General features: G+C 38.3%; 3 protein-coding genes and 1 long non-coding RNA gene across 5 annotated transcripts; 1 reads left to right on the plus strand and 3 right to left on the minus strand.

The window, feature by feature from the left end:
• Positions 1–415: 415 nt before the first annotated feature.
• LOC115444542 (cysteine dioxygenase) lies at positions 416–15,877 on the plus strand. 2 transcript variants are annotated; one of them, XM_037439845.1, is made up of 8 exons: positions 453–571; positions 2,230–2,380; positions 8,420–8,525; positions 9,041–9,190; positions 9,464–9,610; positions 13,756–14,003; positions 14,991–15,160; positions 15,732–15,877. In XM_037439845.1, the coding sequence occupies exons 3-8, from the start codon at positions 8,434–8,436 to the stop codon at positions 15,765–15,767; spliced, it is 843 nt and encodes a 280-aa protein (XP_037295742.1). In that variant the 5' UTR covers positions 453–571; positions 2,230–2,380; positions 8,420–8,433; the 3' UTR covers positions 15,768–15,877. The 2 variants fall into 2 exon arrangements, with proteins under 2 accessions (XP_030026218.1, XP_037295742.1); XM_030170358.2 differs by lacking the exon at positions 2,230–2,380 and having other exon boundaries at positions 416–571.
• Positions 15,878–19,222: 3,345 nt separating this feature from the next.
• On the minus strand, positions 19,223–35,069 carry LOC115444530 (uncharacterized PE-PGRS family protein PE_PGRS54). The gene is given in 8 exon segments (XM_037439942.1): positions 19,223–23,520; positions 24,330–24,638; positions 25,215–25,435; positions 31,488–33,130; positions 33,190–33,279; positions 33,281–33,969; positions 34,695–34,915; positions 35,051–35,069. Coding segments are annotated over 8 exon segments (7,014 nt in total). The 3' UTR covers positions 19,223–19,698.
• A 3,677-nt stretch (positions 35,070–38,746) lies between these two features.
• LOC119189726 lies at positions 38,747–41,514 on the minus strand. Its single transcript, XR_005112572.1, has 2 exons — positions 40,427–41,514; positions 38,747–39,974 (listed from the first exon to the last, which is right to left on the minus strand). It is a non-coding gene; the product is annotated as an uncharacterized LOC119189726 (long non-coding RNA).
• A 2,955-nt stretch (positions 41,515–44,469) lies between these two features.
• LOC119189667 lies at positions 44,470–47,969 on the minus strand. The gene is made up of 4 exons (XM_037439944.1): positions 47,868–47,969; positions 46,022–46,239; positions 44,992–45,389; positions 44,470–44,491 (listed from the first exon to the last, which is right to left on the minus strand). Exons 1-4 carry the CDS (start codon positions 47,872–47,874, stop codon positions 44,470–44,472), a joined length of 645 nt encoding a protein of 214 aa, XP_037295841.1. The 5' UTR covers positions 47,875–47,969.
• Between the last annotated feature and the right edge of the window lie 24,120 nt (positions 47,970–72,089).

A 72,089-nucleotide genomic window follows, 5' to 3' on the forward strand; every position in this document is an offset into this window, starting at 1 on the left:
TGAGACAAATGTAAATCTAATGTAGTTGGTAATTGTAATGCTGCTAATGTCGATTATTAAATAATGCGGTTTATATCTTGGACGAACTCTAGTAAGTCTAACAACCCAGTAAATGCTTGATATTTTGCGCTAAACGACCGACTTTCATTCACCCTCCGCTCTGCCGCAAATGAAGCCAACCTCAATCTTTGAATGACAGTTATATTCTCCACCTCCTATCACCCTATACTTCTCAGAACAATTGCACGCTCGGGTATTTCCCACCAAAATTTAAGTTATACCAGGGGTCATGTGGCTGTTCCAATGTGTTCATAATAATCAGTGTGACGTATTTTATAACCCTACGCATAAATGTCGCTACTGCGTCAACACATCGATATATCGACGAACACCGCATCCCTACCAGATAAAAAAACTTTCGAACTGTCAAATAAAAGCAAAGAGGCGGGAAAGTTGTAGTCATTACTGACTTGTTCGCCGAGGGTGCCGCATCGCTGTCGAAATTGAGATCGGTTCGCGTGTGAAGTGTGTTTACGGATTGGATAGTTTCGATATATTTTTACAGTTTAAGGTGAGGAAAATATGATTTTCTTTTGTTGGATAAAAAGTTTGAAACTGAATTAAAAGATTTAGGAGTTTTATTTGTAAATATTAAATTCGATTGAAGAATGAAAGTATTGTTAAAATTTGATTGTTTAAATTGTTTTATTTTCAAAATTTTGGCAACGATTTACTTAGTACATATAGAATAAAAATCAACATTATTTTTTTAATTATTCGTTGTTTCTAGAAAGCAATTTATTCGTTGCGAATAAAATATACTTATAATCATTCAAATCTATAACACCATGATAACGACTATAAAAATTTAAAAAATATGTAAATTACTGTATAGTGGTTACATTTGCCCAGCAGTGGTCATGGTTAGTTTTAATGATCGTGGCTGTCGGATGTAGGATCTGACGAGATTATATTCGCTCCATGCCAAAATAAGCTCTATTACAAAAGGTACAAATTAAAATTTCGGGAACTATGTTTTTATTAAATATTTTTTTTTGTGTTTAACCTGGGAATCGAATTTAGGTCTTCAGAAGTTTCAATAAGATACGTAGTATTCCGCAAAATTATGCTTATAGTCAATAAGTCCACGCATGATGACGATAGATGAAAATCTGCAGTTTAACATAACCCGATCTTAAGTCGCATTTTGTAACCATAGTTATACATTTTGAAATAAATCAATTCCTAGGTTCGACTTTAAGTAAACCTAAAAATTTTGCGTACGTTTTTAAGTAGGATACATGTTTATAAATTGTAAAATAACCAATTTAGTGTAGGACACAGGCCCCTTCCTCCCACTGGAAGACTACTCCTGTACATCCATGGCTATCTCTATTTTCTAGATGTAAGCTCAAGTAGCGTTTATCTATCTGATGGCTATGTTCTGTCGCCTCAAGTCATACCACTAAAATACTTATCATTCTCGACCGCCTTGGTGGGGCTATACTAGTCTCAGCAGCTATACAGAACGTATGCGCGTGCGCAGTTGTAAAAGTACAGTCATTGCGTAAGATAGATCAGCCGATGGACTGAGGTTTATTGTACTTTGAAATAGCAAATAAGTTTTTTTTTATTGCGCTGGTACCTCCCCAGGCGGACTCTCACATATGAAAGACCTGCCACCAGGTCCCGCTGAAATTAACTTCTAGGCACTACTATCTCCTACTATTGGTAAGCAGCGTAGGATTCGTATTCACATTTAAAGCACATCGACGCATAATTTAATAATAATATCAGCTCTTTATTCTTTCTTACTGCTGGGCACGGGCGTATTGTACTCCACTACTCAGAGAGATGACGCCTTAGTCCACCAAGTTGGCCTAGTGTGGATTGGTAGACTTCACACACCCTCGAAATTCCTATAAGGAACTTCTTAGGTATGCAGATTTCTTCACGATGTTTGCCTTCACGGTTAAACGAAGTGATAATTTACAAAGAATACACACATAACTTTGAATAATTAGGGGTTTTGAACCTGCAGACATTCGTCTCGGCAGTCCGTTCCACTTCCAACTAGGGTTTCACCGTTCTTAATCATACCATATTAATTTGATTTATAAGTTTTACGAAGGAGAGGTCAGTAAAGATGTGTATTGATTTTTATTTTATATTATCATTGTAGCCAGTGTAATTACTGGACATAATAAGACCTAAAATCTCATGTCTCAGGATGGCGAGCGCAGTGGAATAGCAAGCAATACTGTATAATTCAAAGTGTTGGATGATGTATATGTTTATGAGCGGACGCATCACTCACCACTAGACGAGCGGCAAATTCCTCTCGCCATTTAAAGCAATAAAAAATTTGCGTTATTTTATGGTGGGTATTCATTCCTAGTTCCTATTGTGCTAATAATAAAAAATAGTGCTAGAATACAATCTCAGTATAGGAGGTTCAGGAATTGCAGTAAAAATAAGATCTAATTTATTATATGCCTGATATTCCGCACATTTTCATACAGTATAAAGTTAGGTATGATCATACACTCACATACATATATAGATAAAGCACAAATAACTAACGATAATCGTAATGATTATTGACTACTATTGCAATAACAATGAATTCACATCTGATATCGACCAATCATTAATTTTATTGTTTTTATGTAACCTAAAAATTACAGACAAAGTGACTTTAATGCTCTTTGTGTTGGGGAAAAAAGTCAAGAATATTGCTGATAGTATAACTATTTGAGTTTGTCATGTAAAGGCAATACTAGTGGTAGATCTCTCATATGTGAGTCCGCCTGGGTAGGTATCACTGCAATGTCTATTTCTGCCGCCAAGTAGCAGTGTGTAGTCATTGTTGTATTCCGGTTTAAAGGCCATTGTAGCCAGTGTAATTCCTGGACATAATAAGACTTTAAATCTGATGTCTCAGAATGGCGAGAATAGGGGAAAACCAAATAATACTGTGTAATTTAATGATTGTACCCAGCCCAGAGCGAGCACTGTTATATCACGTACGCAATACAACTATGCCATGAAGACAGTAAGAAGATAGCTTATAAAATAACTCTATCTTTAGTTTCCATTCAAATACTATTCAACAGTTACTTTAATTAAATTTATCAATGGCATTTGAGCTGCCTCAAAAGTAATTATGAAACATCTGTAATCCAGGTAAATAAATGCTTGTGTGAGTAAATTTGTATACCCAGGCATATTTCCTTGCCAACAATGGCATATTACGGATAAGTTATCGGAGAATCAACAGTCACGTCTCATTGAAATTTTATGAAATAATCAAGATATAACAGTGGATATCACCGCACAGATGGTAAAAAAGTGGCGTGTACTGAATTACATCATAAGATTAGCTGGTGTGCAGCGGATAAGATAGGACGGAATAATTTTAGGAATGTTACAAGATGAAACACCTCGTTGGGCGCCAATATAGAGTATCTTTATTTACTATCAAATTCAGATATAAGTTGACAGTCTTGTAAAAGAGATGCAATAAGGAAGATATAAGACTTGAAAAGTTAGATACAGTTATTATTTTCGACGGGTGCTTTAATATTTATCGACAAATCATGACTATTCGTCTATACGCGGCTAGTATCTAAATCAGGGGTTATATTTAGTACAATAAATTATTGCTTACTTAAACCCAATTACGCCTTATCAATTAATAAAGCGGATGTATTAAGATAAAATGATGTTAATAGCAAATAATTAATTGTTGCACTAAGGGTATAAGTAAAAATAGTTTTATAGATTGTTAGCTTTTGGCCACGGCTTTACCTGGGATACAGTTTATACCCGGAATATATTATAAAAATAACTACTTAAGAAGAAGTTTCCTTGTTATGAGATAATTTCCTAACTGAAGGAATAGCCAAAGATTATCTCTTATAAGCCAACTCGAAAAATTAACATATTATCTTTTCGTGGATTCATAATTTCTTTATCAAATTGCATGTATTAAATAGATAGAAAATATAATATTGTTTAGTTTTAGAAAATGCTCTTTCGTCCTTTTTAGGAGGGTTCACCGCTTGTTAAAAGCTATTATTCGAAAAATGGTTAGATATTTGTTAACATACTTGGAACTGAGTTAAAGATTCCATAAGGCTCATTTTTGACGCGGCAACGTCTCGGTAATTTCCTCTGTATTACGCATTAGCTATGTCGTTCCCTTCACTTTGACGCAATTTATAAATTCTATAATCCACGGTAGATAATTCCACGGCGTAATATACCGGTTGGTTTTGCCTGTACATTATATGCCATTTGGCCCTGAAATTAAGGTATAAAATTTTGTGTCATAATCGGCCTCATCTCTCATTCTTACAACCCGTAATTAAGATACGGAATATCATTTGTAATATACACCATAGTTCCAATGAGAGTTGTTATATGATGATTAAGTCAGCAGCAATCTTTACTAGTCTCATGATGGTGGTTTGCTTTTCTATATCCTTTTTTTAATATAAGCAAAGCCGTAATCTTAAGTAAGGCAGAACTGGAAATTTTCCATTTGTAATACCTAAGTCACATGTTTTATATAAGAGAGGAAGATACCAGACATTAAATATTTAGACGTGTTAATTTCTTTCAGTGAAAGGTCTATTGTCTGACTATGATTTTACGCATAAGTAAATTTTTGGCGGGAATTGCAAGCGCTATAGAAATATTTCGCTATGCAAAGGACAAAAGATAACTAACTGCCAATCTTCACTAGTTGCAGAGGCAGAAATATGAAAATAATTCTATACAGCAGTTTCATTTTATTTCATTCATTACTGAACAATTGTTGACAAAAAGAAAGCCTGGACTTTCTTTCTGCTTTTCTTCTTCGGGTAGTCATAACTAAGGTAGCTAGTGAAAGGCTGGCAGGTTAGCTAGGTTAGGGCTCATGTCCTCGCCGCTGAGGATTGCGACGCGTTAACCTTTTATTTCATGTATTTATTATAAATTTTACCCTTAATGTAAAATGTCCATAGTGATATAAGTAATTTTAATTGTTATTTAGAAATAATAATAATTATTTTTATATATTGTTTTGACTTATCATAAGTGCAACTTTGTTCGCTTACGTGTTAATAAAGTAATTTATTTTATTTTATTTGTTTTACGTGATAAAATATTTCCAAAATTTCCGAGATAACATATCGCAAAATTTTCCGTTTTAAATTTTGCAATAAAGATTAAAGATTAGATTAATTGTTCCTGTTCACATTTTATAATAGAGATATATAGATATTACGATCTGATTTGCTCCTTTATATGTGCCATAAGACATTGCTTCTTACCAAATTTCATGATTATAGGTTAAGGGAAATTACCCTATAAGTTTGATTCCCTAGTTTAATCAGAAAATGTGGACATACGGGTCAAGGCTTTTGATGGCGTTGACTTATGATTGATTTTTCCACAACTAAAAGAAACCGTAGAGCCCCTGTATTTGATTCCAACTTGATTCTGCTACGCATTTTTGAGCAAAGGATCTTAACAGACGGACAACAAAGTGATGACATACAGGTTTCCTGTTGAGGTACAAAATCCCAAAAATTGTGATCTGTAAACACCGCAGGAAGTTTCCACAGCAACACGTCGCGCTATATGACTTAAAGTATACAAATGTCATCAATCTACATCAACACATAAGTATTTAATCTCACTTCTTATCAAAGTGGTTAATGGCTTAATTTTACATCGTTTGCTTTTTTAATTTATCATGGCATCCAGTAGTGGGATCATAATTGGTTTAGTTTGAAAGATTTATTTTTATAACAGGTGCAACAAGTTGATTTATTGAAAAGTTATCAGTTTAGTTGGAGCAAAACATAAAATCTCACCTTTGTCTCTGTATGGGTCGGTAGAGGACAGTGGCGAAGTGTCCATACAATTTGATTCCTACCGGCTTCCCTTTTTGGTTTATTTCCGTTTGTGTTTATTTATGTTTTTTGTTAATGTGACAGCGACTTGTTAACTAAAGCAATGTTTTTTGTCTCGGGTTACCTTGTGAAAATTTTCACCCTTCCCCATTGGTAGAGGAGCAACCAGGGCATCAACTTTTCGCATAAGAGCTCTATCCCATGGCGTGGTGGCTCAATCACCATATCGTACACAGATTCCAGACTCCGGGTTGCTACTGAACAGAAATACTCATATCACTATGCTCGGCCCGGGAGTCGCACGCGCGACCTCAGAGCGGTGTCTATCGCGCACGCAATACTACACCACCGAAGCAGTCGATTGTAGGCAACTGACTACTTATCAATTGATTAATTTACTCAGTTACAGTTCTTATCGGTTATAAAGTCAAATGACAAATTTTGGCATCTCAATTCTTATTTTGTGATCAGCTTCAATTAATAGAATTTGCGCCTTGTAGACGGCCATCGTGAAGTAACGGAATACGGAAGATAATCCTTGAACCTTTAAGGCTTATTCTGCGTGTATACGGATAGATAACGTAACGAAGTCAACTAAATAGATCCAGTTAAAACTGGATATCTATGTTATTGAGAATCAAGTAAATAGTTGTTAAACGTTTCTACTAATCGTGCTGAATACCTACTGCAATCAAGTTTTGTATTAAGCTAGTAAGTATACAAAGCGTCACATCTAAGTATTTAGTGACAAATATCAGCAAATTTAATTAAATTTAATAGAACTTCATTTATTCTTAAATTTTCTTTTTAGATCCTATATTTTATTTCATATACTTGCTGTATTTTTTATAATTAACTTTTGAGATGGCTTGCAGATTTTAAGATGTCCTAAATACTTATACAAAGTCTGCGTGCATCGAATGACATATTATTTACCAAAATGTTTTTCTTGTTAAGTAAAACGTTAAATTGAATTGTAAAGCCAATATTATGGGCTATAAAGAATTCTAATATAATAATATGAATGGGCACATAAATTTTGCAATGCGTTATCACTTCAGCTTACAATGTAACCGCTCTAAATATCTAACGTCATTGGTATCTACACCAATAAAATTGTATATTTATGCCAAGCCTCTACACTGTTCCTTTGGCTTTGAAGCCAGTAAGGTCTTACACCTCTGTCAGGGAATAATAAATTTTATCAGTTTTAAAGCCACGATTTAAACCACTTTGTGTTAAATATGGAAAGTAAGGCTTGGTCGGGGGGCTACAAACAAAACTGAGAAGTGAGAGTCTTGCTGATGTGTTCAGGCGTTTAGGTAGTCCAATTGTATCGCGTGCGCGGTGTATTCCGCTTTGTTGTCTTGGGTGGGTCAGTGATATGAGGTTTTTTGTTCGGTATCAGCCCTGGTCTAGAATTTGTGTCCAATACGGCCGTATAAATAAACAATAATAACATCAGCTCTGTATTATATCCTGTTCCACTTCTGGGCACTGGCCTTCTCTAATACTGAGAAGGAATAGGCCTTAATCTACCACGCTGGCCTAGTGCGTATTGGTAAACTTCACATACCCTCAAAATTATATCTTCCTTAAGCGATATTTATCGCGAATTATTAAAATATTACCGTTAGTGTAAACGCATCTTTAAATTTATTGTAGCATCTGGAAGTTTTTGCGACATATATTGTTGCTAGAACTTGCTAGTCTAAACTTAGCATTAGTAAAGATTCGCTCAGTACAGGTTCGTTTATTTCTTTTACTTCTATTTATGTTTACGTGTATCTAGTTTCCTAGATTCTTAGTACAGGATTTCCTATCTCTTGTCACAAGAAAATGCCTATATACGATGTTTATCGATCTATATTTTTGCAGTCTAGGTGCGTTGATCCTTGCCTTTGTATCTCAAGTTTATCAGGACGTAGATATTTTTAACCTGAGTGTTTGGGTTTGCGACTTTATTTAAATAAATATTTGCGTGTTTGTTTGTGAGGAATAATCGGAGGTAATTATATTTTAAATTGCTTTTGGACCAGCGTTCTTAGATGACAAAAATACTTGAAAATAATAATTATAATAATAATATCAGCCCTGTACTGTCCCACTGCTGAGCACGGGCTTCCTTTATTACTGACAGGGTTCAGTCCTTAGTCCACCACGCTGGCTTAGTGCGGATTGGTGAAGTGTCACACACCCTCAAAATTCCTATAGATTTCTTCTCAGGTATGCAGGTTTCCTTACAACGTTTTCTTTACCGTTAAAGCAAGCGATAATTCAAACATAATATTAGAAACATCAGAGGTGTATGCCCTTGGGTTTTGAGCCTGCGGACATTCGTCTCGGTAGTCGATTCCACAACGAACTAGGCTATCGCCACTACTTGCAAATGGTAGTATCAAAAGATGAATAAGTGAATTGTGAGAACAATATTGTCTATCTTGTAACATAGTTGAACGCGTGTATACGAAGCATATTTATGTCAATAACACCTGTCATTTTTGTTTTCTCAGATAGTGTAGACAAGATGGACATTGAGAACGCTAACTGCAAGGTGAAGGTGTCACAGTGTACCGACATGGAAGTGTTACCGATTGAGAAACCCATCAAAATTGATCAGTAAGTAGAACATAGAAAGGAATTGAATTTAAAGACTTTAAGCCTGGTAAAAGTATTTTAATTTTATAACCTTAGACTGCATGTCAAATTGAACTCACTGACCTAAAGATAGGATTCCAAGCGCCATTCGCATTGAATACGCAGAAAGCGGGTTTCAAATTCCCATTGCATTATTAGTTACCTTATTATTGGATAGTGTCCTAACTTCTCATGGGAGGAATACGAAACCACACTTGTGTAAAGAAGGAGGTCAGTGTCTTCAGTTTCTGGACTTTTAATTACAATGTCCCTTCATATTATTGATTTCATTCGGAGTTAAAGTTTGGCAGCGATGTAGAAAGCCCTTCGGCTCGGGAGTTCCATGTCTCTTTCTCTTCCCATCTCTTTTTTATTATAAAGCTCACTGAAGCACACACTTGATTCTAGTCTTGTTAGTGAAGATATAGTTATTGATGGGCTATCACAGCTACGGCTTCCTGTTATATAAAAATTACAATTAATTTTTTTTTATTCAGTGAAATCACAGGCCTCGATATATTAGTCCAAGAATTACACAAGGTGTTCTCAAAAAACTACGTCAACGTACAGGATGTTCAGAAATTGATGGCTGGATACAAATCTGATCCTAAAGACTGGAGGAAATTCGCAAAGTTTGACAGATTCAGGTAAGACACGCTGTGGTCATAGATCATCTTTATTTTTATACTATTCTAAAGTACAGGAGTAAGAATAGCAGTATTAGGGCAAGAGAACCATCAGAATATGTTTTTTGTTCATAATAACACACCAACAACTAGCGATCAGGCGACTATCTAAAGCAAAATACATGCATTACGATCAATGGAAATTAATGTGCAATTATGTTTACAAGGAATTTGGCGTGAAGTTTGAAATATAAAAAAGTTTCCTCAACTTAATATTGCCTTGATGTTTTACAGGTACACAAGGAACCTTGTAGACGCTGGTAACGGGCTGTTCAATATAATGATTCTCTGTTGGGGACCCGGCCATGCATCAGCTATTCACGACCATGCTGACTCACACTGCTTCATGAAACTCCTGGGCGGAAGTCTTGAGGAAGTCAGGTAGGCTGATTTGGACTTTATCTTAGTGGGCATAGTTTCTACTTACCTTATTTGTAAAGAGATTTGTTGATGGTAGTATATTTGTATCTAAGCGGATAGTGACCACTATACAAGGTGTGACATATTCCATAGTGGTCCACGTAAGTGTTTCACGTTCTGGGATCAGCTTGTGTATATCCTTACAAACAGTCCGGCATAATTATGTCGACTGTCGAGGGGTAATCATCGCTCGTTAGTCGACACTTCCTGGATCTTATTCCTCTTACCGTCAGGTGAATTGCGGTCTCTTTGCCGTGCCTCAACAAAAAATAACGTCACAAATTACATATTTGTCATGCGATTTTAATGGCGTCAAATATGGACTGATTGTGTAGCTCTTATTCCAATGATGATTTCATCAACTATTAATTCTATTTAGTTCTGCTTATGATTTGGTGAAAAAGGGCTGGTTCCACCATAATCGATATAGGAGAATCAGCAAAGCCGCGTTTATTAGAAAAAAGTAAACTTTCTCCAGGTGAGATTAGTTAGTTCCAGAACATGTTGGTGGGATCGTACCACCATCTCAAAGCAAAATGCAATAAAAACTTACATAGCGTCAGTTATGAACTGACAAAACCCCCAACAGTCGCACCGTGTACAGCTCGTGTGAAAGAATTCGTTGATAACGATAACGTTTATCAAAGAATCGAATTCGAGACAAAGGCTCCAGTGGCGAGGACCTTTGCCCGCTTATCGGTCTGAACAGGATCGTACGCAAACAACTGGGACATTGTTCACTTATTTCTTTCATGTAAAACTTTAGCGATAAGAGGTGATCGGGTAAACATTAATAAAGTTATTAGCCCTAGAGGAGACTCCGTTTGTATAGGTAAATTGAGAGCTAACTTCAAAAGTCTAGATAGTCGGACAGGTAACTTTTAATATCTAGGTAGTTTAAGAGCTCACTTCTAAAATCGCTCAATGCGGTGTCTAACACTATTTAATTTTAAGCTCTAGGTGATGTTGGTACTGTTTATTGCTAATCGTTAGGGAATTCAATCATTATTTTGTAGTGTATAATATGTTTATGATCGAAGAAATATCTAAATATTGCATTATTACCTTTATTCCTATATTACCCTAGTAGTAGTATGGTTTGGTGGTGAATTGTGAGATTCTAAATTCGATTTAAAGTGTAGTAACTCGCCGTGCCCGCCCTATTACCACGAAGGCTGCAGTCTTCGAAACGTCGAGAGAAAATAATAATATAAAAACCGTGATAAAGTCCTTAAAATAGTTTTATTTATAATTATATTAGTCTTCTGCACACCCTCTCCGTGTGCAATTGACATTGTTTTTGTATACAGAAGGAAGTGCAAATAAATTGAGCTGTAAATGTTCATCATTGAGTAGATTAGATAAAACGTTTATGTAAATATTATTACCGTCTTAAAATAATATTTGTTACACTTACATGTTAAATAGAAATTGATCTTTTCATTGCGTCATGTTTGCGTTGGCGACAATTAGGCCAACAGTTGGATGAATTATTTGTTTATCTTTATCAGCTTCTTCAGCGTGCGTAATATTTTCCGACCCCCTGTGATACGATAATATATAAGAATAGGTATGTAAATGAGCTCGACCTCTCAATTATGACTTGACTGAATGTGATTTACAGGGATATAATTATTCCTTAACTTATTTTCGTCCACTAAAAAATCGCAAGACGAAATAATGTGGCTAACGATCATTCCTAAATATAGAGACGGATAAAATCAATAATTCATCTGAGATTTGAAATCTGTCCGAAGTGGTAACTGCTAAAAACAGAAAAATGCATATAGACAGGTGTGACATCACGTTACCTCATTCTCTAACAAATTTTGTTGCTGTTTTCGCACATATTTCATTTTAGTGTTTTTGACTATTACGTATAAAATAATGTACGAAGTCTAAATTTAAATACTGTTATAATTGTTGCAATGCTTAATGCGTTGTGTTTACCAGCTAAAACAAGATATTATGTTGATTAGGGTTAAATATTGTTATCTAGTTCGTCTCCGGTTGGAACCGCATAGCTATCTAAACATTATTGATGCTCGTGACGCGACCTATTCTGAGAAACGGCCTATATTGGTCAAATCTAGATAAATCGAACTATAGATAATATTATTTCTCGTTAGAGCGCGCTAATCGCTGGAACTACTGCGCAAACTCTGAAAATGATTTAACTATAGGAAACCATCAACACGAAAGCATAGTTCAGAATGGAATGGACTGCCCAGATTAATGTCCGGAGATTCAAAATCTAAGGCGTACATCTCTGAATTTTCGAAGCTGTCTCTAGGTACATGTGTATTATTTATTAATTATTATTCGGTTTAACGGCGAAGGAAAACATCGTGAGGAATCCTACATACCTGAGAATTCTTTATAAGAATTTCGAAAGTATGTGAAGGCGCGGCCAACATGTTGAACTAGGGCCTAAACCATCTCAGTAGTAGAGGAGGCCCGTGCTCAATAGTGACCAGTATATAATACAGGGCTACTATTATAATAGGATACTAATTAATTATTTCGAAATGGTCTAGTTTTTGTACCAGGTGAGAACTTTAAAGCGTGCCAAATAACGAGGCAAGGGCCAATAAAGATTGAAGTTCGTAGTCAGTTATGTTTAACAGTTGAAAAGGTATTATATTCATAATGATTTCTTATGCTTACGCGAATGTAAGACATTAAAATAAAGCTGTAAGGTAAAAAATCGCGATAAACACCGTTTTTTTTAATTCAATGTGCTATATTCGTTTAGATTTTTCAAACTAACTTTTCACGGATTTCCTTTATAATAGCTGCAAATTTACAGAGACACATTGAGATTACAACGTCGTTCTATCTTTATGATGCGCAGCAGGATGCTGCATCTTCACGAACTCTTCCAAAATACGTACCCCAAAACTAGAAAACATGTGCTAGCTTCGACAACATGCTCTAAATGTTTTTGTTTACATCAAGTTTTAACCTCGTTTTGGCGATAGCGCGTTGAACCCCGATATCTCTGACGTGGGCATTGCATGCTCTCGAATATGCGAGACTTTTTGTATGACGAGAGTTAGTTGGCAACCGCTTATCGAGGGTCAGCGGGGTCGGAGTAGCTTAACGGTTTTGAATTTAATGTTTTGTTAGGAAGCTTTCGGGTCAGATGTGTTTTATACGGGCACACTGCCTCGGTGGCGTAGTTCTAAGTGTACACGGTACAAGTACGATTGCCGCGCTGAGGTCCTGGGTTAGAATCCCGGGTCGGGCCAAAAATAATTGTGACTGGGTTTTTCCATCTTAAAAATTACTCAGTCGCAGCTCGGAGTCAGGAAGTTGGCGGTGTGATACCCCCGTGCCTCGGAAGGCACGTAAAGCCGTTGGTCCTGCGCCTGATCTCTCTCCGGTCATGTCGGATTGCCGTCTCACCGGACTATGAGAGTGAAGGAACAGAGAGTGCATCTGTGTATAGCGCACACACTTGTGCACTATAATATCTTCTGCGTACCTGGCTGATCTCCGTTGAGATTGGCCGCCGTGGCCGAAATTGGGCTAGGAGGGATTCATTCATTCATACGGGCACAGCAAAGTGTAACCACTGCACCTGATGGTAAGTGGAGTGGGGTCCAATAGAATGTCGACTGACGAGAGATGATTACCCCTCGACAGGCGACATAATTATGCCGGCCTGTTGGAACCGTATATACACAGGCTGATCCCGGAACGCAGCACACTTACGTGGGCCACCATGGGGTTTAACACCTTGTGTAAGGTGATCGCTATCTGGGCAGATATAAAATATATCGTACCGCCACCAGGTATTCTGGTGTGAGAGTGGCAAGGTGGTTGTGAAAGGAGAGACCACAGGTACGATGCTGTTCAATAATGCTGAATTACAAACCTTTTTATCCAACTTTATGATTCGATCATAAACAGTAACAAATTCAAATTAAAAAACTACTGCGTGGTACCGCGCTATTGCATCGGCTGTCTAAGTGTTAATTTAAAAACTTTCGCAATGAATACCCACTAAGTATATAATAATATGGTAATTTAAATTTTGAGGACAGGTGTGCCTTCACCTCCTTTTACAATTCGATAATTTTCTTTTTATTTATTTTTTTCAGATATGACTGGCCAGATAACGTCCAACCAGAAGTCTTCAAAGTTCTAAATAAAAATAATAACAACACAAAATCGGCCATTTGTCCGTGTGGGAACGATACAAACCTCAGGTGTTGTCAACAAGACAACTATCAGAACGAAGTGACAGATGGACAACATGGCGGACAAGATGGCGACGAGTACGATATCAAAAATATGAAAGAGATCGGACGGACGAGACTTGAAGTTAACGATGTTTGTTATATAAACGGTAAGGAAATGATTTAAATCAAATTTTTTTGACATTTGCGTTTAATATTGTGACTAAATATTGATACAAAACTTGCAAATTTGCGTCGTTTTTCCGATACCTATATATATAGATAGGTATCCTTGTATACGAATTGCGAAATATCCCTTGATTTGCTATCAATGTCTTCTTTTTCATATATTATTACGTCAGCTTTAGATTTTTTATAGCTCCTACTAAATCTTAATAGCAGATTATTATGGTCTCCAGTGCTTGATGTTCAGAACGAAACACTCTCTTTAGCTTCATAGTTTTATTTAAAGTAGGTATTATATTTATTTTTATTGAGGGCACGAAAAGAAGGCCTTATAGCCAAAAAAAATATGATCGGCAAGTGAAAGATATATCCCCGGACGGTCGGCACAGTTATGACGGCCTACCAAGAATGTTCACTATACATACTCATGGCTCCCTTATTATATGGATTCAATACTACGTTTGCATTTTTGCCGCGAATTATGTATTAGGCGCAGGAATTATACTTCGGTCGTTAGTATTACCTATTTTATTATTTTTTTTAGGATTCAGTGTTGCTAATAACAATTTTTCAATACCATTACTTCAGTAAGAAATTCCTTCAAAAATTGGTTAAAGATTTTGAGTTGCTCGTCAAAATAAACCTTCAAAATGTTCCTAGTAACTAAATAGCTTATTCATAAGCCACCCAACATGAAATTTATGTTTGTCATATTGTTTCGGCATTTTAAATAAACTGTAATTAAATATTTTTAATTTTCACTGAAAAACAAACTAGAGTTATGTACCACAGTACCAGAACATTTTAGTCAACTGATCAATACATCTATCGCTATATTTGGTGGGAAATCCGTCAAGATGGCAACACTGGGTGTTTTTTTTATTTTTTAAATATATATGTAACTACTCATCAATTTGTATACATTCGTGAAATCTCACAATGCTAAGTAATAATTATTTATCGTATTCCAGATGCTCTCGGCCTGCACCGCATGGAGAACCCATCACACGTGGACGGCGCTGTCTCTTTACACCTGTACTGCCCACCGTTCGAGAGCTGTCGGGTGTTTGATGCCCGTACAGGGAAGCCCACTCAAGTCACCGTTACATTCTGGAGCATGTACGGGCAGAAGGTCAAAAGGGTGGGTATTTTTGGAGCAGTTTTTATGATAGTCATATTGATATATTGGACTGATGTTACATTTGTCCGTGTGAAAAATCTTTCACAGCGTATAAGTCCCACTTACTTATACTAGTGGTGGATACATAATATATACACCCTCAATAGTGTATCGTGTTCCGGAATCAGCCTATGTATATCTGGTTTTAATTAATTAAAAATTTTGTCGATTGAGAATAAACAACTCACGTCATTTAACACTCTTTCTGGACCCCATTTCCTTACCATTAAGTGCAAGGAGGTCATTATGTTGTAGAATAGAAATTGGCTTTAAAATTAGCCTAGTAGGTATGTCCTTATGGTTCAAATTTGCTTCGTACCAAACATCAGGCTGGTATCTTGGGTGTTACGGTCGTGGAGAGCACGCAACAACCAACCATCCACTTACTTTTTTTCTAGCCATAGATATAACTTTCTTCTTTTTATACACTGAACACTTGTTCAATCCCATTAAAATTGATTTCGTCGGTATTCAAATTAATTTTGTGTGTGTATATTTTAATAATATTTAAATATGTATATTTTTTTTTCAGGTTATCGAAGCCGATTGTACTTCAGAAGGCCAATAGAAAATCTTAGAAGTCTTCACTATTTTTATTGACTTTGACTGCCGGGCATTCCAAAAATCATAAGACTTAACATATTTTTATTTTTAATATAATATATTTTTATTAACAGATTTTCGTTTTATTTAACTTAATACAGTGTAAAAATATATTTTTGATCACAGAAAATCAATGTTATTGACTATTCCTTTAAATAATAATATCATATTTTCGTTGGCTGTTCATATTTGTTACCTTTACTTTTAATAAAAGTTAGTGAGATTTCATTTGGCGCGCTTTGGTTGTGTGAAGTCTTAATTATAATTGTATTAAATATGAAAACAGCGTTTAATAATAAATAGTATGTAGTTTACATTTGCTAGTGTTGTGTTTTATAAAATGAATCGTATTATAAATTACAATACATTCAAGATATCTCTCTCATGCGCGTCCTATATTTTCGGTTGGTATACTTACCTACAATTTATATTCAAGTTTGAATGTACTCCGTATCTTTTTTTTTTCATTTTGATATTGAGTTAATAAATGAAACCACTCTTGAAAATAAGATTTTGCTATAAGCTACTTGAACCGTAGATGTAAAATAAAAAATAAAAAATAAATATCAATAAAAAATCATTTTAATTTTATGCACCCTAATGCATTAATACTCTAAAAGAATTCGTCGCAGCTGCAACATAATACTTTCAGTTAGTAATACACAAAACGCACGTCATTACAAAATAATAAAAAAATAAAGAAAAATACCAGGATTTTTGGTGAAAAAATGCGTTATTAATAGATGATTCTTGGCACAATGTCGGCACAGGTTAATCAAACACGAAGGAATTAAGACGAGTGTGTAGGTTGAAAACAATTATGGTATCATTATATTTGAGAATAACAAATAATCGTAGTAAAAAGTCGAAAAAAAAAATTATTATTTAAATATTTAATAGTGTGATTAATAAGAGTAAGTATAAGAGAAATTACATTTATCCCTGTAACGTCAATCAAACTCAAGCGGTGGTGGTTGTCTAGTTTATTCAACACTAGCTTTTGCCCGCGGCTCCGCCCGCGTTTTAAAGTTTTTCAGGCTAAAGTTTTCCGTTATAAAAGTAGTAGTTTCCCGGGAGCCCGATGTTCTTCCCAGGGTCTAAAACTGTCTCCATACCAAATTTCATCTTAATACGTTAGGTAGTTTTTGAGTTTAACACGTTCAGGCAGACAGATGCAGCGGGGGACTTTGTTTTATAATATATTTTTTAGAACTTTTTAAGAGGAACAATCCCGTCATACATCATTGTTGCATAACTTTAACCGTTTACGCAGCGCACACAACGGAAGTTCTCAAAACTAATAAATTTTCCCCGTTTTTGCAACATGTTTCATTACTGCTCCGCTTCTATTGGTCATGGCGTGATGATATATAGCCTATAGCACTCCTGGAATAAAGCGCTACCCAACACAAAAAGATTTTTTCAGTTCAAACCGGTAGTTCCTGAGATTAACCATTACTGCTGCGCTCCTATTGGTCATGGCGTGATGATATATAGCCTATAGCACTCCAGGAATAAAGGGCTATCCAACACAAAAATATTTTTTCATTTCAAGCCGGTAGTTCCTGAGATTAGCAATTACTGCTGCGCTCCTATTGGTCATAGCGTGATGACATATAGCCTATAGCACTCCACAAATAAAGGGCTATCCAACACAAAACGATTTTTTCAGTTTAAACCGGTAGTTCCTGAGATTAGCCATTACTGCTCCGCTCCTATTGGGTATAGCGTGATGATATATAACTTAGAGCCACAAACAAAGGGCTATTCAACACAAAAATAATTTTTCAGTTCGAATCGGTAGTTCCTGAGATTAGCCATTACTGCTCCGCTCCTATTGGGTATAGCGTAATGATATATAGCCTATAGCACTCCACAAACAAAGGGCTATCCAACGTAAAAAGATTTTTTCAGTTTGGACCGGTAGTTCCTGAGATTAGCCATTACTGCTCCGCTCCTATTGGGTATAGCGTGATGATATATAGCCTATAGTACTCCACGAACAGAGGTCTATCCAACACAAAAATAATTTTTCAGTTCGAACCGGTAGTTCCTGAGATTAGCCATTACTGCTCCGCTCCTATTGGGTATAGCGTGATGATATATAGCCTATAGCACTCCACGAACAAAGGGCTATCCAACGCAAAAAGAATTTTTCAATTTGGACCGGTAGTTCCTGAGATTAGCGCGTTCAAACAAACAAACAAACAAACAAACAAACAAACTCTTCAGCTTTATATAATAGTATAGATTTAAGACAACCCGCATTAACAATAAGAAGTAATTATAAATTAACTTCTAAATACCCAACAATCCCTAACTAGAGAGCATTGTTATACTGGGCTTGTTAGTAACTGGGACTTAGTCATTGTTTCTTTAACTTTTTGGTGTCAAAATGTCAAAAAAAGCAAGGCGACGCTTGTGTTGTTTTAAATATTCCATAAATACACACCACACATCAAGAGTCAGTACTTGTTCAAAGTACAATGTAGTCATTACATTACTCCATACTATTATGAGACTTAATATTTGTCGTAGGGCAATTAGCTTAGTTTTGTTTATTGCCATGCAGGGCTTTGTCACACAACCTACCGAAATATAAGCAAAGCATAAAATGCTTCGGTGGAGTTGTATAACGTGCGCGGTACGACCTGAGGACTCAATTCGCACAAAGGTATATTGTTTTGTCTGCTCAGTATCAGACTGAGGTGTGAAATTTATGCCCTATATCATACCTAACATGATGAAACGGACAACACATGGCGAGGAATGGATTTTACCTGGTTGCACCTCTGCCTATTCCTAAAATAAAAAGGGACAAAGGCGTGATGTGTGTGTGCTTTGTAACTTTCTCTGCGAAACCTAAGAAAGTCTACCGGAACTAACAAAATCGTGAAATTTATGAGAAAAAAAGTTTGGGAACCTCTGCTAGAGACTAAAACTTGTGGTCTGTGTCACGATAAGCTCTCGGGACTAAGCGTAGAAAAAAGATGGTAACTGGTAACTAGTACTGTACCTCTGCCTATTCCTTTGCAGATGAAAAGTATGAGTGTGTATTATTATGACATATAGTTATTTTACACTAAGTAGAGTGTATGTTTGTGCATCCCTAATTGTAAAGGGACTAACTCCAGGCAATGAGGATTGACTCAAATCACTTTTAATAAAATTTCTGTTGTCCTTATCTCATTGGAAAGTTTTCTGTATGCTAGGTTTACTTGCCCTGACTACTTTATTTTATTCTGGGTCAATTTTATAAATTTGAGACGGACACAGAAGTTTTACTGATGCTAAATAGATTTGCAAACCTTATAATAATTCAAAATATTTAATAATTTTAACTTACATACAATTTTATCATAGAGAAAAATTTAGATAACATTATTTTTAAGAGATAATTATTTACTAAATCTTTGCAACTAAACTTCATAAATTTTATTTTGCTAAATATTTTTATTTACAAATGTCATAATATTTTATTATACAATAATTTTTCAATAATTTACAATAATTGTTTTTTGTTCTTACAACTTACTCTGCTCAAATATTTTGGTTCTAAGAACAAAGAAAAATAACGCATACTTTATTACACATGTTAGGAATTTTGTAACAATAAATATAAGTTTAGATACTGTTTTATGGATTTTGTAACAATATCTTATGTTGCACTCTTGTATTAACTCACCTTTAAAAGGTATTGTTTAAATTATTTGGGTGCCGAATATAACTCAAATATTTATAAAAAATATAATATTATATATACCTACTTCATATTTATTATATTGATGTAGCTGACTGAATGATTTAAGTACAAATTTGAATTCTTATATGTAATTACAAGAGAGATAAAATATTGTAAAATGACCACTATATACATATGTATTCGTTAATATAAATTAATGGTGTGTGGCTTCGTTTATGAGTTTCTGCATCTTTTTGTCAATCTTATCCCACGGTAAGAACAGTTTCAACCCGTCGTTTCCGGCAGTAGATTGAACTTCTTCCCTCACGCAGTTAGCATTGCAGGCGAAGTCGCATGTAGCTGTTGAAGGATTGAAGTGAAGTCCTTCGGAGCAGGTGACGAGGACAGAGGTCTTCCCTTCGCATCTCCAGTATTTGTCGCAGTCAGTGTCATGAGCCCAAGGAAGCACGTTACATTCGTCTTGGCAACGGTCGCTTCCGGTCCCGCCTCCGCCTCCGCCGCCACCTCCACCGCCGCTTTCGCCTCCGTCTCCACCTCCACCTCCGCTTCCGCCACCACCGCCTTCACCTCCTCCACCTCCGGCACCACCGCCGCCGCCTTCGCCTCCTCCGCCTCCGGCACCGCCTCCGCCGCCTTCGCCTCCTCCACCGCCTGCGCCTCCTCCACCCCCGGCACCACCTCCGCCGCCTTCGCCTCCTCCAGCTCCGGCACCACCTCCGCCGCCTTCGCCTCCTCCAGCTCCGGCACCACCTCCGCCGCCTTCGCTTCCTCCACCGCCTGCGCCTCCTCCACCTCCGGCACCATCTCCACCGCCTTCGCCTCCTCCACCTCCGGCACCACCTCCGCCGCCTTCGCCTCCTCCAGCTCCGGCACCACCTCCGCCGCCTTCGCCTCCTCCACCGCCTGCGCCTCCTCCACCTCCGGCACCACCTCCACCGCCTTCGCCTCCTCCACCTCCGGCACCACCTCCGCCGCCTTCGCCTCCTCCGCCTCCAGCACCGCCTCCGCCTCCGGCACCGCCTTCACCGCCTTCGCCACCGCCGCCGCCTTCACCCTCACCAGTTTCACAGCCGGCATTCCAAGGCCAGTCACAAACTTGTTTGATTGGGTTAAAATGCGTTCCAGGTGAGCACTCCCTTAGTACTTTTTCTCCACGCACACAGTAGTAGAAAAGGCTGCAGTTGTACTCATGTGGTAGAAGGAAATGTTCGTGGAAGTCGGCAGGACAACCATTGGGGAGAGTTGCACCACCACCGCCTCCACCATCACCACCTCCGCCTCCGGCACCGCCTCCACCACCTTCCCCTCCTCCGCCTCCGGCACCGCCTTCTCCGCCTCCACCTCCGGCACCACCTTCACCACCTTCACTACCTTCGCCAGTTTCACAGCCGGCATTTTCAGGCCAGTCGCAAACTTGTTCTCTTGGGTTGAAATGCGTTCCAGGTGAACACTCCCTCAGTACTTTCTCTCCATGCACACAGTAGTAGAAAAGGCTACAGTTGTACTCATGTGGCAGAAGGAAATGTTCGTGGAAGTCAGCAGGACAACCATTAGGGAGAGTTGCGCCACCACCACCTCCTCCGCCACTACCTCCTCCGCCTCCAGCACCACCTCCGCCTCCGGCACCGCCTCCACCACCTTCGCCTGCACCACCACCGGCACCGCCTCCTCCTCCAGCACCGCCTCCTCCTCCAGCACCGCCTCCGCCGCCTTCGCCGCCCCCGCCTCCGGCACCGCCACTACCTCCTCCGCCTCCGGCACCGCCTCCGCCGCCTTCGCCTTCACCTCCGCCTCCTCCACCGCCTCCGGAACCACCTCCGCCACCTGCGCCGCCTTCTCCGCCTTCACCTCCTCCACCTCCGGCACCACCTTCACCTCCGGCACCGCCTCCATTGCCTCCTCCACCGCCACCGGAACCACCTCCGCCTCCTCCACTGCCTCCGGAACCACCTCCGCCGCCTGCGCCGCCTTCACCTCCTCCGCCTCCGGCACCACCTTCACCTCCAGCACCGCCTCCGCCGCCTCCTCCACCGCCACCGGAACCACCTCCGCCGCCTGCTCCGCCTTCGCCTCCTTCACCACCGGCACCGCCCCCGCCTCCGGCACCTCCTTCACCACCGGCACCGCCTCCACCGCCTTCGCCTCCCCCACCTCCGGCACCACCTCCACCACCTTCGCCTCCTCCGCCTCCCGCACCGCCTTCACCGCCTTCGGCCCCGCCGCCGCCTTCGCCACCCTCATCAGTTTCACAGCCGGCATTCCAAGGCCAGTCACAAACTTGCTCTCTTGGGTTAAAATGCGTTCCAGGTGAACACTCCCTCAGTACTTTTTCTCCACGCACACAGTAGTAGAAAAGGCTGCAATTGTACTCATGTGGTAGAAGGAAATGTTCGTGGAAGTCGGCAGGACAACCATTTGGGAGCGTTGCGCCACCACCGCCTCCACTGCCACCTCCTCCGCCTCCGGCACCGCCTCCACCTCCGGAACCGCCTCCGCCTCCACCATCGCCTCCGCCTCCGGCACCACCTTCGCCACTTTCACCACCTTCGCCAGTTTCACAGCCGGCATTCCCAGGCCAGTCGCAAACTTGTTCTCTTGGGTTGAAATGCGTTCCAGGTGAACACTCCCTCAGTACTTTCTCTCCATGCACACAGTAGTAGAAAAGGCTGCAGTTGTACTCATGTGGTAGAAGGAAATGTTCATGGAAGTCAGCAGGACAACCATTGGGGAGAGTTGCGCTACCACCGCCTCCACTGCCACCACCTCCGCCTGCGGCACCGCCTCCGCCATCTTCACCTCCTTCGCCTCCAGCACCGCCTCCTCCTCCACCACCGCCTTCACCTCCTCCTCCTCCGGCACCACCTCCGCCTCCGGCACCGCCTCCACCACCGCCTTCACCTCCTCCTCCTCCGGCACCACCTCCGCCTCCGGCACCGCCTCCACCACCTTCGCCTGCACCACCACCGGCACCGCCTCCTCCTCCAGCACCGCCTCCGCCGCCTTCGCCTGCACCACCACCGGCACCGTCTCCACCTCCGGCACCGCCTCCGCCGCCGGCACCGCCGCCTTCACCTCCTCCGCCTCCAGCATCACCTCCGCCGGCACCGCCTCCGCCGCCGCCTCCACCGCCAGCACCGCCTCCGCCGCCAGCACCGCCTCCGCCGCCGGCACCACCGCCTTCACCTCCTCCGCCTTCCCCACCTTCTCCAGATTCACAGCCAGCGTTCCAAGGCCAGTCACAAACACTTTCTCTTGGATTAAAATGTGTTCCTTCTGGGCATTCCGTCAGTACTCTCTCTCCATGCGCACAGATGTAGAAAAGGCTGCAGTTGTACTCATGTGGTAAATTTCTATATTCGTGAAAATCAACTGGACAACCATTGGGGAGACTTGCGCCACCACTACCTCCGCCACCACCGCCGGAACCACCTCCACTGCCACCGTTGCCTCCACCGCCTCCGGCACCGCCACCGCCGCCCTCACCTCCTCCGCCTCCGGCACCGCCTCCACCACCGGCGCCGCCTCCGCCTCCGGCACCGCCTCCGCCGCCTTCACCTCCTCCGCCTCCGGCACCGCCTTCACCTCCAGCGCCGCCTCCGCCTCCGGAACCGCCTCCGCCGCCTTGACTTCCTCCGCCTCCGGCACCGCCTCCACCTCCGGCACCGCCTTCGCCATCTTCACCAGTTTCACAGCCGGCATTCCCAGGCCAGTCGCAAACTTGCTCTCGTGGGTTGAAATGTGTTCCAGGTGAACACTCCCTCAGTACTTTCTCTCCATGTACACAGTAGTAGAAAAGACTGCAGTTGTACTCATGTGGTAGGAGGAAATGTTTGTGGAAGTCAGCAGGACAACCATTGGGGAGCGTTGCGCCACCACTGCCTCCACTGCCACCTCCGCCACCACCGGCACCGCTTTCACCTCCTCCGCCACCACCGGCACCGCCTCCACCGCCACTTCCACCACTACCGCCGTTGTCAGAGGTTGAGCAGTTCACATTCCATGGCCAGTCACAAACCTGAAAATCATCATATAGAAATTATTTATTTTAATCAATATTTTTGGTTATTTCGTGACGAAATACATAAACGAAGGAAAAGTATAGGACATCTCCTTGTTCAAATTAAGGTATTAAAATAATATAATTAAAATATTTGTTTAATATTGAACCATGTAATATTTTAAACAAGAAAGTATATCAAAGAAACGTACAAAAGGTCACAATAATGAAAAAAAAAATACAAAGTACCCATTGTATGACAAATTCATAAATATTATTTAAGTATGTAGAAAACTGACGCGCTCATTGTAAACTAGATTACTTTATCATTATTCTTATCTATTGAAAGAAGGCTATTAACGCGAAATATAATATTTTATTAGCTATTGTAAAATAATCCTACAGGGAATATAAGTAAAATTTTTGGCCTTATTTCAAGAGACCTTGAAACTGTCCCATATACTTTAAATGTTAATCCTGGATATAGTTAAATTACATCCAAATCAATGCAGCAGTATCTACATTTACTGCTAAAAAAACATCCATTGCATAAATATTAACCTTTATAATTATATTATAAAGGTAACAAAGATAAGAAGCAATACAGTATTATAAAATGTACAATTAATTTCTTCGGTACTTAAACTCATGTTAATTGTTCACGGTGCCTTCTGCTTCGAGATGAGGCTTTACTGATTCACTAACTCGTAATGTACGAGTACGGTGAATTACACTTCTAAAATTTTAATCAACTAAACATCAGTTATTGGAGGGAATTTTAATATTCATTTTATTTTAATTGCATGGCATGGTTTGTGTGGACTGACCTGAATTTCATAGTGGAAGTATGTTCCAGGAGCACACTCCCTTTCAACTTTCTCTCCAAAGACGCAGTAGTAGAATCTACTGCAGTTTGTCTCGTGAGGTAACAGTTTATGCTCGTGAATATCTATGGGGCATCCATTTTCGAGGACTGGTGATGGTGTTCCTTCGCTAGGACCATTGACAGGGGGAGCTACTTTGTCAGAATCTATAGGATGGGTAATATCATCCCATGGTATTGTGGTGAAATCATCGTAATCTACAATTGATGGTGCTCCGGGCTGACATTGCGCCTGTCGCGGATGGACGCAATTCTGTAAAAAATAAGTTTGTATACTTTTAGTTATGTTAGTTTTTAAGATGCTATAGGAAAGTCGATAAACGTAGTCCTCTATGTGAAAAAAACGTGCACCGACCCATGTGAAATCGAATGGGATAAAAAAAGGCGATAGTGCAATGTACCTTCAAAAATTTGCAATATAAGATCATTCAACGGATGTTAATTGTAGTACACTTTAAAAATTGAGTCTACACAAAATCTTTCTTTATTATTTTTTGCGAACAAAATCTAAATACAATAAAGGTATTCCATTGTTTAGTACAACTTCCCTTAAATAGTAGCAACAACATGGGTACGTGTACTGCACTCAGCATTCATAGATATTCAATTTTAAGTCTTATCTTGCCCAATATTTACGTTAGCTAATAATTAGAATTTTCTTCGAACCGGAACATTCCTATACTAGAATCATTTTGTTTAGCAGTAGAAATAGATATTGCCCAGCCGGGATTTGGTACATGAGATAGCTTTTCCTTAATATTCAAATATTTTTACCTCACTAAGTAGATAATGTAATAGTTTATTATATTTAAAGATAATATTAACGCACCTGATATTTAAATGAAAACTCAGTTCCAGGAGCACAATTTATCGGGTTTACATGTTTCATTCCATGCTGGCAGTAGTAGAACTTCGAACAATCAAATTCGTGAGGAATAAGATAATGCTGATGTTGTGGGGCACAGAGCTCCGATGGTTCGAGCAGAGAACTCGAACTTAAATCTGGCCTGCCCTTGGCCGAAGCCAGGAGGGCCAGAAATAAAAGTTTTTCTGGAACATAAAATGTTACATAAAGTTGTTACATAAAATGTTACATTGAGAAGGGTATGCTAAGGTGGTTTGGGCATTTGGAGAGGATGGATGATAAGAGACTGACAAAGAGGGTTTATAAGGCGAATGTGGATGGAAGAGCCGGTAGGGGTCGACCGCACCGAACCTTCGAATGTCAGATATCTGACATTCTCAGTAAAGGCCAGGTCAAAAGTACCCGGAACCGGAGGGAATGCATGAAAGGATTAATGAAGGTTGAGGAAGCGCGAGAAGTATGCCAGGACCGTGCAAAGTGGCAATCTATAGTCTCTGCCTACCCCTATGGGATAAAGGCGTGATACTATGTATGTATGTATGTAAAATGTTACATTGATTATATTGTTTTATTAAAAATACACGATGTAAATCTTTTCTTTTCGATCTCTAAATTTTAGCAGTCATAACCCTATGATGCGCTTTACTAGTGCTGCGGTTAGCAAGCTTATTTCTATATGACCAGCTCGAGCTGGCTGGTAATGCTACCTGAAGTACCAAGTAGCATTATTGTTACGAACGGTCAGTGATTTCCAAACGTCACTTAGACTTGAGAGACTTTCCGTAATTTCTACGCGTTTTATTAAAAACCAACATTTTATCCACGATATCTCTGGGATTTAAATCTGGGTTTCTGTCACATAACTGTGTAATGAGCACAATTTGTTTCAATTTCCAGGGTATGCAATTTTATAAAATTAAAATGATTAAGTTTATTGATGGACAAGTCGTAATCACAGGTTATAGTCCCAAATTAATGTAAGACCGGCAGTGGCGGCGCGAGTATCTGTTGCGGAAAATAAACGAACAAATAAACGGATTAAGCTGATAATATTATCTTTATTATCGCAAAGAATTCAACCAAATTAAGCTCGAAGGTTTCGATTGTTGATTTATTTTTATTATATATGGACAACTTTGCTTTATCGTCACTTTTCATTTTAAGGCAAGCATTTTTATAGATATTACGACCTGAGAATAAGAGTTCTTGGAAATGCTGTTATATCTCTTTGTTCCATAAAAACATACAACGTCCTGGCTTATTGTAGATGTTATAAAAAGATAAAAACTAAACTTGTAAACATATTTTTATAACACTGAGAAATTGATTTTGAATTGCATGTAATATACACATTACTTTTATGGCTTAATATTTTTTTTTACTAAACGATGACTAACGTCGCTAATGCAATTGCTGCATTTTATAAGAATAATATGCGCATCTTGCTCTTTTGCTTTATTAAAGTATTGGATGGAGTTGCATTAATGGTTGGCGATTACCATCGACAGACTGATCTGTCTCGCCATTTAAATTCTTTTACTTAATGTTTTATTTACTTTTAACTAAATTGATGTGTAATGGACCAAATTCTTGTGTAAAAATATACCGAATTATTGCTGTGCAATTACTAAATACTTCTTACACAAAGGGATTAATGCTAATTGAATTAGTCAACTTTTATATTAACTTTTTTTTACGTGAGTTCAAGAAAGTCACCGCGAAGTTTAAGACAAATTTTTTGGGAAGAAAAATTACGAGACAGTCCCTCTAAAACAGTTTAATCATACTTTCGAGACACAAATACGTCAGAAGGTCCATGAGATTAGAGTCAAAGTGCTTTGAAGATATCACAAGATACCACAAAATAATATGGTGTAAAATTTTTGCTTGGAATCCATGTCGAAATGACACCTTGGTTTGATAACTGGTAAGATATTTTGTATTATAGATTGTGTCAATTATATCCGCCGCCTAGTTGGTTGTGGAACAGACTGCCGCGACAAATATCCGCAGCTTCAAAACACAAGAGCACACACCTCTGTCTTTTCTAAAATTAGGTTTGTATTTTTTGCGAATTATCTCTTTCTTTAATGGTGAAGTAAAACACCTTTAGGAAATCTATACAACTGAAAAGTTCTCTATAAGGATATTGAGGGTGTGTGAAGTCTACCAATCTGCACTAGGCCAACGTAGTGGTCTAATGGCTAATCCCTTTTAGTAGTAGAGGAGACCCGTACCTAGCAGCAGCCCCGGATCTATGGGGGAGCACGCCGGAACCCATGCCCCGGGCAGCGAATTCAGGGCAAATCCAAACTTTGACTACTGAGACATCCAGAATTTATTTAACACATAAATTATTTCCCGCGGGGTGCGAAATAATGATGAGGATGATGACAAAGTTAAAAATATAAGTGGTATTAAACAAATTTTGGCCCGCTTCCAAAAAAAATCAAGATTCGGGACTGCCCAGCAGTGGGAGAGTGCATTATACAGGGCTGATATTATTATTGTGTTAATTATTTCTGGTAGTGACGTATTGGCTAGATATTGTGTAGATTTGCGTTACACGGATTCGTATCTTTTATATGGTTTGTTTTTGATGCCAAGTAGTGATACTAAATAATGCTATTAAATTAATTAAAAATATTTGATACCGATATAGCATGATTCCTTGTATTATTATTCTGAAATTTAATTTGCCATTTCGGTTTAATATCAATTTACGATATAACAATTATGATATTTTATTAGAATCTTTGATAGCTTTTGTATTTTATACAATCCCCTTTTTGTTCCGACGTAAAATTCCTAAGTTTATGATATAATATAATAGGGGACCGGACTCATTTTTGTTCTTTATTATTATTAAACATTTACGTTATATAAATTATAAGACAGAAAGAATTATTTAAATCCGGTAAAAAATCAACAAGTTATAAGTCTTTCAATTTCGGTAGAAGGGTTAAGTAACGAGAAATAGAAAAGAGGCGCAATACCCACGTGTGACGTCATCGGGTATTACAAGGCGTGCAAAAGAAAGGGATGAAGCGATATTCCCACTTCGCGCCCACTTCGGCACATAGTAATATTTGAAATATGAATCACTGGCTCATTTTTTAACCAATTTTAATGCAGTTTTCGCAGGAGGGTTTCTTTTTCGTATTATTAACCATTACATATAGAATAATGTACAAAATCAAACACAGGATGGTCCCCTATTGATTTTTAATATGGTATTAGAAAAATATCATGCGAGTTTAAAAATTATCTTTTAGTAACAAATGTTAACACAACAGTCTATTTTTATTATTGACCATCTAATATATTAAAATTATGGTGCAATTATTAATGATAAACACTATAGCTATAGAGCTACTTCATAGTCAATGATAAAATAATTTATTTGTTGTAGTCGATTTATCAAAATTCATTTAGATTTCTATGTTGGCGGCAATTTTGTTTGTCACAAAATTACGCGATTAAATCTTAATCGCTTTAGCAAATTTATTTATTTATTGTCTGAAGGTTCTTTGCTAGAGTACATTATCGTTATGTTGCATTTCTTTATCGTCTAAAGGCGAGTGGCTCTGTATGAGGGCCAACGCTGCTGAGGCATGCGTATGCACACGTCTCGACCTCCGGCGTAAAGGACATGTTTCAAGAAGGAGAACTTTATGAGAAAGCGTGACTAAGTAGATGAGCGATTCTACCAAAAATCCGTTAATTAAATTATTTATTTCGAATCTAAAATTGTTTACTTTACAACCAGTTCAGAAAGCAATTTCCACCAGAAAAGAACGGGCAAGAAATTCTAGTGTTGCCCTATTTCAGAATTAATGCAAAGGTACATAAAATAGGTATTTAAAAAAAGACATGTAGACTTCATGATGTCGTTTAGTATTCGTCATCATGACGAATAACTACCAGAAGGCAATGGACTAATAATGGACTAATTGCAGTGTATTTAGGTGCGTCTTTGATGAGATAGCTTCAGCCCCACATCGGGTAGTTGAAAGTAACGATTTATAAAACATGAGATCCTGGGATTTGTCCTGTTTTGGACAGAAACAAGTTTGACGGAGTATTCTTTATTGGAACATGATCTACGTATTATTTTTCGTTTATCTATGCCATCATATAAAACAGCATAGAAAGTAATAAATATAAGAAATATGTTATTAGAAACCATTACCTAGCGCTAATATTTACAAATCCTAAACCACTAAATGAACTACAAATTTGAAGCAGAATATTTTTTTTTATATTCCACATCATTATAGGATAAAATTTGTACGAACGATTCAAAGGGAAAAAATTACATTACACACAATCGTAGAATTTTCACTTCGGACTTAAAAATAAGTTTGTTAATAAATTAGAACCGAAACGAAATTTATTGGAAAACGTGACACGTCACAAACCTGCTACGCTACGTTATTGGTAAAGAAATATGGTACCCTGACACCCTAAGGGCATCCCCCATTGATAACGACCTTAAACTTAAACACAATAAATATCAAAATCACATACCTAACATTCCGCGCCGACGCGACGCAAACTTTAACACTTTTGGTTCAACTATTGCAGGCTACTGAGTACTGATTGTACAATGAACGACTATCCTAGAACACCATTCCTTATATAAGGATATGACATTTATCATGTTTGATAACTGTGATAATAACATATAGATTATGACGATAAAAACTTAATAAGTTGTAAACATTTTGATAGCGAAATCGGGTTCAGCAATGCGCGTTCTTTGTTTTGATGTTTGCAAAAAAATAGGAAATATTTCCGAAGGGTGTGACTCTTACTTTTCGCATAATTACTTTTTTCCAATGTTTGTATCATCGCTGGCTATAATAAACTAAAATATTGTGAAGTAACCCGAATACTTGACAACTAAAAAAAAGAGTGCTCACCTCTCGTCGGCAACGGCTAGCTGTGCCTCTAGCATTGCAAAGTCCATGAGCGGCGGATGCTGCTTACCAACAGACGGACGGCTTATTCGTTTGCCTTCTAAGGCAATAAAAACCTCTCTGTATGAATTTCATAAGTATGAGAAGTCTAACCATCATAATTTCGGTCTGGACGAAAAGAGAAAGGAGAGGTACAATTGCTTTTTGTTTTGACCAGTTACTGCTGGTTGCTGGTGACCAACAGGCCTCTCGTATGCGAGAGTCTCTCTGAATAGGTCCCATAAAATCTATTTTCCTAGCAATTAGTATGTGTGTTGTAGAGAGAAGTAGGTACCTGGTAACTAGTACAGTACCTCTGCCTATTCCTTTGCAGATGAAAAGTATGAGTGTGTTTGTATTAATATGACATCTAGTTATTTTCACCAAGTGAGGAGTATGTTTGTGAATCCCTACTTGTAAAGGGACTGACTTCAAGCGATGAGGATTGAGTCAAATCACTTTGTCTTATTGGAAAGTTTGCTTAATGCTAGGTTTGCTTGCCCTCACTATCTTATTTTATTCTGGGCCAATTTTATAACTATCAAATTTTAGCTTTTCCTGGCAGGTTCGCCCGCGTGAAGAAGTTTTTCGAGATAAAAGTCTCGCTAAAAATTATCTGATTTAATTATATTTATGAGTCACTATTTTAATCACAATGGTTTTCACATAAAAGGTAGATATATGGTGTCACGGGCTTATTTTTAGAACTATTGAAGACAAACATTCCACATCATCTTTGTCAAACTCCAATGGTTAAGGCAGCGTACGCTAAGCTAAGCAATTTATTTTTCGTCGACTTAAATAAATAATATTCATAAATTTTATTTTGCTAAATATTTTTATTTACAAATGTACATCATATTTTATTACACAATAAATTTTCAATAATTTTTTTAGTTCTTACAATTTACTCTGCTCAAATATTTTGGTTCTAAGAACAAAGAAAAATAACGCATACTTTATTACACATGTTAGGAATTTTGTAACAATAAATAAAGTTTAGGTACTGTTTTATGGATTTTGTAACAATATTTTATGTTGCACTCTTGTATTAACTCACCTTTAAAAGGTATTATTTAAAATATTTGGGTGCCGAATATAACTCAAATATTTATAAAAAATATAATATTGTATATACCTACTTCATATTTATTATATTGATGTAGGTGACTGAATGATTTAAGTAAAAATTTGAATTCTTATATGTAATTACAAGAGAGATAAAATATTGTAAAATGACCACTATACACATATGTATTCGTTAATATAAATTAATGGTGTGTGGCTTCGTTTATGAGTTTCTGCATATTTTTGTCAATCTTATCCCACGGTAAGAACAGTTTCAACCCGTCGTTTCCGGCAGTAGCCTGAACATCTTCCCTCACGCAGTTAGCATTGCAGGCAAAGTCGCATGTAGCTGTTGAAGGATTGAAGTGAAGTCCTTCGGAGCAAGTGACGAGGACAGAGGTCTTGCCTTCGCATCTCCAGTATTTGTCGCAGTCGGTGTCATGAGCCCAAGGAAGCACGTTACATTCGTCTTGGCAACGGTCGCTTCCGCCCCCGCCTCCGCTTCCGCCGCCACCTCCACCGCCGCTTCCGCCTCCACCTCCACCTCCACTTCCGCCTCCGCCGCCTTCACCTCCTCCGCCTCCGGCACCGCCTCCACCGCCTTCGCCTCCTCCACCTCCGGCACCGCCTCCACCGCCTCCACCGCCTTCGCCTCCTTCGCCTCCGGCACCGCCTCCACCGCCTTCGCCTCCTCCACCTCCGGCACCGCCACCACCGCCTTCGCCTCCTTCACCTCCGGCACCGCCTCCACCGCCTTCGCCTCCTCCACCTCCGGCACCGCCTCCACCTCCAGCACCGCCTCCACCTCCTCCACCTCCGGCACCGCCTCCACCGCCTTCGCCTCCTCCACCTCCGGCACCGCCTCCACCGCCTTCGCCTCCTCCGCCGCCTCCACCGCCAGCACCGCCTCCGCCGCCAGCACCGCCTCCGCCGCCGGCACCACCGCCTTCACCTCCTCCGCCTTCCCCACCTTCTCCAGATTCACAGCCAGCGTTCCAAGGCCAGTCACAAACACTTTCTCTTGGATTAAAATGTGTTCCTTCTGGGCATTCCGTCAGTACTCTCTCTCCATGCGCACAGATGTAGAAAAGGCTGCAGTTGTACTCATGTGGTAAATTTCTATATTCGTGGAAATCAACTGGACAACCATTGGGGAGACTTGCGCCACCACTACCTCCGCCACCGCCGCCTCCACCGCCTCCACTGCCACCACCTCCTTCACCGCCTCCACCGCCTTCGCCTCCTCCACCTCCGGCACCGCCTCCACCGCCTTCGCCTCCTTCGCCTCCGGCACCGCCTCCACCGCCTTCGCCTCCTCCACCTCCGGCACCGCCACCACCGCCTTCGCCTCCTTCGCCTCCGGCACCGCCTCCACCGCCTTCGCCTCCTCCACCTCCGGCACCGCCTCCACCGCCTTCGCCTCCTCCACCTCCGGCACCGCCTCCACCTCCGGCACCGCCTCCACCGCCTTCACCTCCTCCACCTCCGGCACCGCCTCCACCGCCTTCGCCTCCTCCACCTCCGGCACTGCCTCCACCGCCTTCGCCTCCTCCGCCGCCTCCACCGCCAGCACCGCCTCCGCCGCCAGCACCGCCTCCGCCGCCAGCACCGCCTCCGCCGCCGGCACCACCGCCTTCACCTCCTCCGCCTTCCCCACCTTCTCCAGATTCACAGCCAGCGTTCCAAGGCCAGTCACAAACACTTTCTCTTGGATTAAAATGTGTTCCTTCTGGGCATTCCGTCAGTACTCTCTCTCCATGCGCACAGATGTAGAAAAGGCTGCAGTTGTACTCATGTGGTAAATTTCTATATTCGTGGAAATCAACTGGACAACCATTGGGGAGACTTGCGCCACCACTACCTCCGCCACCGCCGCCTCCACCGCCTCCACTGCCACCACCTCCTTCACCTCCTCCGCCTCCGGCACCGCTTCCGCCTTCGGCACCGCCTCCGCCTCCGCCACCGGCACCACCTCCGCCTCCGCCGCCGGCATCATCTCCAGATTCACAGCCAGCATTCCAAGGCCAGTCGCAAACACTTTCTCTTGGATTAAAATGTGTTCCTTCTGGGCATTCCGTCAGTACTCTCTCTCCATGCGCACAGATGTAGAAAAGGCTGCAGTTGTACTCATGTGGTAAATTTCTATATTCGTGGAAATCAACTGGACAACCATTAGGGAGAGATGCGCCACCACCTCCACCGCCTCCGCCTCCTCCACCTCCGGCACCGCCTCCACCGCCTTCGCCTCCTCCTCCTCCGACACCGCCTCCACCGCCTTCGCCTCCTCCACCTCCGGCACCACCTCCACCGCCTTCGCCTCCTCCTCCTCCGACACCGCCTCCACCGCCTTCGCCTCCTCCACCTCCGGCACCACCTCCACCGCCTTCGCCTCCTCCTCCTCCGACACCGCCTCCACCGCCTTCGCCTCCTCCACCTCCGGCACCACCTCCATCGCCTTCGCCTCCTCCTCCTCCGACACCGCCTCCACCGCCTTCGCTTCCACCACCTCCGGCACCACCTCCACCACCTGCGCCTCCTCCACCTCCGCCGCCTTCGCCTCCTCCGCCACCGATACCACCGCCGCCTCCGCCGTCTTCACCTCCTACTCCACCAGCACCACCTCCGCCGCTTCCACCACTACCGTCGTTGACAGAGGTTGAGCAATTCACATTCCATGGCCAGTCACAACCCTGAAAATCGTTGTTAAGAAATTAATTAATATTTTAATCAATATTGTAGGTTATTTCGTGACAAAATACATAAACGTAGAAAAATCACGAGACATCTGCTTACTCAAGTAATAACTATACGATGACTTTAACTTATTTAAATGCTAATATAATTAAATTTTTTGACTAACATTGAGCCATGCTATATTTTAAATAGGAAAGTATATTAAAAAAACGTACAAAAAGATATGTATGACAATGAAAAAAAGTACAATGTACCTACCCATTGTACGATTTGTAAATGTTCCGCCTTATTCCCCCTATGATAACAAGTCTGTTTCTCAACTTTATTTATCTGACAGCCAACTAGATTCAAGTTGTATTTCAATATTAGCCAATCACAACGGCCAATAAATACGTCTATCAATAAGGGGGAAAGAGTTCTAAGATTATATAGAGCTGATATTGGAATGATTGTCATACAAAAATTTTGTGCTTATGTGATGGTTACTCACTCTACCGTGAAATAGCAAAACATCAATGTAAAATATTTATTGTTTTCATATGATTTGCACGTTTTGATGCGAATATTAGCATATTTTCGGTAAATATATTGTCATACGGACATTTCGAATAAGACGGCGACTTATTACCAACTAGTAATAACTTTTGGAGCATAAATCTGGCCCTGATGCTGATCTATAACTATATAGTTTAGTGTCTGCTTACTGATAATATTAACTCACCTGTCCTTTATATGAAAACATAGTTCCAAGAGGACATCTTGTCGGATTTATATGTTTCATACCATACTCGCAGTAGTAGAACTTAGTGCAATCAGTTTCGTGAGGAATAAGATGATGCTGATGAATCGGGGGACACAGATCTGATGGTTCGTGCAGAGAACTCAGACGAACATCTGGCCTGCCCTTGGCCGAAGCCAGGAGCGCCAGGAATAAAAGTTTTTCTGGAAAACAGAATGTTATATTTATTATATTGTTTTATAAAAAATGCACAATGTAAATATTTTCTTTGATGTGCTCATGCTGCTGATAGCATGCTTATTTCTATATGACCAGCTCGGGCGGGCCGGTAATGCTACCTGAAGTACTAAGTAGCATCATTGCAAATAACGTTTAATGATTTCCAAACACCTAAGTGAGCTAAAAGACATTCTGTAATTTCTACACGTTTTTTTAAAAACCAGCATTTTATCTAAATTGTTTCTGGGATTTAATGAACTCTGTTTCTGTCAAATGATAACGTGTAATGAATTGATTCAGTTTCCGGTGTACGCAGTTTTATAAAATTGAAGCTATGAAGTTTATTGATAAGCAAGTCGTAATCACAGGTCCCAAATTAATGTAAGACTGACAGTGGCGGCGCAATTATCTGTTGCGGAAAGGAAACGAACAAATAAACGGATTATGCTGATAATAAGAGATGTTCCGATTAGTCGATAAAGCCGATTATCCGGCCATTTGCGTAGTCGGTTACTAGTCAGCGACTATCCGGCTTCCAACTTTATATATATTTCTCATTGAAATGTATATTATAGTACAAATAGTATTTGCTCTTTTTCCCTACCCACCACGAGAAATTATCATTTGGCATTGGTTACATTTGACTTTACTTTGTCCAATTGATAAAAAAAATCCGAGAACGAGACCTTCTTTTTGACATTTTAATTTAGCCTTTTTACTTTAATTAATAGTCTTTATTTTTTACACAAAAATACCGCTCTGACTCGTGCGAAAGCAAAAATCAAGACAGAATGTGACGTAAACGGAATATGTTCTAACATGTTCGCAGGTGGCGGTTGTGAGTTATGCGCGAATCGAATAAACGAAGCATCACGAAAATTGGCGAGAACTCCAAAAACGGTGAACGGCTTGGTAGACTAGTCAGCCACAATCATAATCTCATCACTATTAATAATATTATCTTTACTTTTACAAGAATTCAACCAAATTAAGCTCAAAGGTTTCGAAGGTTGATTTATTTTTATTACATTATATGGACAACTTTGCTTTACCATCACTTTTAATTTTAAGACGAGCAATTTTTCTTGCCCTTGCAAATGTAATCCATTAGGGAAATCCAAATATTACGATCTGAGAAAAAGGTTCTTTGAAATGCGTTGATATCTCGCTATTTCATAAAAGCAGATACCACAACGTCCTCACTTATTGTAGATTTGATAAATAGGACAAAGAAATTTAGTAACGCAATGTCAAAATAACTCTGTATAAAAAGAAATGTAGATTTTTACTTTGTTTAAAGTTAATTTATGTAAGCGATAAAAAAATAAGTAAATGCAAAATTAAAAAAAAAACAAAATCACATACCTAACATGCCGCGCCGACGCGACGCAAACTTTAACACTTTTGGTTCAACTATTGCAGGCTACTGAGTACTGATTGTACAATGAACGACTATCCTAGAACACCATTCCTTATATAAGGATATGACATTTATCATGTCTAATAACCACGATAATAACATACAGATTATGATGATAAAAATTTAATTAGTTGTTAACATTTAGATACCGATTTCGGGTTCAGCAATGCGCGTTCTTCGTTCTGATGTTTGCAAAAAGATAGGAAATATTTTCGAATGGGTGTGACTCTTATTTTTCGCATTATTACTTATTTCAATGTTAGTATTATCGCTCGATTTATATGTAGACTTAAGATTTGCTGGTGATAGAATAAATATTTTATATCCGCCTGTGTTAAAACCCGCCATATTGGCGAAAGTAAGTTTGTGGCGTTCCGGGATCAGCCTGTGTATATCCGGTTCCATGAAGCCGATGTCGTTACCGAGGGGTAATCATCTCTCGTCAGTCGACATTCTATTGGACCTCACTCCATTTAGCATCAGGTGCAGTGCGTAAAAATAATCCGGAGGGAATCCGAGTACCTAATAGCTCTCCATAAGAATTTCGTAACTGTATGAACTGTAACCGTCATTATTTCGGTCCGGACGAAACGAGAAAGGATAGCTATAGATACTTTTTGTTTTGACCAGTTACTACTGGTTGCTGGTGCCGGACAGCTCTCTCGTATGCGAGAGTTTATATTTTTGATGTGCCAGTATAAGCAGACGAGCTAGTGGCCCGCCTGATGGTAAGCGGCCACCGCAGCTCATGGACTCGGCGATGTCAGGGACACAGACAAGCCGCTGCCTACCGTAGGGACAATACTTTTTTTAGGCCTCGTTTGAAGAAGGACAGGTCATAGCGCTCAGGGAACACCGACACAGGTATTTCATTCCAGAGCTATACGTGGTAAAAAATAACGGTGGAACCATTCCTTTCAGGAACGAGTGGTGCGATGGTACCATCTTAAACAATTCCTCGAAGCACTCCCCCTGGAACAAACGATAGAACACACAGAGAGACCCAAAGGCTCCCCGCAGTCCCAACGGCTCCAGTTTATCCGTGAGATTAGTATCATCGACGATTCGAACAGCTCGGCGCTGTAAGGAGTCAAGTGGGTCGAGCTGGTATTTTGGGGCACCACCCAGAGATAAGAGCAGTACTCTATGTGGGGCCGGATTTGGGCTTTGTGGAGCGTTAACCCGACGTGAAGTACCGTTTGGCTCTGTTCAAGAGGCCTAACTTTTAAAAAAATATGCCTGCCTAACTTTTTAAGTCTGTTTAAAAAGGTCCCATAAAATCTATTTTTCCTGACTATTAGTATTGCGCTATGACTATTTAATTTTGGTTTGATGGTTTTGATGAATTGATGTTTGATTTACACAAGATTTGATTGATTTTGTCTTCATAAACTTAAACTGCGCTAAAACAATTGCTGTATAGACTGAGTGCCTACTCGCGGCGACGCTCGCCTTAACATCCATTCCTGGAATAATAAGTAGTATTAGTGGAAGTATAAGTAGCCTAGAGCACTAAGACATCTTCCTATTAGCTCTAGAATTTAACTAATATATCCATTTAGATATATTTAGAAATTAATTCCAACTATTTTAAAGTTTTGGGCGATTCCGCGCCTTCTCTAATGCCTCCGAACGTTATCATTTTAGTATTACCAAAATCTATTCTTACTACTATCTAGGTATTGCTCGTAGCTTTGTCCGCATTTTGGACAATGTCCCCAATAATAGTGCCATAAAAACAAAATCATAGCGGTCACAGCACAATCTGGAATACGTGAGCTCCAGATTATTATTTTTATTTATTATTTATTTATTAAAAAACTGACAAATCATTACATATGAGTTTATATCCTATGGTCTTCACACTAGGCAAGCCTGTATCGTGAAGACCCAAATTTCAGCCTAGTTGCCTACAGTACACATTTATTCATTTATTTGACGCTGGTCTTATTACAAAATTAGTTTTATTTTTAGTTTTATTAAATTATATGTAAATTTTACTAAGATGGATTACAAAATCGGACTAATTTATTGACTAGTTATTTTTCATAGAAGCAAATATAGTGATAAAATTTTCCTATAATTAATTTACTGCATTGTCTTACTTTTTCTATATACTAGATTTCATCCAAATCTGTTGTTAGATTTCTACTTTTGCTTCTAACAACATTGAAACATCATCACAATCTATTATTTATGCCAGTAATTCATGTTAAACTACTTATATTTTATTTAAGAAAACATGAAATAAATTCGCACAATATTATATCCATCCTTCGTTAGGTTTGCGCCATATTGTCCCTTGCGCCCGCGCAGAGACCCGCTAAAGCTAAGAACCGAAAATATAAAAACAGACTTGAAGGAGGTATTTGAGATCGTAAATAAAACACTGTTCTGCATAATGAATAATATGAATGTATTCTCTTAAAATTAATATACCATGTGTATTAGTAATCGATTACTTTTTGTAGATAAAATATAATTTTACAAATAATGCTTGATATTTCTAATATTGTTCATAGTTATCTTATACAACGATTTTAAAAGTATACAAAATTATTTCTGCAAAGTTAGAGATAATTAATCAAATTATTTTATTTTATTTTTTGAATTTTATGTAATTGTGGACATAAGTTCTTCTATGTAAGAGCTGATTTTTCAATAGTCAAAAGAAAAATATTCATAAAAAAAACATAACTTAAGTGAATATAAACAAAATGTAATGTAATTAAATATTTTATCAACACGACTTCTGTCATTTACTATTTGTGTGATATACTTTTATTCTCAGACGATTGAAAAATCTTTTGCAAAGTAATAATTACAATAAAGCGCCAAAATGTTGTAAAAAAAAAACACTTATACTTAACACAAATTCTTTGTGTGTGACTTCATATCGATGTCAATCTTATCCCATGGTAATAACAGTTACAACTCTCTGCCTCTCGTAAAAGGCGCTTAACGGGATTCATTAGTTTTCATTCCACATTTGGAGTTGCATGTTCATCCAAAGTAACCCTTAATTGATTGAGGTGCAGACTTCGCTGATGTTGTCCAGTACGTACTGACGGACTGTCTACAGATTATATCGTGGAAGCTGTTCCGGTAGCGATCTGAGGTAATACCAGGTATCCAAGAGTCTCTTCTAATGCGTTGACAATGGCTGCCGTGGGCAAACAAGCCGATATCTCCTGCTGGGCTCTTCCGACTGATGCAGGACCTTATGTTGCGCCCCCAGGAGAAACAGACGTACTCGCTTGTAGTTGCAGGGTTGAAGCAGTCTTTCGGAGCACGTGACGAGGACAGAGGTCTCACTCTCACTTCTTCAGCATTTGTCGGTCATGAGTCCAGGGAAGTAATTTACATCCTTCTTTATAACGATCCAACTGTCACCGGCATTGAAATGCCAGTTGCAAAGTTTGCACGTTTGGTTGTAATGTTTTCTCGGTATTGTGTCTTCATGCACACAGTAGTAGAAAAGGCTGTAGATAGTCATGCAGTGGAAGGATATTCGGGGAAGTCACTGAATCACCGTTGAGAAGTATACTTCGCCGTTCTGCCGCCTCCGCCGCCGCTGCCGCCATCATAATTTAAAGAATTGACATTCCATTCCCGTCTTAAACCTGAAAAATTAAATCGTGATATTTAATCATAATCATAAGTTATCCTAGACGCTTATTCCGAGGCAAATCAGTTACATGAAGTGAATCACGAGATAATGATATACACAAAACTCCCGGATTTTATCGACAGCTATCAGCTGTACCTAAAGTTATCATTAATTTATCAAGATCTATTTAATATCTCTGAATAACATGTGTTATTAATATTGTTGGCGGTAGGGCATTCGTATCCGCCTGGATAGCGACCTCTATATGTATAAGGCGTAAAACCCGCGGTCACTCACGTACGGTGTGTCGCGTTCCTTAAACAACTTGTTTATATCCGGTTTCGAACCGGCCGGCATGATTGTGTGGACAGTTCTTACTCATCAGGCGATATTGGAATATACTGCAGGTGCAGTGCAATACTAGAACTTAAATGCATGCTAATATAATCTATAATAGGTGCTGACCTGCATAGATGAAGTTCTAGAAGCGCAATCCCTCTCGCCTTTCTGTCCAAAGAGGCAGTAGTAGAATCTGCGTAGTGTCTTGTGAGTTAATAATTATGTTCTTGGATATCTCGCTGTTTCTCGCTATATGGATACTGCTTCTATTCCGTTAGGCTTCCAATTCAGTTGTTAAGTGGTCTTATTATTAGAAGGTTTTGTACCAGGAGTCTCCACGGTAGAAATATCTATAGCAGGGGCTCTACGCTTGAACTAATCGTAGCAAGGCCTCTACGATACAAGTATTTGTAGCAAGGCCTCTACGTTACAAATATTTGTAGCAAAGGTTCTACGATGCAAGTATTCGCATCAGGGAGCTGTATGGCAGAAGTATTTTGTAGCGTGGGGCACTACAATAGATGTATTTGTGTCAGGGGCGCTTTATTTCAAGAAGATTTTCTATCCCAATAGAATCATGCTTTGTGATCGCAATGTAAGGGGAATTTGCCGCATGTAGGAAGACTTGACCTAAGACGGTTGTGTTTGGAAATATTACATTTCATTACAACTCCATCATTATAATGAGTCTTTTATTGAGTTTGTGGTATATACAAAATATGAACAATAAGCCAGGACTTTTACGTAGCACTCAAAATATACTATCATACTAATTATTATTACTTTAATGTAATTATGTAGCAGTTTTAATGCTAAAAATTGAGTTAGAAATTATTTATTAAAAAATTAAAATCTAGGTTAAACTAAGTAATATTTTTGCTTGAGCGATGTTTATTAGGGCATATTACAATAAGAAAATATAATCTACATTTTATTTAGCAACGTCCTTTTTCAGTATTGTTTGTACCATTATCCCGTATAAAAATATTTTTTATAGAAATATATCATAAAAGAAGAACTATTAGATTAAGGCTGTACTACTGTAGAAATATTTGTAGACGGTGGCCATACTGTTGAAATGTTTGTGGACGGTGGCCATACTGTAGAATTATTAATAGCAGGAGGAGCTATGGTAGAAATGTTTGTGGACGGTGGCCATACTGTAGAATTATTAATAGCAGGAGGAGCTATGGTAGAAATATTTGTGGACGGTGGCCATACTGTAGAATTATTAATAGCAGGAGGAGCTATGGTAGAAATGTTTGTGGACGGTGGCCATACTGTAGAATTATTAATAGCAGGAGGAGCTATGGTAGAAATATTTGTGGACGGTGGCCATACTGTAGAATTATTAATAGCAGGAGGAGCTATGGTAGAAATGTTTGTAGACGGTGGCCATACTGTAGAATTATTAATAGCAGGAGGAGCTATGGTAGAAATGTTTGTAGACGGTGGCCATACTGTAGAATTATTAATAGCAGGAGGAGCTATGGTAGAAATGTTTGTAGACGGTGGCCATACTGTAGAAATGTTTGTGGACGGTGGCCATACTGTAGAATTATTAATAGCAGGAGGAGCTATGGTAGAAATGTTTGTGGACGGTGGCCATACTGTGGAATTATTAATAGCAGGAGGAGCTATGGTAGAAATGTTTGTGGACGGTGGCCATACTGTAGAATTATTAATAGCAGGAGGAGCTATGGTAGAAATGTTTGTGGACGGTGGCCATACTGTAGAATTATTAATAGCAGGAGGAGCTATGGTAGAAATATTTGTTGACGGTGGCCATACTGTAGAATTATTAATAGCAGGAGGAGCTATGGTAGAAATGTTTGTGGACGGTGGCCATACTGTAGAATTATTAATAGCAGGAGGAGCTATGGTAGAAATATTTGTGGACGGTGGCCATACTGTAGAATTATTAATAGCAGGAGGAGCTATGGTAGAAATGTTTGTGGACGGTGGCCATACTGTAGAATTATTAATAGCAGGAGGAGCTATGGTAGAAATGTTTGTAGACGGTGACCATACTGTAGAATTATTAATAGCAGGAGGAGCTATGGTAGAAATGTTTGTAGACGGTGGCCATACTGTAGAATTATTAATAGCAGGAGGAGCTGTGGTAGAAATGTTTGTGGACGGAGGCCATACTGTAGAATTATTAATAGCAGGAGGAGCTATGGTAGAAATGTTTGTGGACGGTGGCCATACTGTAGGAATTATTAATAGCAGGAGGAGCTATGGTAGAAATATTTGTGGACGGTGGCCATACTGTAGAATTATTAATAGCAGGAGGAGCTATGGTAGAAATGTTTGTGGACGGTGGCCATACTGTAGAATTATTAATAGCAGGAGGAGCTATGGTAGAAATATTTGTGGACGGTGGCCATACTGTAGAATTATTAATAGCAGGAGGAGCTATGGTAGAAATGTTTGTAGACGGTGGCCATACTGTAGAATTATTAATAGCAGGAGGAGCTATGGTAGAAATGTTTGTAGACGGTGGCCATACTGTAGAATTATTAATAGCAGGAGGAGCTATGGTAGAAATGTTTGTAGACGGTGGCCATACTGTAGAAATGTTTGTGGACGGTGGCCATACTGTAGAATTATTAATAGCAGGAGGAGCTATGGTAGAAATGTTTGTGGACGGTGGCCATACTGTGGAATTATTAATAGCAGGAGGAGCTATGGTAGAAATGTTTGTGGACGGTGGCCATACTGTAGAATTATTAATAGCAGGAGGAGCTATGGTAGAAATGTTTGTGGACGGTGGCCATACTGTAGAATTATTAATAGCAGGAGGAGCTATGGTAGAAATATTTGTTGACGGTGGCCATACTGTAGAATTATTAATAGCAGGAGGAGCTATGGTAGAAATGTTTGTGGACGGTGGCCATACTGTAGAATTATTAATAGCAGGAGGAGCTATGGTAGAAATATTTGTGGACGGTGGCCATACTGTAGAATTATTAATAGCAGGAGGAGCTATGGTAGAAATGTTTGTGGACGGTGGCCATACTGTAGAATTATTAATAGCAGGAGGAGCTATGGTAGAAATGTTTGTAGACGGTGACCATACTGTAGAATTATTAATAGCAGGAGGAGCTATGGTAGAAATGTTTGTAGACGGTGGCCATACTGTAGAATTATTAATAGCAGGAGGAGCTGTGGTAGAAATGTTTGTGGACGGAGGCCATACTGTAGAATTATTAATAGCAGGAGGAGCTATGGTAGAAATGTTTGTAGACGGTGGCCATACTGTAGTGTTATTAATAGCAGGAGGAGCTATGGTAGAAATGTTTGTGGACGGTGGCCATACTGTAGAATTATTAATAGCAGGAGGAGCTGTGGTAGAAATGTTTGTGGACGGTGGCCATACTGTAGAATTATTAATAGCAGGAGGAGCTATGGTAGAAATGTTTGTAGACGGTGGCCATACTGTAGAATTATTAATAGCAGGAGGAGCTATGGTAGAAATGTTTGTGGACGGTGGCCATACTGTGGAATTATTAATAGCAGGAGGAGCTATGGTAGAAATGTTTGTGGACGGTGGCCATACTGTAGAATTATTAATAGCAGGAGGAGCTGTGGTAGAAATGTTTGTGGACGGTGGCCATACTGTAGAATTATTAATAGCAGGAGGAGCTATGGTAGAAATGTTTGTAGACGGTGGCCATACTGTAGAATTATTAATAGCAGGAGGAGCTATGGTAGAAATGTTTGTGGACGGTGGCCATACTGTGGAATTATTAATAGCAGGAGGAGCTATGGTAGAAATGTTTGTGGACGGTGGCCATACTGTAGAATTATTAATAGCAGGAGGAGCTATGGTAGAAATATTTGTGGACGGTGGCCATACTGTAGAATTATTAATAGCAGGAGGAGCTATGGTAGAAATGTTTGTGGACGGTGGCCATACTGTAGAATTATTAATAGCAGGAGGAGCTATGGTAGAAATGTTTGTGGACGGTGGCCATACTGTAGAATTATTAATAGCAGGAGGAGCTATGGTAGAAATGTTTGTAGACGGTGGCCATACTGTAGAAATGTTTGTGGACGGTGGCCATACTGTAGAATTATTAATAGCAGGAGGAGCTATGGTAGAAATGTTTGTAGACGGTGGCCATACTGTAGAAATGTTTGTAGACGGTGGCCATACTGTAGTATTATTTGTGGACGGTGGCCATACTGTAGAATTATTAATAGCAGGAGGAGCTATGGTAGAAATGTTTGTAGACGGTGGCCATACTGTAGTGTTATTTGTGGACGGTGGCCATACTGTAGTGTTATTTGTGGACGGTGGCCATACTGTAGTGTTATTTGTGGACGGTGGCCATACTGTAGTGTTATTTGTGGACGGTGGCCATACTGTAGTGTTATTTGTGGACGGTGGCCATACTGTGGTGTTATTTGTGGACGGTGGCCATACTGTGGTGTTATTTGTGGACGGTGGCCATACTGTAGTGTTATTTGTGGACGGTGGCCATACTGTAGTGTTATTTGTGGACGGTGGCCATACTGTGGTGTTATTTGTGGACGGTGGCCATACTGTGGTGTTATTTGTGGACGGTGGCCATACTGTGGTGTTATTTGTGGACGGTGGCCATACTGTAGTGTTATTTGTGGACGGTGGCCATACTGTGGTGTTATTTGTGGACGGTGGCCATACTGTGGTGTTATTTGTGGACGGTGGCCATACTGTAGTATTATTTGTGGACGGTGGCCATACTGTAGTGTTATTTGTGGACGGTGGCCATACTGTAGTGTTATTTGTGGACGGTGGCCATACTGTGGTGTTATTTGTGGACGGTGGCCATACTGTAGTGTTATTTGTGGACGGTGGCCATACTGTAGAAATGTTTGTAGAGGGGGGCTCTAGTGTAGAATTATTTATAGCAGGAGGTACTACGGTAGAAATATTTGTAGCAGGAGGTAATACCGTAGAGACATTCGTCGAAGGTGGCACTATCGTAGAAACATTTGTAGCTGAGATATCTACGTTACTTTGTTCCCATGTTTCTGTCTTAGGTCTGTCATTATGTGCTCCAGACAATTTACATTGCGCAATATGCGGATAGTGACAAATCTGTAAAACATAATGATATTAGTTATAATAGTATAAGCTTTGTCTTTAAATCAGGAGGCAAACGGTTAGCCTTTTTATTAATCATTCACATAAACAATATTTTTTCCAATGATATAGAAAAGTGTATGAATTTAAACTACTCGATATCATAAATAACTAGCGTCAATTTTGTGAAAATAAAGATAAAGAGAAAGGGCTAGGACTATTCATAACTTGAGTACCGCTGGAGGCACGCAGTGGCACAAATTGTTTTGTTCATATTGTTCTTCGATAAAACTTGCACACTTTATTAATTTAGATAATTAACTGTTGTTGAATGTGCAGGTCGCAAAAGGAAAGGGGTTGCTTTTGCTGCTTGGAAAGCGTATTTAATGTTCCATACATTTAAAAATATAGAGGTGCAAAGGGCGAACGAGTGACGCGAGTTGGCAAAATGGCGGCCCGCTTTCGATTGAACAGCCTACGTGACTCGCGGCCCACGCGCCGCACGCCGTCCGGTACACCCGCCTTGCGCCTCCTGCACCCTCCCTTACAAATTATTTTTAAAAGGGTACTTAGATACTAATGCTATGTTGCATGGCTATGTTTTTTATCCTTTTCGTGTCACTAACAACTGTTAGATATCAACTCACCTGCAATTCATATGCAAATTCAGTGCCGGGAGCGCAATCTTTCGGGTATATTTCTTTCATTCCAAACTTACAGTGGTAGAACTTCTTACAATCATATTCGTGATGAATAAGGTGATGCTCATGACGTGGCGGGCAGAGATCTGATGGTTTGTACAAAGATCTACTGACATCTGGCCTACCCATGACCGAAGCCACGAGAGCCAGGAATAAGAGCTTTTCTGTAACAGAGAAAAGATTGAATGTATTGAATTATAATCGTTTGTGATGATTTAATTTCTTTTGAATTTTTTTAATTCCTGCTTTGGCTAGGCACGTTTTTAAATCGACTTCACCGGAGGTTTCCTATAAGACGTATTTTTGTTATATCTGTTCAGCGATAATTTTTTACTTAGTGGTCCGATTTTGTTTTGCATTTCGTATAACTTCGTAATGTTGTCATTTTAATTTCATTGGTATGGTCTTTGAATTTCCAAGCTCCTCAAAATCAAATGGTAATTTGATGATTCTTTCATTCAAAATAGACACATAATACTTCCTTTACTTACTACTTACTTTACTTTGTTTGACCTGGAGTTTCCAAAACGCAGAAGAGAACGCATCGAAGTCAAATACGATGTAATGTTTATTTTGTATTAGGTTACATATAACATGTGTATTGTAAGCACCAATTAAGGAAGAATAAAAAAAATCATAGCAATTCCAAAAATAATTGAATTTTATATACGTTTTGCATAATGATTTCTTATGAATGTTAGACATTAAATAAAACTTTTTTACGGATTCTATCGCGGTTTTTATATTACAATAGGCTTGTGAAAGTTTCCAACCATCTTCTTTATTGAAATTCGGTTGTCTTTTAGTTTTTTAATAGTCTCGCGAATCATGGTAGACAGGAATCGGTGTTCTTTTGCAAGTATTTGTAGCTTGTCTAGTCGCAGATAATGATTGGAGCCTTCTTCAGAGTGTTCAGATGAATTCTGTTGTCGCTGTTTACATAGTATAATTGTAAAATATAGGTAAATATTGTAACTTTGACTTTTCGGATGACCAATACTTTAGTCCCTACCGTAACTACGAAGGTTGCAGTCTTTGAAACGTCGGACAACATTACCTACAGATGATAAAAACCGCTATAAAATCCTTAAAATAGGTTTATTTTAATGTTTTATATACGGTTTAATAGGAAGTTATTAAAAGACAACCAATGTAATCTTCTCATTACAAAATTTTCCACTGCCTACATAGTGTGCATACTGTAACGGGAACTAATAGCGGTATAGGGAATGGGCAGAAGTAATGATACGGTTTTAGGAGATATAAAAAAAGTAATTTCAGACTTGATTTTTTATTTTGTGTATGTATTCTCATTTATACAAAATGTTTTATAGGCTCCTTGAGTAAAATGGCGGCGGTCGGCACCAATTCACTGATATGATGTCTATTATAATTTTTGAGTTGGTTTCTGTACATTTCTAGGTTTTTTCTTATACAGACACGGCGAAGTCACTGCATTGATTGTAAATGGAGTGAGGCCCAATAGAATGTCGACTGACGAGAGAAGATTATACCCCGCAGTCGACACAATTACAAGCCGACCTGTTAGAACCGGACATAAACAGGCAGATCTCGGAACGCGACACACTTACGTGGGCCACTATGGTGGGTTTTAATACTTTATGTACAGTGGTAGCTATCCGAGCCGATATAGAATATATCCTACTACCAACAAAGATTTATTCAATTACAAGACACCTCACTTGCCACGTTGCTTGCTAGTAAAGCAAACACGCACCTTAGCCAAGAGCATGTCCTACTTTAAACCAAAATAAATATTTAAATTACATACCTAACATACTGGGCCGGTGCAACACAAACTTATCACTTTTGGTTCAACTATTGTTGACTGATGTGAAATGAACAATTATTCCGGAACTTGACTGCTTATATATAGGCAGAGTATTGCCGTGATTATTTGATATCCGTGATGATACCATATACAGATTATACCGAACGATGAAAAATAAATTACAATTCATTTCACTACGATAGCAAAAAGATATGAAACAGGATATTCTAGGGTGTATTTTAAGGGCAATTCTTTAAAATTCTTTAAAAATACAGTTGATTTTCTCTGAAGATCTGGATTTATTGAAAGCTATTGGTAGGCTATATTTTATATGTGCCTGAAAAACGACCACCGTACACAAGGCGTTAAAACCCGCCACAGTTGCCCACGTAAGTGTGTCGCGTTCCGGGATCAGCCTGTGTATATCCGGTTCCAATAGGCCGGCATAATTGTGTCGACATCTCTCGTCAGACGATATTCTATTGGATCCCAATCCACTTACCATCAGGAGCTGTCGGGTCACATTGTTGTGCACGTATGAAAAAACAGATAGTTTAACTTAAGCTTTTGCAATAGTTTCGTAGTATACTCCTTGGCTTTCTAACATTAAAAAATTAATTCTTTTGTCTCCCAATCTTCAATTCGCTTGACCCTTGTTAGTCCGGATTTTTCTGGCCCATAAAGCTCTTGATGAATTTTAATGGATCAGATGAACTAGGTTTCAAGCAAACGTAGGTCACTCTTTGCTATCTTGGGTATATTATGGCCTATGGCTATCAGATAATTTGACGAGAAACATCCTCATAAAACTCCAACTATCCTTACTCAGTTCCTCTTCTCCGTCCCGTTTCTTGAAGTCGAAGGATTTTAATTCTCCTGCTCTGCAATGGCTCACCAATTACCATTAAGGAGCATCGCAGGTCTCCACAATGATACTAGAGATGGCGGCATATTTGCTCCCCACTTGTTTCAGTTCTAGCCTCTGCCCACGATTCAATGTCTCGTCTCACCAATACAAAGTAAAGGAGAAGGCGTTGAAATGCAATTGCTGGAGGGCCTATACTTGCTGGATATGATGCAGTAATTCTTGACCGCATATTGCATATCAACTGCGCTTCCGAGCTACGGAATTGAGTAGGTTTTCTAGTGTGTTCTCTGACCGAGGCAGTCTAAAAAATAATAAGGTAAGTAGGAGCGGTCCGATGAAGTACTCTGTACAATTCTTCTTGTACACTGTGCTACTCCAGGGATGAGTTGCATCTTAGTTGGCCTTACGTTGCTGGTTCTACCAAGACTTCTGCGAACCTTCCAGAATTGGATACGCTGCACTAGGCGGCACCGGTTTTAAAGGCGGTCGTATCGCTTACCATCAGGCAAGCCGTATTTTAATCTACAGTGTCATCCAAACTGGAATACAAAAAAAAAATAAGTGAAAAGTACAATACATGTAAGTTTACGTAACAATCTTATTTATTTCTACGATTCTAATAAAGCAATAGTGCCAAAAATCTATCAAAATCTCTTTCCTTTGCCTGTATTATTTTTTATTTTGACTTGTTATCAAATTTATCAGTATACTCTAAATGTTAAACTACGGGGAAAATCAATACAATTGAAATATATTATGAATAATCTATTTTGATTTATAGAATGAATATTGAAAGATATTCATAAGAAGGCAATAGACGAAGACCTAAATATGGTAAAAAGAAATTGGAGGCCTATGTCACACAGTTATAAGGAACCCTCATATCTGTACAATAAACTTCGGTGGATATCTAGCGACAGACCTGGTTCACGTAGGCAATGTTCATTACAGATCTGTATACCGCAGCACAAAACTGCTGTTTTTAAGGGTACTTTTCGTTATGCCGCTGTCAAAATATGGAACAACGTCCCCCACCAATTAGACAATCTGGTAGTATCTTCACGTATATATTGTTTCTTTTCTTGTATAGACAAGGAATTGTGGGCCATACAGCCTCCTCATATTTTACAATTTAAATTTATATTATGATAATTTTATTTTATTTTTTTTTCTTTCGACATACATACACGATGGCAGGTGTACTCGCTCACACTGTTTTTTTTTAATTTATTTATAATTTTTATATGAGTGACGTTACTCAGGGTCTGGATGAGAATCAGCGTCAAACGTTGTCGTGGGACACATACCATACACATATAAAATCCCTCAAAACTGTATTTTCATTTTGTTTTTTTTTTTCTTTTTATATAATTTTTAATATTAAGTTTTATTTACTAATTTATATTTACCGCCCAATTTGTGGCCAATAATTTTTTTTTCTTTCTTTCTTCTTTCTTTCAGTTGTCTAGTATTGTTTCGTAACCGTTGTTTATAATAATAAACTATTTCTATAATAATTCGCGTGATGGTGGTATGTGTGTGAGAGCGAAAGTTATTCAAATTCGCACGCATTTACCGCCAACTAAATCGACCAATACCGCTGGCCATTGGGAGGCCACACGCCCGCGCCATCCAGCGGATGACGCCAGTAACGAAAGTTCGGTGCATCGATGGCGGCACGTTCCCCGGCGCGCTTCATAATTAATGCAATAACTGTGGAAGTATAGATGTCCCAGAACCCATAATCCTTACATTGTGTGTACTAACTGTGTGTGGTGTCCTGACAAACGTGACGGAGTGCAGCAGCATAACCAAGGCGGGTTCCTGACGTCGTGTGGCAGTGGCAGATGTGAGTACTTGCATGCATTTCCATCGTCACGCTAATATACGTTTATGTCCCTATGTATCATCACGATACAAGTATCAACCTTTTAAGAGGGAATTTAAATATCTCTTTTTTTTTGGTGTCGTGGTGTAAGTCCCTTATTACTACCACCCAGCCTTCGTGAGGGGCGACTAAGCGGTTATGTTGGGGTCACCGTGCCTTACGGCCCGGCGTTGAGCCGCCCGGATTCTATGACGACCTTCGGGCGACCGCCGGGCCGAGTCTCTAACACTATGTACAACTAACCTATACACAGCCTACCAGCTAAAACTCCGCGGTGGCCCTCTTCGGCGCATTAGGGACGGCTGCGGGCTTCCTCTGACGGAAGTGTCTAAGTCCTCGTCCGCAGTCGCCCCTGCGCGGTGCCGACTGTTGCGGCCCGGCGTCTACGGCAGCGTGAGGCCAACTACACACTGCTGTCCATCCTGGGGGTCAACCGAAATATGTCCAAAAGATGCACAAAATCCACTAGGGCGGACAGCCTTCTACTGCCCGCTGACGACCCCTATCGTGGCCCCTATTAGTCGCCTCTTATGACAGGCAAGGAATACCGTGGTGGAATTCGTCAAACGCCCCCATTCCACAGGGCGGGAGACACTGGTCAGTCGTCCACCCGGCGCCTCCTACGTCTCCTCTGACGGCGGGACGGATCCTCCCTCTCTCGATTCCGCTTAGCACTCTCTTTAAATACCCTAACTATACATATCAATAATGAACTCTTAAAACAAATTTACGTCTAAATAAAAATCAGTAAATAACTCATTCAACTATTTTTAAATATTTATTACCCAAGTTTGTGTTCATAAACCATAAATTAGAAATATTTCAATTCAGTGCCGGTCACTTCTAAACACTATTTCTTCACAACTCTCAAGTTTCCTTCTTACCTAGTAGTTAAACGAAATTAATATTATTTTAACCCTCTAAAAAGTTAATATTTATGATTACAAGCACTAAACTGACTAAAGTTATTTATATTATACCGGTTAGATGACGATAAATTACAAAATTATAAAAACATAATACTTCCTTTTTATACATGATAAAACAATATATTTTAGCTAACACAAAAATTAGTTACAATTTATTGTGTGAAATAAACTGGGCATTGTTTCATACTAATCTCATTATCCAATTACAAGAATAAAGGTTCTGATTCAAATTCTAATTTCTTTATTTTTAAAACATGGGTGTACGTGTACAAAATATGTTGTGCAAATATAAATTGAAAGCATCCTATCAGGCTTTGCCTATGTGGTGTATAAATATCAATGAGTAAAAAGGACAAACAACAATTTATGTATGTTTTAATTTATTTTATTTGTTTTATTTATGTTTGAATTCGAATTTTTTATGTTTATGCGGTTGTTTGACATTACAAATTATTTTGTGGATTTTTTGCGGTTTATTATATTGTAATTTTCTCCGGATGTTTCGAAGACTTTGCAGCCTTCGTGGTCACGGGGGGACTAAGATGTTGATCATACGAAAAGTCAAAGTTTGGACCGTTAACAGCTAAATTTAAATAAAAATATTGTATAACTGTAAAGTGTAGGTCGGTTAGATCATTGTAACTTTGAATTGAACTTAAAAATTTATTTACCTATGTTCTAATGCATGAACAGATGTTATAATTTGGTGCTTACTTTGTCAAAAATAAAAACATTACAGATAGAGTTTCCCTTTAACAAATGATATCTAATTTTAATTAACAAATTGATATTGGTGATTGTTACGCCTGTTTTTTTTAACGTTATCACACAATCTTTAATTAATCATCAAACTTCACAGGATATCTTACAATCTTAATATTTTTACCGATGAAAAGTGCTCCCACACATTTGATGTTATAAAATGTTATATGTCACCGTGACATTCGTTAACTTTAGTTATATATTGTTAAACAGGGTTAGATATTGAACAATTCCACTGAACTAAAATGCATAACAAGTTGTATAACATTTTATAAAACTTATTTAACATATTGCACGTCTCATAATAATCTGTAGCCGTCAGTTTGGATGCTCTTTCCGTAGAGACATGTGAAATTATTTAAAAGACTGCATCCATTTTATTGATTTTTATTGTTTACAAAAGACAATATGTTCTTACTGGATACGCGGTGTTGTCCAGTGAAATGTTTTTAACAAAAGTTATAGTTTGCTATGTGTTATATAACAAATTGCAATACGCTTGTCTTGAAGAATATAATATTATAAGAAGATAAGGATCTATAACATTTGGTTATAATTGTAATAAAATGCTGTCCAGCAAATGTTTTGAAACGTTCGAATGCGCATGTGTGGGAGCACCTTTAACTGTTATATGAAGCCACAATTTAAACTTGCTTTGAACGATTTTATAAACTATGCCAGCTTTACTGCTGGCAGGCACCACATGTGCCCATAAAGAAGCAACTAGCAACGACATCTATAACCTACGATAACAAAATGCACCGTTCGTCACCCAAGATCTTCAAATGTACTGCAAATGTATTCACTGGTAGTAGCTCTCTCATATGTGAGAGTCCACCTGGGTAGGTACCACCGCAGTGTCTATGTCTGCCGCCAAGCAGCAGTGTGTAGTCGCTATTGTGTTCCGGTTTGAAGGACATTGTAGCCAGTGTAACTATTGGACATCTCATGTCTCAGCCTCAGGATGGCGAGCGCAGTGGAATACAATACTTTGTAATTGATGTTGTAGGATGGTGTTACTACTGTTTATGGGCGGTTGTATCACTTGCCATTAGGCGAATAGAAAAAATATCTTAATATGTATGAAATTACTGTGTGTTACTCGCGGCTTCCCTGTGTGAAAAGCCTTTCTCACTACAAAAGTTTTTAAAGCACTATCGATTCGTAGGGTCATCTGAACGTCGCCATCTATGTAAATTTTTCAATAACTCATTTCACGTGAATCAGAAATCGAAATAATGACAGATTCTGGATTTTGTCCATAATTCGGTCTATAGTACGTCTATGAGCCCTGAATGAATGTTTGTCATTATTTTTTAGCCTAGTTAATAATTAATACAACTTCAAAGACTTGTTAAAAGTGGAAGAACGAAATTATCGATAGCTAACCGAAATTATTAAATAGATTGGTTTTGTGTAATTTACGCCATAAATTTTATTACATAGGAGAAATTATTTGGGACAGAGGTTGTTATAGTCCCCCTATCCAGGGGTCTTTTCGTATGTTTGAATTTTTTTGTTTTTGTTTATTTTTTGTCTATTATATTCTTATGTAAATACAGCAGTTCTTAATCTAACTGTTCCTTATTCTACTTATCTTAGTCTCCATTCAGCAATTCTTAATTCAATTGTTCCTTATGATCTATTTATCTTATTCTATTACATTTCTAAGTTAATTACTAGTAATATATAATAAATATTATATACTTAGCAATCTTAATATCTACCTATTTCTATTTTTTACAGTTTTTATTATTTTCCTACAATATTCTAATAATGTATCTCTACTAAACTTATCTTCGATTATTTTGCTAATGTTATCTATATTAATTTCTCTACCTATCTTTCTTTCTATATTATATCTATCCCTATATAATATAGAAAGTAAGATAGGTAGAGAAATGAACATAGATAGCATTCTATGGGACATTCGAGTAGGAGATGTGGGACCGTCTCCTGAACGTCAGGGTCACATTGGCACGCCGGGCTTCTCTTGCACTTGAACCGATGCAAGTACTCGGAGAACCCGCCGTGCCCCGTGAACACCTGCGTCAGTGTGGCGTCCAGGGCGATCTGTCTTACGACCCTGTGCGCCTCGACAGCGTGCGGAAAGAACAGCTTCGTCACCGAAACCGTCTCTTCGTCCGCGTATCTCCGGCTCCATTCGTCAATCGAGTCCTTTCGGATCTGTCGCTTGACGAATGAAACCGGACATTTGTCATAGTGCGCACGGGTCTTTAGGTGTTGTGCGGCATCCTTAGCGAGAACGTCCGCTCTCTCATTTCCCTCCAACCCCACGTGTGCCTTCAACCAGAAGAGTTCAATTTTCTGGGTGCGTTTCTTGGCTTCATTTAGTAGTTTGTTTATTTCAAACGCTAGGGGGTGGAGGGAATCACTCCTTATAACTACAACACGGGCTGACCTGGCATCGCTGAAGATGCCGCACGCAGGAAGCCCGCTACAGAGTACCTCCTCCACCGTTTTGCGGAAGGCGAGAAATTCCACCTGGTAGACTTGTCCTAGGTTGGTAGGTGTTGGCGTACAGTTATCGGAATTTTTATTTTAGAATAAGATAAAATCAAAAACTCAATGCCTAAAGGACGCAAGTATTACCCGCGAAAGAGTAACTCTAATTTTGTTTTTATACTATCTTAGTTTTAACAGCCGTTACATTTCTCAACTATTATTAGTCCAAGGAGAAGATAATTATTAGTATTCTCTAAATTTAGCACACAAATCTATATTGTTTAAATAGCAGAATGGCGGCAAATCGAATGTGGCTACCATCGCAATATTTGTTTTGGCCATCCCCAGTATGCATGGACTGTGGTAGATGATTGCCTATAGCCTAAACATACTATTGATATTAAATAATCCTCTTATGTCGCATGACGAGCGCATTACGCAGTTGTTAATTCAAAGTTCTGTATGGTGTTATTACTGTTTATGCCAATCGTATCAGTAAAAATGGGACGAGCGACGTCTTCGTCTCGTCATTAAAAATACGTGTATTTAAAGAGACTTACTCTGTCTATGTAGAGGTGATTTCAGTACCACTAAGAGTGTTTTAAGGTTTTGAGTAATTTTGCAAATATTTAATGTTACTTGCTTGTCTTATCATTCTGCTGTGAAATAATATAATTCAAATTGCAACCAACCAAATGCGGCAAAGAAGAAAGGTTGCAATATCTGTAGTAAAATCATTGATACCTGTATTTAATGCCCGTTGTTAAACAGAAGCCGATTTACAGTTAAAACATATTTTTTATCGGAATACAATAATTTTGTGTTATCGCAAACTGTTATTTAAATTTGTCATGTATAAGATACAATCGTTTATTAAAATCTATGTTATCGATATTGATTTAATCACAACGCCCTAATGTAAGTCATAATTCTAGATTATATTTTACTTTGTATTGTGTTCCGGTTGGATCATTTTAGATGGTAATTGAATTATAAGCGCCGAACATTATGAGGCTCTTATCTGAATCTTCAGAGGATACTGGACAAAATGTTAAGTAGTGAAGTCACTACTTATATAATATACGATTTCCTGTCAAACTGCAAAACATAGGTGGTAGGCTTCCCATATGTGAGAGTCCGCCTGGGTAGGTATTACCGCAATGTCTGCCAGCCCGAGCTGGTTACTTCGGTTTGTACCTAGTCTTTTGTATAAACTTTATCCCTAATTTAAAATCTCCATAGTTATATAAGTGATTTTAATAGTTGTTTAGAAATAATAATTATTCTTATTCTTTGTTTTGACGTATCATAAGTGCAACTTTGTTCGCCTACGTGATAAATAAAGTATTTTATTTTATTTTAATGTCTATTTCTGCCGCCAAGGAGCAGTGTGTAGTCACTGTTGTATTTCGGTTTGAAGGACATTGTAGCCAGTGTAACTACTGGACATAATAAGACTTAACATCTCATGTCTCAGGATGGCGAGCGCCGGGCAATACCAAACAATACTTTGTAATTCAAGATGTTCGATGTTGTTTCTACTGTGTATGGGCGGTAGTATCGCTTACCATCGGGCGAACGGCAAGCTCGTCTCGTCATTCAAAGCCATCAAAAATAGCAAAGCTAAAAAAAAAATTAATCTGCGTAATTGTAAAATTTAGATAGATATTATAACTTTGCCTTTTCGGATGACTAGCACTTCAGTCCACCCCGTGATCACGAAAGCTGCAGTCTTCGAAACTTCGGGAGGAAATTATAATACAAAAACCGCGATTATATCCGGAAACATGAGGAATCATTAGTCATTTATTTACTAAAATAAAAAAAGACGTTTTTAGAAAAATTAACCACACTACAGAACCAATCCTTCGCTTAAATCATGGAAATATGTTAAACGTTTCTTTGTAATTGAAATACCTCCGCTGATTAAATATTTTAAGGCACGGCGGAAATTAAACGTTGATAACTACAAAGAAATGGCTTGCTTTCGGTGATGCGAAGTGCCACGCGAAATTCCCCTGAAGGATTATGATCGATAAAGTTATCGTGAAAGCCATAATATTTATAATTGAGTTGATATATTCGTGGCCTCGACTTACTGAGGAGACATGTTCGACACCATTTTAAAATTCCTTTGTAACGTTTTTTCTAAAAACATATTCGTTAATATGTAGTCATTATTTTTTTATAATAGTACACACACATAGTATCATGCCTCTATCCATTATAGTGGTAGGCAGAGACTATGGATTGCCAATTCTCGCACGATTTTGGCATACTACTCTCGCTTCCTCCATCTTCATCAATCTTTCCATGCAGTCCCGCCGGTTCCGGGTAATTTTGACCTGACCTTTACTAAGAATGTCTCTGTAAATGTATCGATTGCGGTCGACCCCTGCCGGCTCTGCCATCCACATTCGCCTTATATCTTCTATGTCAGTCTTCTATCATCCATCCTCTCCAAATGCCCAAACCACCTTTTATAACAGTATGACAACAATGTTTCCTTAAAAAGTATAGATAAGTTATATCCATGATGTTAGTTGTGTATAATATAGATAATTCCACGGGCTATTGGCCATATGCGAAGTGTATGGTGGTAGAAGTTTATATTTCGATAATACGTAAACAAGATGAGTCTAGTCCTAGAGTACTATATAAAAAACTAAAGAAGCATTTAAAGTACTATAAATTTCATTATGTGAGTGATACGTTACTTTTGTTACCGAGAATTTACATCAATATACTAGTTAATTAAAATCGATCATTCCAAAGAATGCCATACAAATTAATTTTAAGAATTTGTTTATCAGATAATCGGATTTATTTTTTGAAATATTTAATACCTGAATATTGATTAACGTGAATGATCCCGAGATTTATTATATTTTTACCATTGACGTATATTATGCCGAATGCATTGTGTAACCTCTAGCAGTAGGTATGTTCAGACCGCTATGAAGTTATTGCATATTAAGTGTATTTGCAAGAAATCGACTACTCCTTTTGTAGCAATATGAATGCTTATGAAAACACTTTATGGCAATGCTTGCCAATTTTTTTTGCCACCCTGCTGCCTAACTTAGTGGTGCCTACGCATCCTTTCTCTTCAAAGGAAGAGGAAGCCAGGCGGCTCACTAAGTATCCTAAATAATATTATAAAAAATAATTTGTTCATTTGTTACGTCTTCCTATCTTCACTATTTAAACCAGTGATCTTGAAATTTTGCAGATATGTTGTCAGGGGTACAGATGGTATAAACGGGACCTTTCATCTGGAACAAAGTACTGTTCCCGTGGGATAGGAATTGATGACAAAATTTACATTAACGGCCCCCCTTTCATGCTGTCATGGTTGACATGAATGCTTTACAGCCGTCTTCAATAACTAATCCCAATCTTAACCTTCAATCCGATTCTGCGAATAAACCAATAAAAATAACTCATTTGTAATCAAGTCAAATAAATCTTTGTTCTGATTGATCCATTTTTGAGATAGATAAAAAACGATTGGGATCGTTTATTGAAAATAGCGGTTAAAATATATGACCTCAGAAAAATAGTTTATAAACCATTTTATAAAGTTTTATACAATATCTTATATAATTATTGTTCTGAGGTTTTGTCACTCTTGTGTCATAGTTTGGGGGACAAACATTAATTAACTAATCGGTATTTAATCCTATTTATTATACATTAAATTTGTTCAAGTAAAGTCTATTTTATAAGAAATCGAAATATCCACTTTTTTGCTAGCATTGTGTATTTTTCCCACGGACCTTAGACTGACGACAAAGTATAATATTTCGGTGTACTATTAGCCATTACATTCTTGCCTACTGCTGAGGGTAATGGCTAATAATATTATTAAAATATTATTATATATTATTATTATTAGCCATTACCCTTGACCAGGTTTTTACCCGAAGACGACCGCGCCCCGCCACATTATCGAAATGATACGAAGTTTTTTTATCTTTCGAGTCTCGTTGATCCTTCCGGTCTTAAATCTAATATCCTAGTATTGTAGGATAGATGATTAAGGTGCTTCAAACACGATTAATATTATCAAAAACAATTGAATTAATACTGATATGCGTCCTTGGACATGAAACTGGTGAAGGAAAAGATCCGCCCATGCACGGCACGCACGAACGCCTGCATGGAGAAACATTTGTCGCGGTTCTAAGCACATAGTTTAGTGTGTATCCCTTATGGTCGCCAATTTACATTGAGGTTTACTAAGGCTCGCGAACATTTCCTGGCATTCTCTCCTCTCATCCTAAGAGGTTTCCTTATCCTTCTTCCACACTTCCATCCCAGCTATCCTCTGCCAACTTTTTACCAGGGCGTTACAGTCACTTAGCCGTGAGATTCAAGTGTGTCATTTGCAGGTTTCCCCCGATGATGATTGCGGGGTCCACTACAAAAAAAAACTGTCCGACTATTTAATTTGCATATTTTTTTACATTTTATGTTTATACTTCATAAATACTGAAGCATCTAACTTTAAGCTAGAGAAAGCTGCTTTTTGTTTGTAAAATGATGGTGCTTGTAATGAACGAAAATATGTAGGTTTATGCACTAGTAACAATGCTTTACAAAAATAATTAAGTTAATCCATGAATAAAAACGTGTTTGATAAAATATTTGCTCACCGTCACCGCATTCGATGTTCTATGCACTTAGTACGAACGGTACATTATCAGTCATCGATAATTACGATGATATCCAAATATCCGCTACGTCCGAATAAACAGATTCAATCTACGTAATTGTAATCTTTGTTCATTATTTTGTACATTACTTTTGAATGCACAATTTGAGGTGAGCAAAACATATTAATATATTTTCAGATATGACGTATGCAGCCACGACTTATTAAATGCAAAGTAAAACCTGTGCCTATAAAAAAAAAAGAATTCACGTCGAATTGATAACCTCCTCCTTTTTTTGAAGTCGGTTAAAAATCTAATAATTCGTAAGCAGGCTAATATGAGTAACTGCATTACAACTAAAGATTTTTAAGACTCCAGCCTTTATTGTCACGGGAGGGATTCATGAACACTACAAAGTCTTCGAAGTGTCGGGAGAAAGTGTAATATAGAAAACCGCGATAAAAACCGAAAAATCGTTTTATTGCAGCGTCTAAAATTCACGCAAATTTACGTTATCATATTCAAATACTCGCGTTGTTCGAATTAGAAAAGAATTCACCTAATAATATTATGTAGTATGTAGATGCAGATAGATCTCCCTAAAAGCATCGACCTAAAACTAATCATGGCAGTGCGCATGCGTGACTTATGTCAAATGGTTTTAAAAAGAACAACATTAATATCTCTTTACCTTATAATCTTTTTAGAGCCATAAAAAGACCACTATCTAAATAATACATTAAATAGTAACAATAAAACATTTTCAATAACAATTAAATGGAAATAGATCGTTAGAATTCCGAAGATTAGTTAAGATAGCAAATAGCAAATCAAATTCTATTAAACTTTACTCCGTGATTGGAAACATGTTATCTATAAACGATGATAATGTTGGAGGAAATATTATATATAAAATTTAAATTTGGCGTCATGGTATTTTTCAGCAATTTTATCAACATGCGTCACTGATTTGTTTTTACTATTCATTAGGAAGTCGGAATATAAAGAAATAGTTATTAAATCTATAATATAAAAATGAATCGGGCCGGATTTCTGTATTTGTATATGTATTGTTAATAACATATCAGGCAAATCGAAGCAGTGCAACATAAATTTCTACGCACTATGCATTATAAATGCCATCACGTGCGTCTTTCCTATAAAAAGTTATAGAATAGATACAAAAAGCTTTCTTTAAAATCTGGGCATGCTCAATTTGACGCGAAGTTTCTTTATAAAATATGCCATGGCGATGTTGATTGCAAATAAAATTTCTTATCTGGTGCTTAGGAGTGTACGATGAGCTACGAGTTCATCGCTCCTCTTTACCACTCACGTGCAAACTTTGGAACGAACTCCCTGCATCAGTGTTCCGCGAGTGCTATGACTTGTCATTCTTTAAACAAGGCATAAAAAGAGTGCTTACTTCCTGATAGACAACGGCTTGCTGTGTCTCTGGTATTGTTAAGTCCATGGGTGGCAGATGGTGCTTTTTATTAGGCGGACTATTTGCTCGTTTGCCTACTAAGGCAATAAATAAATAAAAAATGACTTCGCGGCGAGGTGAGAGCGTGTAGGCTTTTTGCAACTGGCTCCTGCATGACCAATGGTGGTGTGAGCTCTTTCGTACACCGACTTGTTGAATCCTAAATTTCTAAATCCTTTTCCGTATTCAACTGGTTGTAACTAGTTTCAAGACGTTCAACGATTCGAAAATACCGAATATCTTATCTATTCCATTTAATAAAATTAAATGATTAAGTATTCCACGAAAAGAATATTACTTAATCGTGAGATGTGGGTGGGATTAATGAAATACGTCATCTTAAATATATTTATTGTATAGAATTAAATTATTTTATTTTGCCCATTTTGACTCGTTAGAAGAATAGCGTTACATCTGCAAAATATCAACTTTTAAGTAAAGCGTCCTAAAGATTTGCGCGCAGATGTTTCTTATAGTTTGGACAATAAGCGCATTAATTAAATATTTTTTTTACAATATGTTAGGAGTTTAACACCATTTTGTGTAGTATCATTATTTATTTTAGAAACAAAATCTGTAAGAATGTAGCTTGTCGTATATGCATTAAATGTTATTTTACCATAAAAGTTGATAGATTGTTGTTACAAAAGCACATGGGTCATTATTTGACTAGTATAATTATGTTGCTTGTTTTTTTATTGCTATGAATGACGAGACGAGCTCGCCGTTCACCTGGTGATAAGCGATACGACCGCCCATAAACAGTAGAAACATCATCCAACACCTTGAATCACAAAGTATTGTTTGGTATTTCACTGCGCTCGCCATCCTGAGAAATTAGATGTTAAAAACACATGAAAGAAACGTAAAAAATATTCCAGTAAAACTTATAATTTTTTCTTTCAGAGCAAAACGGTTGTAGATGATTTTTTGAAATTTCAGTCCTTTGAAAATATTATTCAGGCACTGAAGTAAGATAATTTATTTAATAAATAAAAAATTAAGAAACATACACCAGATTACAGACACTACCGTCGCGTTTATCTATCATCTAATTCCCAAAATTAATTAAATATAATAATCTAATCTTTTAAGATTAATTTAATAAGGCTCTTAAATTTGCAAGAACATGCAGCAATTATACGCTACTTGGCACGAAAAATGTTAATTTACTATTTATTCCAATTTTTGACATTTTTAACACATCTTTGTTGTAGTATAGGCTGTAAAAATATTAGAATTTAGAATACAATTACCACTACCGTAGAAGGATTAAAATCATTAAAACAAAGTTAGATACTTTAATTAAGGCTTAGTATAATTACCGGCTGTGGGGAGCGCTTTCGACTACAGCGACTTTCAGGTGAACGACAATGTTGAAATTAGGCAGCAAGACCAGGGAAACCAACATTACCGTTTCATTAAAATTAAACTATTTTTCGGAATAAAAATAGTTTAATTTCAGTTTCTAACATTCGCGTAGACATAAGAAATTATTATTATCGTTCCACTTACCCTCCTAGTGATTGTAGCGATAACGCGTTTTTTTATCCGAATAGAGAATAATTCGTCATGTGATTGTTCGACATAATAGTTAGTTTGTGCAGATGAAACGTTATTCGATTGCTGTAACCTAATATACACGTGGAAATAAAATATTAAAACTACATAATATGTTGATAGCTCACGTTAATATTAGAACGAATATGCAATAAAATAATTTTAATACATGTGATTATAAAAAAGTTCTTCTATTGAGACGACTATATACCGACATATTTATATGCCGTCATGCAGCTCTGTTTGTCCATTCATGCTTGCTCCTTATTCATTGAATGGTCTTTTCTTAGCTGAAATTATTCATTCATGGTCACATTTATCTACTTATAACGTTAAGATAGCTTAATCTTATCTAAACACTTAGCTAAATTGCTTAATCACCACTTGCTATTGCTTGTTGGCGCTGTGTATGGCTGCTCATTTTAATATCCTGTACCCCATACTATCTCAGTTATAAATGGCGCATTAAATTTCCAAGGGCGCCGCGCAGATGTCTGTATCTATACTCCGTTTTCAGATAATATCATAATATATAATTACTATGAAACTGGTAGTCGCTTCCACTTAATTGTAACTATTGTACATAATAAGACTTAACATATCATGTCTCAGGATGGCGAACGCAGTAGAATACCAAACAATACTTTGTAGTTCAAGGTGTTGAATGGTGTTTTTACTGTTAATAAGTGGTAGAATCGCTTAACATTAGGCAAACGGCAAGCTCATCTCGTCATTCAAAATAAAAATACAGTCAGTTAGTTGCCACACAATTATTTATTTGCACTTTAGATACAAATGCATATTAGCGGACTTACAGTGGAACAGAGATAAATAAGATAGGTGCATCAAGGTTACTTGATATTTAAACATACATAAACGTATAAAAAACAAATAATACTTAATACCCACGTATGAGACATAAAAAAATAATAATATTAGCCTTTATTATATACTGTCCCACTGTTGGGCACGGGCCTCCTCTACTACTGAGAGGGATTAGACCTTAGTCCACCACGCTGTAGTGCGGATTGGTAGACTTCACACACCCTCGAAAATTCCTAATAGGGTATTTCTCAGGTATGCAAGTTTCCTCACGATGTTTTTTTTTACCGTTAAAGTAAGCAATAATTCACAAAGAATTCACACATTATTTTTTACAAAAGTCAGAGGTGTGTGCCCTTGGGATTTGAAACTGCGGACATTCGTCTCGGCAGTCCGTTCCACAACCAATTATGCTATCGCCGTTAAAACATACAAACATAAAATAAATTATGTGATAAATATATTTAATTTTTGTGTTAACTAGTGCAGATTAGCAGACTTTACATTTTGGAGGCGTTTGGAGAATTCCACCACGGTATCCCCTGCCCATCGTCAAAAGCGAATAATAGGGGCCATCAGGCGGTCGTCGGCGGGCGGCAGGGAGCTGTCCGCTTTATGTTTTGCACATTTCGCATATAGTGATGACCCCTGGTCGGCCGGCCGGATGAATATAATGCGCCGAAGAGGGACACCGCGGACTTTTTGTTGGTATGCCGTGCGTTATACAGGGTCATTTTGACATACTTAATGCAACCACATACTCCTCTTTAACTTTTCTGACATTGTGCCAAAAATCATAAATTAATAACGAATATTTTCACCAAAAATCATGGTTAGAGATTTCTGTTTTTTGCTCATTTTGTAGTTTCATTTGAATATGGCGTGTGTGTGAGTGTATTTCTGACTGTAAGTATGATGTTATCGTTGCGACGAATTCTCTAGAGTAGTAGCAGTGGCATCAAGGTACGTAAAATCAAAATTACTTTTTTGTACATTTATTTTTTTAGAAATTTACACTTTTTTTTACATCTACGGCTGAAATAACTTATTGTAAAGTGTTATTTCCAAGTAGATAAGTATGTGGTTTCATTTAGTAACGCAATGTCAAAATGTACCTGTATATATATAGGTTAGGGACTCGGCCCGGCGGTCGCTCGAAGGTCATCATCAAATCTGAGCGGCTCAACGTCGGGTCGTAAGGCACGGTGACCCCAACGTAACCGCCTAGTCGCCTCCCATGAAGGCTGGGCGGTAGTCATAAGCATACTCTCCGCGAAATAAATAAAAAAAGCTTTACATAAATTTAAAAAGCCAGCCAGTAGCATATGTTTTGAGTTTTGAACCTGCGGACATCCATCTCGGCCAGGCCTGCCATCGCCTTAATTGCCCTCGCCGGATAAAAACGGCAAAAATCCCGGACATTTGGGCAAAATATGGGTTTTTCTCCGGACCTCTGAAAAAATATTTTTTGCAACGAACCGGAGCACAGTTGGGGGCGTTCGATCGTCGACTATTTTGTCGCGTCTTGAATGCGGGTTATTATGAATGAATTGTTGACTAATTTATTTCAAATTATCGCTAGTCTATAAAAAAAATGGATGCCCCTTGACAACAATAGTATTAAAAGGGTTACGCCCGGACACTTTTTAAAAACCCCTGCCAGACGGCTCCCAGACGCCCTTTAAACTAGAAGAAATCCGAGGAATTCCGGATGGCAGCCCTAATTTCGTCAGACTATTACATTCTCAACCAAACTATCATGCACTTGACATTTGCTTCAACTAAATATATTATATTACAAGATGTCAGTCAACTGCATTGAGTCTACGGTATGCTTATTACGTAAATGATAAAATTAATGTTTAAATTTAATTATAAATAGTAGATAGATTACTAATGAGGCGATAATTGTGTTGATATTTGTGCTTTTGAATCTATTGCATATTATGTTGCAATTTTATATAAAGCAGAATGTGAGATAGCGGACCTGAAAACATAAAACAAGCTGAGTAGCAGATTAACACTTCAGAGTTTCGATCTCAAGAGCCTGAAACAGTTACACACCTACGTGAGATGAGAATGCTTCTTAACCTTTACCAGGTTAATTAATAAGGCTTAACAGCCATGTCTCATGATGGCGAGCGTAGTGGAATACCAAACAATATAATTCAAGATTTGGATGGTGTTTCTGCTGTTCATGGTCGTATTGCTTATCATCAGGCGAACGGCATTGTCTCGTCATTTGAAGGTATAAAGAAAATATGGACAGGGCAAAGTAACCCACTGCACCTGATCGTAAGCGGAGTGCGATCTAATAGAATGTCGACGACGAGAGATAATTATTCGGCAGTTGACACAATTATACCAGCCTATTACAATCTGATATACACAGGCTGATCCCATAACCTTTTTTTCTGCCAAAGATAATGTACGTTGCATGGTAATATTCTTTATATTTGATGTGGCAATAGGTAAAACCTTCATTGTCCTTAACAAATTTCCTTCCCTATGTCATCTCCTATGGAAAATGTTCGTATTACAACACGCATTAGAGAGTATTTATCACTATCGCATCTAATGCGAAGTTGTTACTTATTATGAATCATTTCAACAGAACGCGATATCTTAATCTGCTCATAAATACCTTCAAGAACACTTCCAACACAAAACGTATTGAGTGCCACTAACAGAACACGAATGGTAACATTTTCAAAAGAAATGCCGATACTTACTACTTCTGCGAAGTATTTATTGATAATAAATATTATTAATATCAAGAGTAATTCTGATATGATATAGGCAGAGCTCAAAGTCTCCACACTGCAAAGCAAGTTTAGCAAAACCCTCCGGTTTTACTAAATATAACAGTGTAGGTCTGGTTTGATTGCTTTCAAAGACGGAACGAGCTTGTCGTTCGCCTAATGGTAATCCATACGACCGCCCATAAACAGCAAAAATACCATCCAACGCCTTAAACTACAAAGTATTGTTTGATATTCCACTGCGCTCGCCTTCCTGAGACATGAGATGTTAAGTCTTATTATGTCCAGTAGTTAAACTGGCTACAATGTCCTTCGAACTGACTACACACTGTCTGGCGATAGAAACAGACTCTGCGGTTGTACTTACCCAGGCGGATATAGGGTATACCCTACCCTTATTTAATATATTTCAATATGTTGCCAAGGTAGGCCGCTCAGAATCGTATTATCTTTCGGTAAATCACTGGTGGTACTAAATACTAATAAAAAAAAAGATCTTTTATCTTTTGTTGAATGGTCTATTATTCTAAGTGTTTAGTGATTTAAGTGGACTAGCCATTACGAGCGTTAACGCTCTTTCCAAAGCTAACCGCCTTAAGTATTAGTTCTAATAATTACAGCGTACAATTAAGTACCGGAATATACAAAGATTTACGAATGGCTATAAAAAATTTAAACTGGTACTGTTCGTTACTAAATTCACTATTAGTATTGTTGGTTTTAAATTAATATGATGTGTATTATAGCAGGTGATGTACAAACAAGAAATTTAAGTCAAGTATTCATTGTTAGTGAAACAATATAAAAAATTAGAAACAAGCAAATAAAATTGAAGATGTACTTACAACAATGTAAATTGTAGAAATGTTTCTTTTTTCTTATTTTTAACTGATTTCAAAAAAAGGAGGAGGTTGTCCATTCGGCTTGCACCGAGTCTAAAATTGGTATCGAGTATATACCTGTTATATGAAATTATTATTTGGTTTTGAGTGATGTTTGAAGGCGGTTTAATTTTTTGTTAAAATAGAATAGAAAATATCTATTTCTATTCAAAAACGCGATGCATATCATCAGCTGTCATCACTTTTCATCATCAGTCACAAGACATCCACTGATAAACATGAGCCTCTCCCAAAGAATTCTAGATCGAACTATTAGAAGCGACGCGCATCCAGCTACCTCCTGCCACTTTTATTAGGTCATCTGTCCAGAGGTGAAGTGGAATGTGAGGACATTTACTACGAGTTGAAGAAACTTTACAGCGTGTATAAGATTTGCTGCTTGTATTTCATCACCATGAAAAATTTACATAGTTGCATCATGATCCATATGTTTAATTTGATGATGTTTATGATATAATATATTTCTATGAATAAAGCTTACTATCTTAATAACCATATTATTTTTTATTATTGAAAGTTAATCTATAAGTACTTAGGTATTTCTTTATCACTCAGATTTCAAACGCAGCAAATTCTTTAAAGGTTTATGTGTTTCAAATTGCTTTAATACAGGGAATTATATGAGTTTTGATTAAACGTATGTACTAAATTGCTATAAATCAACTGTGTTTATCTAGCAATTCTAGTTCGCTCGGCCTCCACACAGAATGCACGTCCACGGGGACATTTGTCGCGGCCCTAGGCTCACATTTCAGTGTGTATACCTCATGGTTCCAATTTACAGTGAGGCTTTCTCCACTCCTCCCATCCTAAGAGTTTTCCTTATCCTTCCCTACACTTCCTTTCCAGCTATCCCCTCCCAACTTTCCTCTAGGGCCCTACAGTCGCCAAGCAGGGGGATTCACAGGAATTCCCCTGTTTGATTTGTCGAGAACTGCGACGCGTTAAGTGTGTTTTACTCATAAAAAAACATTTTATAGCGTCTCGCCTGTAATCTAATGGATAAGTAGAGGTTCAAGGCATTTCTGTAAACAGTAACAAACTTACTAAAATTATAAACTGAACGTTTCGTACTTTGGTTAGTTATTTTATTTTTATTGATTACCAATATGCACCTACGCCAATAAATACATAACAATAATTAAATCATGTTACAGATCAGCCTAGCTAAGTACCATTGTAATTATAGCTGAAGACTGCATGTTGGTTGTTTTTAAACTCTGTGCTGGAGGACGCAGGTACTGATTGGATGCAAGCAGTTTCTAATAAGTTGTCTGGAAACCTTTAGGAAAGCCGTGAGTTTAGCAGTGGACTTCCATAGATTACAGAAGAATCTCTAGCTTTGCTTATATACAAGTGCACCTACAGTCCCCGTCAGTTCAAAGGCAGTTTTTACACTTTTTATGAAAAGACATAGTAATGTTATCAAAGATAATGTATGCTAAAAACATGCTATATAATGTTTATCAGAAAAGTTTAATAAGCGACATCTAGTCAAACTTATAAAAAACTTTTCCTTAAAATATCTCTCTAACAGTTATTTTTTAGCCAAATAGATGGCAATACTTGTTCTATTTCATTAAAACGAATCGGTATTTTTGCTTTATTATCAGTTGGAATTCCCCATGGGGTAATAAAGTTAATTAATTTTGTAGATTGCGAAATATCACTTGATAAGATTGCTATTTAGATTTCACCGTCTGTAATACTTATATGCGATAACAAAATATTTCTAGAATAATTAACTGTTTTTATAATTATTTTTAGCATAGTATTATCGTTTGCACATTATTAATATTAATAAAAAATAATATTCTGTAATAATTAATGTTTGGTCTGCCTATCCGATAACAGATGTCACTACTTGTAATAAATATATCCTCCAATGTCGTCTGCAATTTTTTAATGTGGATAAACTGAAATTGGACAATTTGTGATGTTTCGATAAATGATTAATATTTAAACAATAGAGTCACTTTTTCCGCACTGCTTAAAAATTGCTGAACAGTTTCGATAAAAACTCGCCTCTTTGCTAAGGTGATTTATAAAATTTGTGAAATGTCCAAGGATTGCCTGTTTAGTCTTTCCTTATATTGAAACACTGACTCTCTACGAAACCTGCAGTTGCTGAACGCTCGGAAGAAGGCTCAATAACTATTGGTGACTAGACAAGCCATAAATCCTTGCCAGAGAACACCGATTCCTACCTAGGATGATTCGCCAAGCTATTGAAATCAACAAACATCAAAATTTCAATAGAGAAGATGAATGGGAAGTCTAGGATACATATAATTAAATTGAAACCTAAAAGACGGCAGCAGACTTCAAGACACTGTGAGCTCGTTCTGTGCAAATCGAACCGAAAGCTAAAAATATTAACAAACATATATAGAATTGTAAAATGAAGGTACATATTGTAATTTTGACTTTTCGGATGACCAAAACCTCAGTCACCCCCGTGACCACGAACGCTGCAAAGTCTTCGAAACGTCGAGAGAAAAAATTAATAAAAAAACCGTAATAAAATTCGTAAAATAGTTTTATTTTTAGTTATATCAATTCCTCACTAAATTTCCCCTCACCATTAAAGCGAGCAATTAAAATTATTGTCAAACATAAATTAGTATAGTCAGGTTTTAGCTTATAAACGGTGGTCGCTATCCTCATACCATTTCATCAGCCTACAACTGTCCACTGCTGAACATAGGCCTCCCCTAGAGCGCGCTACGTTGCTCGGTCCTCAGCTCTCCTCATCCAGCTTCCACCGGCGATCCTGCGAATGTCGTCGGAACAGCGGGCCGGAGGTCGTCCTACGCTACGCTTACCGAGACGCGGTCTCCACTCTAGGACTCGATCCGAGCGGACGCAAATATCATACAGCCAAGAGCATTCTTGAAATAATAATATCAAGCCATAAACTATACTGTCCCACAGCTGGCCTCGGGCCTTCTCTACTACTAAGATGGATTGGGCTTTAGTTCACCACGCTATTCAAGTTTTTCGATAGTATAGTGGTCAGTATCCTCACCTGCCATGGACATTGTCTATTCATAATATAAAACAAAATCCCCTTTTTTGTCTGTCTATATGTTATCGATTTTCTCATAATCTACTGAACAGATTTTTATGGAATTTGCTATGAAGATAGTTTAAGACCCTGGGAAGGTTGAAGCTATTTTCTATCCCAGAGAAATATATAGCGGGAATTTTATCCCAGAAAACAACTTCACAAGGGCGAAGCCACGATCAAATCTAGTAAAAAATAATTATGATTAATGTTAACTCATCATTGATATTATGAGTTATATAATTGTCATAATCGGAAGTACTTCTTGAGACTAATGCCTTCAAAGAAAATCTTTGACATTTATAGTAAGTAGGTAGAGATACACGTGTATTTATTTCTGTCGCAAATTATTTCCGCTATTCTATACATATTGATAAATACGATTATAAAATCTATGATTTTATCTTTCATAGATTTTTAGAAATAACCATAAAGATTTACTATCCGATAATATTTGATTGATAATAACATTAAATTATCTTATAGTTGATAGGCATTTAATTGTAGTTGCTAGGTATATTGCGTCTGAGTATCTGGGCCAAATTTTTGCTCCAAAAGTTATTATTAATTGGTAATGTATTTTGAAATGTTCGTATGACAAGATGTCACAGCGTCTGAAAATATGCTAATGTTCGCATTAAAAACTTGCAAATCATGATATAGAATAATGTGAAGTATTTTACATTGATATTTTGCTATTTCACGGTACATTGAGTAACCATCACATAAGCACAAATTGTTTTATGACAATCATCCCAATGTCCGCTCTGTATAATCTTAGAACTCTGCCTGTCACAGACAAAAAAAAGGAAAACCTTTAATATTTTAGGTCTCGACAACAGTCGGCCATAATTGTCCTATAATTCACGCATGAACTAAATAAACTTTTGCCATTGACGTACGTAGTACATATATCGATGACTTTCGCAAATATTTTCATTGAAATGGGTTAGGTGATGTCAGATTACCGTGTACAATAAAAAAAAATCATACAAAAATATCCTAACTGCCCATATTTCGCGTATTTTTCTGTTGATTGATACAAACCTTGTTTCAATAATTATACAAAAAATGAAACACGCTGGTCGAGCCTTTCTAAAGTAATGTTCTTACATATATGTAGTAATTAATTTTAATATATATAGATTGTATAACATTTTCCTTAACATAAATGAACGAAGAGTAATACTAAGTTTAGACCGGAAAGTTTTTGCAGCAATATTTTGCGCAAGAACTTTCAAATACACCAACAGTAATATTTCAATAGTTATATAGGTACTCATGTTACTTGCCGCAAGTGCAGCAAACGCCAAAATGGTCAGGAGTCAGCTCGCTATAATTGTTACTCGATACAAATTGTTTGCGGAAAGACTTCAGAAAGTATTCTTGCTAAATCTAGACTTAGCGTGATATAAAACAGCGCTTGTCACTTCAAGAGATAACATACGTCCCATTTAATAGGGCGGTGAGTATATTACCATTAACCGGTTACAATTTTAGACTTACGGCTGAGAGTAAAAAAATTACACAAGAATCGAACCCCGCACTTCAAAACAACAGTCGTACCGCGTAGGTGTACAAATATGCCGCCGAGGCACGCTTTTATATTTCCATTGTATTTATTTCACACGAGTTCCGTGCTTTCCGGCGTTTTTGCCATGCCTATTGTAATCAAATCTAACAGCTCATGTGATAGGACCCTTTCATTTAATTTTATCCGTGGTGCTTTATAACTAGCTTATCTAGTTGTAAACGTCCCTATCCTTGAGGTTAAATCGCCTCCTTACATCATGATTTTGTCACCCGCATTGCTCTGGAGGGAAGTGGACAATTAATATTTCCAACTCCTCCCTATTTTTTCTATTAGATTAATTTCGTTGCGGGATAATGACATATTAGTTTTCCCTGAGACTCGCCGAGCTTCACTGCTCGGTGTCACAAAATGCGTGCCACTGCTGATCCTGGCTTACAGGAGTTGTAGTGGTGGGTGTGAGGGCGGGAAAGTCTCTAGAGCTGTCAGAAGACAAAAAAATAGCCAAATAAAAAATACCA

This window comes from Manduca sexta, chromosome 18 (genome assembly GCF_014839805.1).
Source record: "Manduca sexta isolate Smith_Timp_Sample1 chromosome 18, JHU_Msex_v1.0, whole genome shotgun sequence".
NCBI lineage: Eukaryota > Metazoa > Arthropoda > Insecta > Lepidoptera > Sphingidae > Manduca > Manduca sexta.

Bases quoted from the DNA above. Each gene is read 5' to 3' on its own strand.
- LOC115444542 (XM_030170358.2), top strand. From the start codon at position 8,434: ATGGACATTGAGAACGCTAACTGCAAGGTGAAGGTGTCACAGTGTACC. The intron at 9,191-9,463 runs GTAAGACACGCT...GATGTTTTACAG, and splicing joins GCAAAGTTTGACAGATTCAG to GTACACAAGGAACCTTGTAG. The intron at 15,161-15,731 runs GTGGGTATTTTT...TTTTTTTTTCAG, and splicing joins ACGGGCAGAAGGTCAAAAGG to GTTATCGAAGCCGATTGTAC.
- LOC119189667 (XM_037439944.1), bottom strand. The intron at 45,390-46,021 runs GTGAGTTGATAT...TATGTTTTACAG, and splicing joins AATTTGCATATGAATTGCAG to ATTTGTCACTATCCGCATAT. The intron at 44,492-44,991 runs GTCCACAAATAA...ATAATTCTACAG, and splicing joins AATACTACAGTATGGCCACC to TATGGCCACCGTCCACAAAT.